The 70,533-nt window shown below is 43.3% G+C and overlaps 5 protein-coding genes across 13 annotated transcripts in view; 1 reads left to right on the top strand and 4 right to left on the bottom strand.

The window, feature by feature from the left end:
• LOC106564371 (synaptic vesicle 2-related protein) overlaps positions 1-1,810 on the bottom strand; it is a 10,342-nt gene extending 8,532 nt beyond the window's left edge. For both annotated transcript variants that reach the window (XM_014130433.3, XM_014130443.3), the window contains exon 1: positions 1,053-1,810. In XM_014130433.3, the coding sequence (XP_013985908.1) occupies positions 1,053-1,120 (68 nt within the window). In that variant the 5' untranslated portion in view covers positions 1,121-1,810. The remainder of the gene's footprint in view (positions 1-1,052) is intronic.
• Positions 1,811-1,950: 140 nt separating this feature from the next.
• Positions 1,951-8,574, bottom strand: LOC106564405 (forkhead box protein N4). Of its 5 annotated transcripts, none has more exons than XM_014130501.3 (10): positions 8,337-8,573; positions 7,847-7,937; positions 4,732-4,895; positions 4,476-4,588; positions 4,280-4,390; positions 3,985-4,136; positions 3,749-3,845; positions 3,403-3,619; positions 2,937-3,284; positions 1,951-2,788 (listed from the first exon to the last, which is right to left on the bottom strand). In XM_014130501.3, exons 1-10 carry the CDS (start codon positions 8,413-8,415, stop codon positions 2,571-2,573), a joined length of 1,590 nt encoding a protein of 529 aa, XP_013985976.1. In that variant the 5' UTR covers positions 8,416-8,573; the 3' UTR covers positions 1,951-2,570. The 5 variants fall into 5 exon arrangements, with proteins under 5 accessions (XP_013985976.1, XP_013985983.1, XP_045545916.1 ...); XM_014130508.3 differs by having other exon boundaries at positions 8,277-8,572; XM_045689960.2 differs by lacking the exon at positions 4,476-4,588 and having other exon boundaries at positions 8,337-8,574.
• A 3,522-nt stretch (positions 8,575-12,096) lies between these two features.
• Positions 12,097-26,670, top strand: myo1hb (myosin IHb). 2 transcript variants are annotated; one of them, XM_014130375.3, is made up of 32 exons: positions 12,097-12,428; positions 17,659-17,820; positions 18,120-18,235; positions 18,372-18,570; positions 18,674-18,754; positions 18,847-19,035; positions 20,350-20,448; positions 20,575-20,688; positions 20,874-20,945; positions 21,060-21,179; positions 21,336-21,403; positions 21,516-21,621; positions 21,718-21,798; positions 21,922-22,013; positions 22,181-22,275; positions 22,516-22,562; positions 22,819-22,899; positions 23,028-23,133; positions 23,348-23,465; positions 23,619-23,732; positions 23,826-23,902; positions 24,060-24,128; positions 24,238-24,322; positions 24,435-24,597; positions 24,717-24,800; positions 24,920-25,013; positions 25,131-25,186; positions 25,273-25,408; positions 25,554-25,624; positions 25,760-25,857; positions 25,960-26,059; positions 26,180-26,670. In XM_014130375.3, the coding sequence occupies exons 1-32, from the start codon at positions 12,399-12,401 to the stop codon at positions 26,219-26,221; spliced, it is 3,165 nt and encodes a 1,054-aa protein (XP_013985850.1). In that variant the 5' UTR covers positions 12,097-12,398; the 3' UTR covers positions 26,222-26,670. The 2 variants fall into 2 exon arrangements, with proteins under 2 accessions (XP_013985850.1, XP_013985863.1); XM_014130388.3 differs by lacking the exon at positions 12,097-12,428 and adding an exon at positions 16,467-16,601.
• Positions 26,658-35,492, bottom strand: LOC106564472 (BTB/POZ domain-containing adapter for CUL3-mediated RhoA degradation protein 3). 2 transcript variants are annotated; one of them, XM_014130587.3, is made up of 7 exons: positions 35,347-35,492; positions 34,061-34,274; positions 33,136-33,305; positions 32,734-32,817; positions 32,559-32,611; positions 28,181-28,376; positions 26,658-28,030 (listed from the first exon to the last, which is right to left on the bottom strand). In XM_014130587.3, exons 1-7 carry the CDS (start codon positions 35,347-35,349, stop codon positions 27,812-27,814), a joined length of 939 nt encoding a protein of 312 aa, XP_013986062.1. In that variant the 5' UTR covers positions 35,350-35,492; the 3' UTR covers positions 26,658-27,811. The 2 variants fall into 2 exon arrangements, with proteins under 2 accessions (XP_013986062.1, XP_013986070.1); XM_014130595.3 differs by lacking the exon at positions 35,347-35,492 and adding an exon at positions 34,969-35,266.
• Positions 35,493-36,107: 615 nt separating this feature from the next.
• On the bottom strand, positions 36,108-65,522 carry LOC106564312 (autism susceptibility gene 2 protein homolog). 2 transcript variants are annotated; one of them, XM_014130356.3, is made up of 19 exons: positions 64,349-65,522; positions 54,373-54,588; positions 52,204-52,296; positions 52,044-52,070; positions 51,319-51,348; positions 49,463-49,511; positions 43,206-43,542; positions 42,883-43,103; positions 42,495-42,724; positions 40,604-40,654; positions 40,265-40,369; positions 40,084-40,152; positions 39,938-39,967; positions 39,763-39,834; positions 39,344-39,479; positions 38,885-38,956; positions 38,587-38,670; positions 38,253-38,484; positions 36,108-38,162 (listed from the first exon to the last, which is right to left on the bottom strand). In XM_014130356.3, the coding sequence occupies exons 1-19, from the start codon at positions 64,697-64,699 to the stop codon at positions 37,139-37,141; spliced, it is 3,429 nt and encodes a 1,142-aa protein (XP_013985831.3). In that variant the 5' UTR covers positions 64,700-65,522; the 3' UTR covers positions 36,108-37,138. The 2 variants fall into 2 exon arrangements, with proteins under 2 accessions (XP_013985831.3, XP_013985838.3); XM_014130363.3 differs by having other exon boundaries at positions 42,883-43,100.
• Between the last annotated feature and the right edge of the window lie 5,011 nt (positions 65,523-70,533).

Raw genomic sequence — 70,533 nt, 5'->3', positions numbered from 1 at the left:
ACAATGGTGGTGAAAGCTTGGGAGACATTTTGGGTTTAAGTGGGTTAAATCTTAACGCAGAATTTGGGGAAGTTAGCTGTCATGACCTGATCTGCTTCACCTGTACTTGTCCTTGTCCTTGTCTCCACCCCCTCCAGGTGTCACACATCTTCACCACTTATCCCATGGTATTTACACCTGTGTTTTCTGTCTGTCTGTGCCAGTTTGTCATTTTTTTTTGTGTTTGTGCATTCCAATTGCCAATCGATAAAATGCAATTGTGTTTGTTGTCTGTAGTTTATGCCTGCCCATACCATAACCCCACTGCCACCATTGGGCACTCTGTTCACAATGTTGACATCAGCAAACCACTTGCCCACACAACGCCATACACATGGTCTGCGGTTGTGAGGCTGGTTGGACGTACTGCCAAATTCTCTAAAACGACGTTGGTAAAGAAATGAACAATTCTCTGGCAACAGCTCTGGTGGACATTCCTACAGTCAGCATGCCAATTGCACACTCCCTCAAAACTTGAGACACCTGTGGCATTGTGTTGTGACAAAAGTGCACATTTTAGAGTGGCCCTTTATTGTCCTCAGCACAAGGTGCACCTTTGTAATGATCATGCTCTTTAATACGCTTCTTGATATGGCTGTCAGGTGGATTATCTTGGCAAATGATAAATGCTCACTAACAGGGATGGAAACAAATTTGTGCACAACATTTTAGAGAAATAAGCCTTTTGTTTATATGGAACATTTCTGGGATCTTTTATTTCAGCTCATGAAACACTTTACATGTTGCGTTTACGTTTTATTTCAGTGTATAACAGGATTTTAAAATTCAATATTGGTGCACAATTTCTACATAAAATATAAAAGGGCACTCATTTCATGGAACAACCCAGCTATGCAAAGAATCCAGTTTTCTTCCCCCCATGATTCCCCTACAGGTATATCTAACGGAAAACTAGGTCATTCACCTTGCACTTCAACTTATCGTTAAGTGTGATTCCATCAATATAAAACTCCAGTAAGCTAGAATTTATGAGACTTAGATATTTACTGTACCTGATTTCAGGATCCCTCCATTGCTGGTAACTTATGTTGGATGTTTTCCCCCAGTTGCTCATGTTCATAAGGCTGAAGGACAGGGACTGAGAGCACCTGGTTTCAGGTGTTGTTGAGTTGGTTAAACCTGCTGGGGCATCTTCTATCTCAAATTACAGTCAGTCATCCAATCGGAATTAGGCCCTCATGGAAGGGAGAGGGAGGAGTTAAATCTACTGTAAACAACCTTTGGGAGAGGTAGGAAGAAGGATGTAAAAGACAATGAACTTTAAACCATTGGCCTCATACTGCCTAATTTTACCATTGTCACTACTATGTATTACCTATACATAAGGGTTACACAACCACTTTTACAAATGGTACTTGGGATATGTACACAGTATGGATATGAAAATAAGCACTTTGTCGCAATACTCTAGACTGACAGTAGACGGTGCTCTTGCACCACGCTACCAAAGTGCACTATTGACATTCAAGTGAACCAGTTGAAAAACCTCAAGGTCAAAGGTCAATTAGGGGGCCCTTATATTTGTCCAGTTTCACACAAGTGTGAGGTGTGAAATAGAAATGTTTTTTTTTTTTTTTTGCATATCCCACTTCCCCTGAGACACCATCGGAGCAGAGTCACGGCCATCAGAGGGGTATAGCCGTCTGTCAGATTCATCTCAAGATTAAAGTCTTTAGTAACAATAGCAAATGGCATGTGTAAATATTTACGGTTAGACAAACCCATAGTAGGCACAGGAGTCTATTGTCAGGTTAAAACAGGTGAATCTGCTAAGGCTTTAATACCTTTACATTAACAATCTTTAGTTAAATGTTTTTAGTATTTCTGAAATAACATGTAAAAGTCCTCTATATTACAATATAAAATAATTGTACGGCGTGGCATCAAGAGTCATTTTGGAGAATTTACTCAGAGCATAGTAAATAAATACAAATGAACCAAAATAAATACACAGAAAATGCAGAGATAATGCCTACCTAGCAGTACTATAGTACTACAAACATAGCCTATCAAGCTACAGTACCACAGTCAAATCCCGTAAAATAAAAAGTATTGTTTGCACAAGCTAGTAAATCAGTAAGACTTTTCCTCCACAAGGAATAGCCTGGGTAACAGATCAGTTTCCATGACAACGTCTACATATCTTCACAGAAACAAACATTGACTCCGGCTCTTGTAGAAATAAAGTGGCATTGCATTTTACCGCCGAAGATCCACACACACAAAAACGCTTCATCCTCATCACTCTAAAAGGCTGACAGACGCAATCAAACATGCCCATGCTTGTTGATTTTGGCTGCTTCTTGTGTGCTTTGGTGTTGAAACAGGAATCAGGAAAAAAAAAAAAAAAAAACAGACTGGGTGAGACATCCTGTCAGGTGTGGAAAAGTTCAGGATTCTCATACAGTTGGTGCGGGGACTTTCAGGTTCAACAGTAATGATCTTCTCATAGTCTGTCCTGGTGTATTTCAGTGTTTAATACACTGTATATCAGTGTTTCAAAGTCAAAGTCAGAGCTGGGCGATGGCCTGGCCCCTGGCCTCTGTGGTTGTGATGTACTGGGAGGGGACAGCTGGTGCTGTGTCCAGGGTGGTGTATAGCCCGGCCACCTGTCGGTCCACCAGGGGCTGTCCAGTGCTGGGGCCAGTCAGCTCACAGTCAGAGTGGTTAAAGGTACCCAGAGACTCCAAGCTGAAGCCCTCCTCCTTCATCTCCTCCCATAGGCTCCCTGAAAGACAGAAACAAACACATTATCACCATAGTTTAAAACAGACAGTTATGGTGAAGACCATCTGTTTTGATAAATGTGATCAACAAATATGGCATTTTGATTTTAAACATATGGTGACATCCCTCCTATCCTCATCAGAACCCACCGGCAAACTCCATGATACTGGAGTCCAGAGCGTCCACCTCGGCTGTGACGTCTGGGTGGAGGCTGTACAAGCTGTGGCTATAGGGGTGTCTGTAGGGCTGCGGCTGGGGGAAGGGGCTGTGGGAGTAGTCTGGAACAGCATGGAGGGGAGGGGTCCGGGTGGGTACAGGGGAGCTGGGTTCTCCTTGGAGGGTGTGATTCTGGGCCTGGAGGTGGAAGGGGAGGGAGGACTGCAGATGTCCAGACAGCGGGGGACCACAGGACCTGGACGGGACACATGTCCTCCTGGGATCACAGGGCTTTCTCCGGCAGCCGTCCGGTCGGTCTGTGATCAACCTATCCAGCTCATCTGAGAGCCAATACAAGAGCATTAGCTATAAACACTCATCAAGCAATATTATATAATGAATCAGAATGTTGCAATTATTGTCATGTTTCCACTCCCATCCTTTCCTCCCAGGTCTCACCTGGGTTGGCCATGCTGTGGCGGATGGCAGTCAGGTCCTTGCGTTTCCACTTCTGCATCTCCTCCTCCATCTTGTTGATCTTGGCTGGGTTGAGGGCCCACAGACAGCCCTTACGAGAGGTAGAGGAGGAGCCTCCCTGCTTGTTCTCCTCCTTCTCAAAGCACTTGTTCAGAGACAGGTTGTGTCTCACAGAGTTCTTCCAGCCGTCAGGCGCCGTCTGTAGGGTGGAGAACCATACATCAGTAAAAAACATTACACTGATCATATATAATGTTGCTGATGTTCCCAAACTTCCACGAGACCTGACAATCTCAGGTGTGTAAAGCAGTATCTCTCTGCTCCTCACCTTGAAGTAAGGGAAGTGCTCCTTCATGAAGCCGTAGATCTCACTGACAGGGAGGCTGCCTGTCCGGCTGTTCTTCAAGGCCATAGAAATCAGGCAGCTGGCAAAAACCGTCAAATATCATGCATTTTCATTTTTGCTCAGTTCCAATTGTTCTGACCAATAGTCTGCTTTACACACTGTGTTAAAACTGCACCGATTAAATGGAAATGGAAAAAGGAGAGGTCAGTGTGTCCTACCTGTAGGAGTAGATAGGTTTAGGGAAGGCCTTGGGTTGTTGTAGCAGATCCTGGTTGTTGTGGGGGTTGGTGATGCTCATGACTGCTGCTTGCTGATCATACAGGTTCTGCTTATGGTAGGAGGTGCTGTTGTACAGGCTGCTGGGGGAATGCTGGGAAAAAGCAAAACAAGAGACATATTAGGCTGTCTTTGAATCAATTACAAGTGCTAGAAATACTCTGCATATTTCTGACATACAGTCTTACGTTCATAAGAGTTCAGAAACACTTCTGAAACAGTCAGTGGATGTGTTACCTGTTGCACAGCCTGAGCTGGGCTGTAGGCCTGCTGGGGGGAGTGGAAGTAGTGGGCTGGGGAGGACTGGTATTCTGAGGCAGGCACAGCACTTCCTGGCAATCCTGCCATCTGAAAGACAAAGACACACAGTAGGAGGGGAAGAAGTGTTGATTTAAAAAATAACTACAATAATAAGACCCCAAAAAATACTTACATTTCCATTTTGATTGTTGAGGTAGTTCATTCCAATATAAGTGTTTTGCATGTTGCTATGTGGAGGGGCCATGGTATTATATCCTAGTGCTGTACTCATGTTGCTTTGCTGGTCTGAAAAAAAGAGTTTATGTTTCAGGCCAGGTGTGTATATGTGTTTTTTGGCTTGTGTGTGTGTGTGTGTGTGTGTGTGTGTGTGTGTGTGTGTGTGTGTGTGTGTGTGTGTGTGTGTGTGTGTGTGTGTGATTGTGTCTCACCTGTGTGTAGTTCCAGTATGCTGCTCTGGGGTCCTGCGTTGTTGAAGGCCAGTCTGCCTGTGGCCATCTGCTGCAGCCTGGGTACATCCACGGTGGTTAGCCAGGACAGAGACTGCAGGTCCCCCAGCTCCTCACTCTGCTGGGGCGGCTCAGTGGTCAGTAGCCTGACAGACACACACACAATGAGCTGGTTACATCTACTGTAAGGGAGCTATGGGATAAACATATTCCTTATAATGTATATTGCCACTGCCCTCAGCTTATCAAGACAAGAGGTCACTGAAACTTTTGCTAACGTGCTATTCTTCTTTTTTCGCTTGTATTGAGTTGAAATGTAAAATACACTGAACAAAAATATAAACGAAACATGCAACAATTTGAACATTTTTACTGAGTTACAGTTCATTTAAGGAAATCAGTCATTTAAAATAAATTAATTAGGCCCTAATCTATTGATTTCACATGACTGGGAATACAGATATGGATCTGTTGGTCACAGATACCTTAAAAAAAAAGTAGGGGCGTGGATCAGAAAACCATTCAGTATCTGATGTGAACACCATTTTCCTCATGCAGCGCGACCTCTCCTTCGCATAGAGTTGATCAGGCTGTTGACTGTGGCTTTTGGAATGTTGTCCCAATCCTCTTCAATGGCTGTGCGAAGTTGCTGGACATTGGCTGGAACTGGACACGCTGCCGTAACCCGTTGATCCAGAGCATCCCAAACATGCTCAATGGGTGACATGCCTGGTGAGTATGCAGGCCATGGAAGACCTGGGACATTTTTCAAGCTTCCAGGAATTGTTTAAAGATCATGGCGCCATGCATATGAGGTGATGGCGGCGGATGAATGGCACGACAATGGGCCTCAGAATCTCGTTACGGTATCTCTTCATTATGCCTGCCCATAAAATAACCCCACCGCCACCATGGGGGCACTCTGTTCACAACGTTGACACCAGTAAACCGCTCGCCCACACAATACAATACACGTGGTCTGCGATTGTGAGGCTGGCTGGACGTACTGCCAAATTCTCTAAAATGACATTATGGTAGAGAAATGAACATTCAATTCTCTGGGAACAGCTCTGGTGGACATTCCTGCAGTCAGCATGCCAATTGCACGCTCCTTAAAAAGTTGAGACATCTGTGTCATATGACAAAACTGCACATTTTAGAGTGGCCTTTTATTGCCCCCAGCAGAAGGTGCACCTGTGTAATGATCATGCTGTTTAATCAGCTTCTTGATATGCCACATCTGTCAGGTGGATGGATTATCTTGGCAAAGGAGAAATGCTCACTAACAGGAATAAGGTTTTTGTGCATATGGAACATTTCTGGGATATTTTATTTCACCTTATGAAACATGGGACCAACACTTCACATGTTGTGTTTATATTTTTGTTTGCATAAAGGACATTTTCTTCATTTTAATGAGCATGTTACTTTCCAGTTCCAGACACTGAAAAACAAGGTGATGTAACATCTGGTGACCACTGATCCTAATGCTCCATTGGCTGAATCACAATACACAGACGCACACCCACGGTACAGAAAATGTGGAGTAGGGTCGGGTACACAGTGTGCACATTGTCTGCAACAGTTGGTCTGGCCATTGAATAATGATTAGTTATTGTGTCCCAAACGACAGTCCCCAGCCCAGTGGCACGTGGCTCTATTGTTTCCAGAGGGCTGTTCCCGGATTGTCCCAACCCACTCCACCCCCATCCCCATGATGACCAAAGCCTGCATTCATCTGGTTGAGTGACAGCTAATTGACAAGCGAGTTAAAAGAGAGCCATCTGCCTCTCTGTCACCACCAGACCCTCTGCACTACAACCAACCATTCTCTACTGAAGCGGACTCCCCGAGGGGAGCCATAGCCTGGAAGGCAGGCTTAATGCTGTTGACTCTTCTAAACAGACGTTACAATAACATGCATGTTGCATACAAAATGACATCAGTCTGGCCTTACAGCTTCACCCACACACTGCTATCAGTAGGTAGACTTATTTTCAGTCACATGATAAAAACAACGTGTTGCTTGGAGACCCTGTGTTGACCATTTCATACCAACAAGCTAAAAATGGGAATGGTTAATAACTATAAGTAATATAATGTGAAAACCCGGTCTACAAACAGGCCATTGAAGTTTGATTGTGGTTCATTTGGCAGTCAGGGTTTGGTCAATGTGTTGAATTAACTCCATTGAAAGTAGGCTAATGATAAAAGAGCTGATCTGGGTTTCAATCAATGGGCCATAGGCTATGAGTTAAGAAACAAGTTAATTAAGCATAAGAAATTAGACTACAGTGAGAACATTACAATAAAGTTACATTAATGTGGGAACAGAATATTCAGCATGATAAAAGTGACTGTAGTTCATTCAATGACAATTTGACTGCGAACAATCTCCAAACTTGATTGCTTGAAAAGTCACTAAACATAAAAATCAGAAAAAACACCAACCTTTTGAGGGAAACATCCATGTGCCACAAATAATACCGCTCAATTTAGCTTAGCACAAAATAATGATTCCTTCTGAGGTAAAAGTCCCTTTACTCAACAACGTCGCTAGGTGAACTCCAAACAAACACAATGTGAAGGCTAGAGACAAGCAGGTCCAGTGCACTGAACAATAACCTAGTTGAAGTGAGCTCTGATTGCCCAGGAAAAAAGCTGTTCTTTACTCGAACTTGTAAAGGAGTGTTCGATGTGTCCACCCCCTTCGATTACCAGTACAAATTAGAAAGGCAGTGAAGCAAGTCCTCCCCCCAGGAGTAACTACAAGCAGTGTCCCCTTGTTTTCTATTTTTGAGGCCAGCCCCCCAAAGTCCCCACCACCAGACACCCAGGGATACATCTCCCCCTCTCCTCCATTGCCCCAAACAGCAGGACTAAAACAGTGCTGATGTATTCATTGTAATGTTTGTTTGCATATTTTCACACACACGGGGGGTGATAGAGTGAAAGAGAGAGAGAGAGAGAGAGAGAGAGGGGGGGGCTCTTAGCAAACCATAACGTTAACCTAAACCATACGGTTTGCCTGCCAAGCTTTTCAGAGTAAGCTAGTTCAGACAAGTGACAGACTGGTGATGTGATTAGCTGTCTGTACCTGAAATCATGTGATGAGGTGTGATGATTAACGTTAACGTTACTTCCAGAATTTCTGAGAATCGCCGTCATTCTGCGGGTGGTATCATCTCCTGAAAGATAAATAGCCACAGTTACTGTAGCTAGCTAATATTAGTTCAAAGATGTTCATTGTTCTATTTGTGGTTAGTTGATAAACCTGGCATACTTACAGCTAGCTAGCTAACCACAGAGACACAGCTAGCTTTACATTTAGCTATCCCGCGTAGTTACCTGACCCATACCTGACTGTCTAGTTAGCTAGATAAGTTAACGTTGCAAGCTAGCTCCCAATGCTACAACAATACTAGTATGGGACATGTATTTAACGTTACGTCACTGTGCTAGCTAGATATTAGAGATAGCCTAGCTACATGAAATGTAAACAACTGTGTAAACAACACCTTGCTAACCTGTTCTGAACGAATCCAAAAGTGTTATTTTCAACTTTAAGTTTGAGTCCATTCATTCACCTTTCAAACCGTTTTTAAAACTCCCTCTTCTGTCACCGACTGTCCAGTGTGGACTCCTCTCTGCCGAGGAGCTGTTCATCAGCACCACTGCTCTGGTTCGAATTCCGACCCCGCTCGCTTGGGCGCGCAGTGTGGGCTGCGGCGGGAAGGTGGTCGATGAGGCGCGGAGAGGAGGGGCAGTAGCGTCTGTTTTCAGGCTCAATAATAGTAGTGAAATAAACACCAGTGAAAGCAGCAAACAACATTGACAGGTTGGGATGATGCTATTTGAAAGGGGAGGGAATTCAAAAGTTTGCATATATTGATATTGCTTGTATAAAACATGGTTAGCGTATATTTTGCTCAAATAGGACTAATGACCCTGCTAAACAATGACTTAGATAGCCTAGGGCTAGGCCAACCTCCCAAATGATTGTATACTTTTTGAATACTTTTTAGCCGTCCCAATGGAGTGGGAAAGTTTATCGTCCAAGTTGCTCTTGAAATGTATTTTCCCGCAATCATCAGAACTGTTGCACATAGCCTCGTTCCCATAAATGAATAATCCGAACACACTCTGCCTATAGAGTTGGTGTAATTTGCCCCAGGTATGGTATGTTATCAACAGCAGCAAGCAGGAAACAAATCTGTCACAATCCAACACATAATTTAGTACTGAGCCGCAAGAAATAGAGAAGGTGGGACAAACATCTCTACTTTGTTTTTTCTTAAATAATCATTCTGGATAGCAATGTTGATCAATGACACATTTATGCTTAGGTAAATCATGTATGATTGTTCTCATTTTCATTCAAACATAACTTTAAATATAGATTTTTAGATGACATAAGAGCCACTAGAGTACATAATATGAGTCTCTGACACATGAAGGTTAAGCAGGAAAGCCATCATAGTATGGTATGTCCCTCTTACTGCAGCACAGGCTGGTGTTGACAGCAGCTGTAAGATGCACTGAAAGGACAATAGTTTCATCCCAACAGGCCCGATACTGTAGCTTCACCATGGCAGTGATGAGTGATTTGTAATTAGTCAGAATTGTTGCATTGAGTTCAGTCAGCTAGTTGCTATCAAGAGTTCCAGACAGAAAAGTGTTGACATTACACTGATATGTGCCATTTTAAGACAGAGTATGATTCTCTGTATATTGCAATAATATTTTCTCACATTGGGGATTTGACTAGGTCTAGTGGCATTGTGTCTAGTGATCTCTGTTGAACTGAACAGGGAATGAGGCCAACCTAAAAAAAAACAGAAGAAGGAAATTAGGACACCATGACAGCAAGTTTGCAGGGGCTGTTGCATTATGGGTTGTCCATAAATCCAGGTGCTATAGATAATGTTTATAGAGCTGCTCTTACCCTTGTATCAACGTCTCACTTCTCAGCAAGCATCCCTCAACACACAGATGAGCTGGCCTCCTCCTTCTCTGTCCTATCCAGATCAGATTCAGCGTCTATCGACCTGGACTGGACTTGTCAGAACGACCTGACCAGAAGAATCCTCAATTTTATGCACATTATATAACACCATGTACATGTTCTCAAAGGTAAGATTTTAGTCATTTGATTGCTCATTAGATTTTCAGTAGTGCATGCTAAACTATTTTTCCATATCTACAACAATAACCTCCACTATCTCTACATTTAAGTGTTACCAGCTCTATTAGCATTACCATATTGTAGCTCAGTCAAATTTCTGTTTACCTAAAGGATTGCGTTTTAGAATACTTTTATTTTATTGCTATCGCATGCATTTGGTCATGGTGTCCTAGCAGAACGTCTCTCGCTCAAAGAACATGGCAGAGATACAGAAGGCTACTACAGCAACCTGGCTAGTGTTGACCTTCAGTGTCCAGCTCCGTCCTCGGTTATCTATTTGCTCCTATAAATAAAGCATTAGTTGAATGTTGAGTTGTGTAAGACAAATTGAGCCTGTGCGTATTTATTTGTCTACCCTGTGATGCCCTCTGGAGGCAGAGTTGTGCTGTAATTGGTCAGATTGTTTACCCATGATGTTCTGAGAGGTTAAGGGGTCACTGTTTTCCCCCAGGCACATGTTACCTAATAGGCTGGTCTAGCTGGTTTTGTGTGTTTGTATTGTTTGGAGAAAGTTACTGGTTAAGTGCCTTGCTCAAGGGAACAATGCCATACAGCCCTGGTAATTAAACCGGCGACCCTTTGGTTATAGGCCAGCTTCTCTAACCTTGAGACTACTGCCACCACTATTGATGGTGTTAAGGTAGAACAGTGAAATTGCTGTGTATGGGATCGGATATCCCATTTCATTGAATGATAGAATGAGAGGATGATGACCTTACCGCATGACTGGAGTGGACTTTGATGACAAAGGGATACCTCTTGTTCCTCGCATTACAGAGACATAAAGTGTCAGGGGGAATAGAAAAGGAGTGTTTATGTGTGAGAGAGGGGCAGAGGGTCTGATGTGTTGGTTTAAAAATCATAGTCCTCAAACTCAGCATGAAATCTGTAATGGGAAAATCAACCCGCTGACTCTGGTGTAATTGGATTTTACAGGGACTCGTGCTAATTCAGAGAGCTGTGGGCAGGTAGCACAAAGCTTGTTAAGGCTAGACAAGCCATACCACAGGCTAAAGGGGCAGGATGTGTGGTAATAAGACGTGTGGTGTGATTGTAAGTATATGGGTGGGTGTGTTTGGTAGGGGGATGCAACAAAGAGAAAATAAACTGTTCAAAATGGTTCAGTGTTGCCCAATTCTTTTAAAAGTTAAAGTAGTTTCTGGAAATGTAAGCCTCTCTGTAACATTGACGGGAAAGGTAATAATCCCTTCTGTTCTGATTTGTAGCAGTGGTTACTTTTAAAAAGTTATGTGGCTTTAAAATATAACTTCTTTGTTGTGAATGTCTCCTCTCTGTTTAATCAGTGTGGCTGTAATGCAAGATGCCTTCGTTAATGTTTACAGGATGCTCGACTTTAAATTTTAAACAGTCGGAATGAGAGGGCAATGTTACGCTTCCCGCAAATCTGTCACAATCCAACACATCATTTAGTACTGAGCCGCAAGAAATAGAGAAGGTGGGACAAACATCTCTACTTTGTTTTTTCTTAAATAATCATTCTGGATAGCAATGTTGATCAATAACACATTTATGGTTAGGTAAATCATGTATGATTGTTCTCATTTTCATTCAAACATAACTTTAAATATATATTTTTAGATGACATAAGAGCCACTAGAGTACATAATATGAGTCTCTGACACATGAAGGTTAAGCAGGAAAGCCATCATAGTATGGTATGGCCCTCTTACTGCAGCACAGGCTGGTGTTGACAGCAGCTGTAAGATGCACTGAAAGGACAATAGTTTCATCCCAACAGGCCCGATACTGTTGCTTCACCATGGCAGTGATGAGTGGTTTGTAATTAGTCAGAATTGTATCTGCCTAATCAAAGATCAGTAACACAATACCTGTGCTGTAATTTTGTGCGAGGAGGAGGATGAGGAGCTTGAAGCAGATAGTTTCCGCATCATTGTGTTACGCGCACACACACACACACACACACACACACACACACACACACACACACACACACACACACACACACACACACACACACACACACACACACACACACACACACACACACACACACACACACTGGGTCTTTGGACACTCAGATGAAGTGCTGAATGAGACCTCCCTAGGCTTAATGAATGATTAACTATCTTAGAGCTCTCAGAGCCAACTAGATCATTATGGACCGGACAGGAATGACGCTTTAGCAGAAAGTACTAGTCCACACAGAGGCACTCCCAACTGAACCCCTCCCTTGGTCCCCAGAACCTGGCCAGTTCTGTCAGAGGGACAGAGGAAAAGCGGAGGTAGAGCAGTGTGACAGTGAAGTGATACGGTCAAAGGGACATACCTGCATCTGAGTCGTCAGAGGCTAAAAGTGGCTCTAGAATGTGAGTGCTTCTCGGTTGCTAGCCCCAGCACGAGAGTCCACCTCTACTGCGTACTCGGGGACGATAGTTGAAAGTTGTTTGGATTCTATCTGATCCATTACAAGACCGATTCAACCATGGCTCACATGGCTTTGGAGATGAGTGAGGTAATACTGTGGTGTGTTTTTTTTGTGTGTCTGTGGAGCCCTGTTTATACCTGGTTCTAACTTGCGTCCTTTGTCCTGATCTTGTCCACATTCTGATTGTGCCCACATTTGTTTGGCAGGTGTAGACAATCTAAAGACACATTGTGATCAGATCATCCTGCCCACCTCCGGAGGTAGTCAGACACACATTGTGTCTGGATATCTTATAAGTGTAGACAGATCTGAACAGAGAAACCATTTAAATCATAATTATTCCACCTTCTAAAATCATTGACAATAAATAAGTATTATTTTGAAAGAGTAGCTATGAAATAATTTGCATAAAGGGACCAGGAATTCTGGTATCAATGCAGACATAGTGTAGACACATTTCTGGAAATTTGGCACAGTCAGAATGTAGACAACATCAGGAAAAAGGACCCATGTTAGCACAAGGTATAAATGAGGCTTTTGTTTATCCTCTGTTTAGAATAACATATTGATAAGGTCTTATATGCAAAATAGATTTTTCCCCAATGCTATGAAGACCACCAGCTAAAGCTTCAACCTTTGCCAAACTTTGGAAAAAAATCTATAATAGCAATACATATACGGTACTCATAATGTTTTATCCAATATCTATAATTGAAGCTATATAAAGGGAGCATTGTATGAAGAGATACAGAACAGTGACACTCAGGTTTCTCTAGACACCTGGAGCACCCTAAACGTGTGTTTGTTTCCCTGAGTGATGTGATGTGTGGTGTCAGTCAGTGGTCCACGCACGAGGAGTGCTATCTGTTTCAGGAGCCTAACGGCCACTTTGTGACAGAGTAACAGGATCCTGGGCCATAGTGGAGAGCCTGGGACAATGGGCCGGCCTCTCGGGTGATGGCCGCTGGGTCAGATAAGCTTTCCTGTTCCGTTTTAGCCTGCCATCAAATTTAGGTGTCTTGTTGCTCATTTTCCGCTTTTGCAAGTGTCATCCTTTTCTCTCCACATCCTTTTACATTCTTTGTGTGTGTTGTCACCTGTTTCAGTCTCCTTTTTACTCCCATCAACCTCTCCTTTAAAAAAAGAGTCCTATGTACCATTACCATTAGATGACACTGTTTCCTTGATTACAGTAGAACTGTGTTGTGCAAGTCTATCTGTCTGTGTGTGTGTATTCTTATGTATGAGTTTACATGGATTGTATCCTTGGACCATGCTGGTTGACCATCTTATGACGACGTGAGTGTTATTTTCTCATCTGCCGAGTGTTCTCCGTTTTTCAGCTCAGATTCCCCCTGAATGGCTGTAATCTCTGCCTTGCTCTCTGAGGCGTGCCACCGGCCTGCCCAGTCTGATGCCAACAGAGCACCAACAATGGGCAGAGTGCCAGAGTCAGGCCTGGCATGCAACCTAACCACTCTGAACCATTGTCTCTGTTCAGTATTTTAGGCCTGGTACAGGGTTGTCAGGTGTAGCAGGCAGTGTGCGACCTTGATATCACTTTGGAAGGAACCTTGGCAATAGAGGAAATAATATGAAATAATGAAATTAATGTTTATAATTTGATGGTTTTTCTGTTGTCAGCGATTTAGAGTGTGTCAAACACGAATGCCTAGAGAAACTCTTTCTCGCGTACGCACAGAATGGAATGTCAAGACATTTTCCCTTTCAGTGTGGATAAGAAGGCTCCAGTTCCCATGTTGGTGCTAAGGATGGGAGAAAGGGAGGGTTGATCCTCATCGCCCCCTTCTGTATTGTCAGATTGATTCTGACATCTCAAATGGGGCGCCTTCAATGATATTGTTCACTTGTCTCATTGGTTTAACTTGATGATGGGCTGGGAGGAGATTGGAGGGAGGGATGGTAGAGTGGAAGAGAGTGCAAAATAAAGAGTGTCTTGGAGGCGGGAGTAATCAGGCTCCCACCCCATCCACATCCATTACCCAGTTACCCTCTTTCCTTGAGGATTGGAATAACAATTCAATAGTAATAAAATCAGACTTAAAATGAGTTTCCATGTTTTTTTCCCTCATGATAACTATAGGTGTGATACCCCAACACAAGTCTGAGACCATTACTTCCCCTTGAAGTCTGTTCCTTGTCTTATGAAGGACTTGCTTTTGGGGTTCACAGATTAGACAAATACACCTCCCCCTCCACCAACCCTCACCCACGTCCCGTTGTTCTCTCTATTGCTCCATCGTTGCCCCCAGCATTGCCCCCTTGCATTAAATAGGCCAAATCTCTTTTGTGTTTTGACTGCCGAGTGTGAAATTGACTATGACGGTGAATGTGTCCTAATGAATAATTACTGAATAGATATACTGGCTGAATGTGTGTAATGGATTGTAGACTGCTCTTTAAAACGTTTTCCACCATCTTTTTATTCACACGACCAAAAATGCTTTTCACATGCAAGAGAGAGGAGGGGCATTGTGTGATAATTTTATACAAATGATTATCTTTTTATGGATGTTTTCTCAACTTCACAGAAAATTGAAAAAGCCTTTTTTTGCAGTTCAGGGAAAAAAGTACTATAGAATTGTATAAAAGAGGTTTTCAGTGTCGCAGAGCTGGCAACCATGTAAGCTGTGCCGGGTTGCTGTGCCAGGTTTGGGACAGGGTGGGAGAATGGGGGTTGGAAGAGGAGGGTTGGGTTGAAGATGTTTTTAGCACTCCTGTGCCCCCCTGTGTTTTAAGAAGGGCTAGTTTTAGGCAGCTTTAGCGATATCCCACTGGACAAAAACTGGTTGGCTCAACGTTGTTTCCATGTCACTTCAACAAAATAAATCAATGTGATGATGTTGAATCAATGTGGAAAACTGACTGGATTTTCAAAAAGTAATCAGTGTAAGGGAATTTCGTCTTTTCTTCACCCACCTTTTAACCTAAATCCAATGGCATGGCGACATTTTTGGTTGATTTCACGTTGAATTCACGTTCGTTGTTGTCAACCAAATGTATATCAAAACTAGACGGTGGGATATGTCTTCAGGTAGCATGGTGGGGGCCTGGGTGTGAGCCTCTGGATCTCAAATTCACGTTTAACTCATGCCCTGACATTTACCAAACAGCTCCTAGTAAACGGTTCACTGTAGCTCACTGAAGCTTAGAAGATAGGCATGAAGTACAGTCACCTCCGAAATGATTGGCACTCTTGATAAAGATGAGCAAAACAAAACTGTAGAAAAGAAATCATACAAATATTGAGCTATGTTGTATGCAAAAAAAAAGAAAATTATATTACTTTACACTAATACAATTGCTCAGAGAAAGCGATTTTGTTTAACAAGTAATATTTGTTTCTCTCAAAAAGATAGGGGTCAAAATTATTGGCGCCCGTGTTTTCAATACTCCTGCACCTTCCCCTTGTGATGATAATGGCACTGAGCCTTTTCCTAAAATGTTTTATGAGATTGGAGAACACGTTGGGAGGGATCTTAGACCATTCCTTCATATAAGATCCTTGATATCCTTCGTCTGTGCTTATGGACTGCCCTTTTCAATTCAAACCACAGGTTTTCAATGGGGTTCCATTCCGTAGACTGAGAAGGCCTGCCCTAGGGAAATGGCATCAGGAAACCACAATGAAAACAATTAAAAAAGTGATGAATCGCCTTATGTGTTGGTGCCCTTGGCCCATCTTCCACCTTGTAACTGGGATTGGTAGTGTTGATTTCCTGGAAGATGAGCTGAAAATAGCCCTGTTTCCCCTATAAATAAGAGTCCAGAGGGAGATTGCTATCCAGTGCTTTGCTGAGCAGGACAAGGGGGTCATTTGGTAGAAAGGGATTTGGAGAGAGAGAGTAGCTTTATAACAGTTCAGTCATCCCTGTACATATAGCTGTCTTTCTCACCTTTATGTCATAAATAAGTAAGCTAACAGTTTTATTCAAGACTTAGTAAGTAATAAACGTATACATGTGACTACACACACACACACACACACACACACACACACACACACCACACACACACACACACACACACACACACACACACACACATACACTATCACTTCTGCTTCCTTTCTCGCTCACTTTTGACATTATTGATGGCTTCCTATTGGTGGAAATGGAGGGGGCAATATGTCAATGTTTCCTGCCATACTGTTCTTTCCCTAAATAAACCCAGATGTTCAGTATAAAAAGGGATTGAAGCTCACAGCAGTCTGATACAGAAGACTTTCTTTCACTCAAGGTAGGGACTTAATTACTTTGAAAATCTTTGTAAAAAAATATATATATTAAGCTACATTTTGTATATGGCAGTGTTTAAGTTGTACATTTCTAAATTGCCGTCACCATGAGGGTGGATTGTTGTGGGTATCAATTACGATACCATGGGACCAGGTTAACTTGGCACTGTTGTGTGCCAAACCGTTGGAGCGTTGAAATATTCTGGACGGTACTTTCATAGCACTGTAATTAAGGAGCACAGATCTGACTGATAATGTTACCTGATGCATATTGTGGCCCTAGAGCTCATTTGTTTTTCGATACAAAACTTCAGGAACAATTGCATTCCATGCCGGTAAACCTTTGCCTTCTGTTTAGTATATACATTATGGAAGCACAATAGAACATGACGCACTCATGTTCTAAGCTGTCATTGGGATAGCATTATTTGCATTTCTAGGAGTTGATTACAGTGCAACATCTTTGGAGTTGGTCTGTGTTTTGACCCTGCTGCTGGGGTAAATTACAGGGCGGAGTCTGCCCTATAGTTGTGTGGGGAGGGGGACGTGTGTATCCTCTTAAACAGTGACAAGAGACTGATTGCTCCTTGAGGAACATGGAAGTAGATTAGATAGGGATCCCTAAACTGACCTGCTATCTGTGCTGAGAGGATGTGGTCAAGGCCACCACACACTGATTGGAAGTGGATGGAGGGCCAGAGATGAGGACAGATTGACAGTAAATGAATTGATTTAGGGCGAGATTGTCTGTGTGTGACAGTGAGCACTGCATGGCACGGCGTCATACCTGACAGATGCAGATAACTACAAGGAAAACAGGACACAGTGGAACAGGACATATGAAAAACCCGTAAACGTGGTGTATATCTGAAAAGAATACAGCAGATACGTTATGTTGAAAGATGTGGAACATCTCAACTGGTTCGCCGTAAATAAACGTTTACAGCTGTCATGTCTTGATGAGATTTGTGACAGTGTTTTTGTGTTGTGCTTCCGGGGCATTTGCACAGCTATAAGATATCAATGTAACCACCCTGGCCCCTTTCTCTGATTGGTTAGAGCCTGGAGGAGCGCTGTAACCGGATCCTCCGGGACATGGAGGGCTCCCTTACGGCCCGGGATCGGGTGGGCATCCAGGATTTCGTTTTGCTGGACGCCTACACAAGTGAGAGTGCCGTCCTGGACAACTTGAGGAAACGCTTCAACGAGAACCTCATTTACGTGAGTCTATCCCCTACACAGTCCAGAGGTATCACATAGCCTTCCTTTCAGCCAGAAAGCCACCCAACCTCAAGACGCCAGGGAGAACACAGTGTTCCTCCCCTAATTGAACTGGCACTTTGCTCTGCTGAAACAGCAGCTACTGTGCTGTAACTACAGCCACAGGGTGAGCTACCTTACTTTCTGTAAGGTCAGGTCTGATAATTACTCATACTGTGGATAACAAGCACAGCACATTCTCGTTTCAACCATGCAGTGAGGCATCCATCTCTCATTCAATTCTAATACATTTCCCACAGACCTACATTGGTACGCTCTTAGTGTCAGTGAACCCCTACAAAGAGCTGGGAATCTACACCAAGAAGCAGATGGATATTTACATGGGCGTCAACTTTTTTGAGCTTCCACCCCACATGTAAGTTGCATTTGTGTACGTGTGTAAAGTGGGTGTGCTTTGTATGTTGTGAACCACAAGATAGGAAATAGAGTGCTGCCCATCTATATCCATCAGCAGTATTACTGAACCTCTACATCATTGCCCTCCCTTTCAGCTACGCCCTGGCAGACAATGTCTACCGCACCATGTTAACAGAGACCAACAACCACTTCATCTTGATCTCAGGGGAGAGTGGAGCAGGAAAGACGGAGGCCTCCAAGAAGATCCTGCAGTTCTACGCTGTCAGCTGCCCCAGTACCAAACTGCTGGACAATGTCCGAGACCGACTGCTGCTGTCCAACCCTGTGCTCGAGGTGAATACCATAGTGAAGCAAATATGACATGAGAAATTAACATTGTTTGCACACTGCCATTTACAAATACAATAACTGATAATACAGTCTATACCTCTCTAAGGCTTTCGGAAATGCCAAAACCCTGAAAAATGACAACTCAAGCCGCTTTGGGAAGTACATGGATATTCAGTTTGATCACATGGTAAGGGTCAAGACATTGAGCCCAGCATTCCCATATTAAAACATCAGAGAAACATCAGCACGTCAATCATTGTTACATCTTTAATAATCTAGGGGGGAGCTGTTGGTGGCCACATCCTCAGTTATCTACTGGAGAAGTCCCGGGTGGTGCATCAGAACCATGGAGAGAGAAGCTTCCACATCTTCTACCAGCTAGTGGAGGGAGGAGAGGAGGACCTGCTACGCTGGCTGGGTCTGGAGAGAAACTGTCAGCGCTACAGTTACCTGGTACAGGTGGGAGAGGTAACCTATCAACACTACAGTTACCTGGTACAGGTAGGATGGTAACCTATCATCACTACAGTTACCTGGTACAGGTAGGAGAGGTAACCTATCAACACTACAGTAACCTGGTACAGGTAGGAGAGGTAACCTATCAACACTACAGTAACCTGGTACAGGTAGGAGAGGTAATTCATCAACACTACAGTTACCTGGTACAGGTAGGAGAGGTAATTCATCAACACTACAGTAACCTGGTACAGGTAGGAGAGGTAATTCATCAACACTACAGTTATCTGGTACAGGTAGGAGAGGTAAACCATCAACACTACAGTTACCTGGTACAGGTAGGAGAGGTAACCTATCAACACTACAGTTATCTGGTACAGGTAGGAGAGGTAATTCATCAACACTACAGTTACCTGGTACAGGTAGGAGAGGTAACCTATCAACACTACAGTAACCTGGTACAGGTAGGAGAGGTAACCTATCAACACTACAGTTATCTGGTACAGGTAGGAGAGGTAATTCATCAACGCTACAGTAACCTGGTACAGGTAGGAGAGGTAATTCATCAACAATACAGTAACCTGGTACAGGTAGGAGAGGTAACCTATCAACACTACAGTTACCTGGTACAGGTAGGAGAGGTAATTCATCAACACTACAGTAACCTGGTACAGGTAGGAGAGGTAACCTATCAACACTACAGTTACCTGGTACAGGTAGGAGAGGTAACCTAACAACACTACAGTTACCTGGTACAGGTAGGAGAGGTAACCTATCAACACTACAGTTATCTGGTACAGGTAGGAGAGGTAACCTATCAACACTACAGTTATCTGGTACAGGTAGGAGAGGTAACCTATCAACACTACAGTTACTTGGTACAGGTAGGAGAGGTAACCTATCAACACTACAGTTACCTGGTACAGGTAGGAGAGGTAACCTATCAACACTACAGTTATATTGTACAGGTAGGAGAGGTAACCTATCAACACTACAGTTACCTGGTACAGGTAGGAGTGGTAACCTATCAACACTACAGTTATCTGGTACAGGTAGGAGAGGTAATTCATCAACACTACAGTTATCTTGTACAGGTAGGAGAGGTAACCTATCAACACTACAGTAACCTGGTACAGGTAGGAGAGGTAACCTATCAACACTACAGTTACCTGGTACAGGTAGGAGAGTTAATTCAATAACGCTACAGTAACCTGGTACAGGTAGGAGAGGTAATTCATCAACGCTACAGGTATTAAAGAGACAAAGAATCAGTGATTCCATGGAGTGGTCTATCATCATCTGGATATTATCTCCTATCTCACCCAGGGGGAATGTGCCAAAGTCAGCTCAGTCAACGACAAGAGTGACTGGAAGACGGTACGGAAAGCCCTCAGTGTCATAGAGTTCAGTGAGAGCAATATAGAGGTGAGTCCTAATCTCTCTACACTACCAAAACACTACCATCAGAGACTGAAAGGTGAACTGATCATATCAATTGTCATAGAAAAACGTATCACTTATGACCGGTGTCTTCTCTTGCCCATGATGTAGAGCCTGTTTGCAATCATTGCTAGCGTCCTTCACCTGGGAAATGCTATGTTTGTGGCTGACTCACAGGGATATGCCACTCTCAACAACAGTCCGGAGATACATTGGCTGTCCAAGGTGAGACACTGACGGCAAACTACAAACTAATGGACAGTCACTCTATTTAGCAGTACTCATACCACAGAAAACTATCGAAGTCCTCTCCCTTTTCAGACATTATGGCAACTTTTCAGATGAAGTGAAATCCCTTTTCAATTAGAGTATTTGGTGATTGGTTGATTGGTTGTTTTTCTGCTGTGTAGTTGCTGGGCATTCCTGCACAGGTGATACAGGTGGGTTTGACACACAGGAAGATTGAGGCCAGGTCAGAAGAGGTGAGGAAGATGCTACTGTTTTGGGCTCATTCATAGAACTTCATGCCATCACAGTAAATGTGCAACCTGTCTCTTGAAAATCAATCTCTGTGGTTTGTCTGTTGTGCTGGTCAGGTGCTCAGTCCCTTCACCGTTGACCAGGCAGTATATGCCAAGGACGCTCTAGCCAAAGCCATCTATGGCCGCACCTTCACCTGGCTGGTCAACGAGCTCAATGAGTCTTTAGCAAACAAGGTGAGTGGCCTTTTTCAGTGGTCCACCAATAAGAGTGATCTCGTCCCAGACCAAAACGACATCTAACCAATCATGACACTGCTAACAAGTATAGGATATACAGTAAGTAGTAAGACAGTAATATAGGAGGCTGACTGGTATTGTGCATCCATGTAGGATTCCTCCAGGAAGACAGTGATTGGTCTGCTTGACATCTATGGGTTTGAGGTGTTCAGTGTGAACAGGTGAGGGAAGCCACAGTCAGTCAGCACCTGTTGTGACAAATACAATTTGAGTTGACAGTGAATTTTAGAGTGCGAAATTATGAGCCTAATGACTTGTCTCTATATGTTTAAGCTTTGAGCAGTTCTGCATCAACTACTGTAATGAGAAACTGCAGCAGCTCTTCATCCAGCTGACCCTGAAGTCAGAGCAGGAGGAGTACGAGATGGAGGGGATTGAAGTAAACGCTCCTCCTCTACTCAAATCTGTTTGGACTGGGCTACACTACTGATGTAATGGGCTACACAGCTTCATTTTTTGTATTGTTGTTTTTCAGTGGGAGTCAGTGCCATACTTCAACAACAAGATCATCTGTGACCTGGTGGAGGAGAAATTCAAAGGCATCATTTCAGTGCTAGTATGTAGATACTGTAGACTTGACTGGCTGACTGACCGACTCGCAGTCAGATTGAAATGTCGTCAGACAGACACGATAGCTTTGGATTGGTTTTGCGCTCATGTTCTGTCTCCTTCCCACTAGGACGAGGAGTGTCTACGTCCGGGAGAGGCCACAGACATGACCTTCCTGGAGAAACTGGAGGAGAAGATGGGAGGTCACCCCCATTTCGTCACGTGAGTGAGGCAGTGTTGGGATACTGCAGCACAGTAATACATTTCTAACAAGAAATAGCAGATAAAGCTGAGCTCCCCCAACTGACAGCTGAGGATGGAGGGGTCATGGTCTGCCTCTGTAACACCTGACTAGAACATCCTCTTCTCTCTCTGTCCACATCCTGCAGACACAAGCTGGCTGACCAGAAGACCCGGAAGACTCTGGAACGAGGAGACTTCCGCCTCTTACACTACGCAGGGGAAGTCACATACTGTGTGGTCGGTGAGAGATGAGTTCCACAACGTAATACACCCAAGTACTCTGCCCTTCCTCTCACTGTTTCTGTACACCGCTCTCCATATTTGTTTCACTAATGTGTCTCTTTGATATTGTTTCAGCAAGCCGAATATGTCCCAAGAGTCGCCCCCTCCCCCAGTTCTCCTCACTTTCTGTCTCACTGACAGAAAGTGTTACCAGTCTTTATCTGTTATTTACTCTCAACTATACCTCTCTGTTTTCCAGGATTCCTGGACAAAAATAATGATCTCCTGTACAGGAACATTAAAGAGGTAAGTGTGCTCAGGGTTCTCGCTGGCACTGTTGTGGTCCGGAATCTACATCCTGCCAACTGCTGTATTATTCATTGTTAAGCACACCTGTGAATTATAGAGGAGATGATTGTTAAGCATTGCTTTGGGATAGACTGACAGGACTGTTAAGAGGGAGGACTGGGAGTGTTTGTTTGACTGCCTCTTGGTTTTGAAAAGAAGCCGGTTCTTTATCTTTCATCCTGAGAGATTTAACTGAGAGATTTTCCACCTTCAGGTTATGCGCCAGTCTAAGAATGCCATTGTTAAACACTGCTTTCCCAGCACTGAGCCAGACAGCAAGAAGAGACCTGAAACAGTAAAGAGACTTTCTGTTGACACATGATCCACCAAAGTGAATTAGAAACATACCCATCCTTTACTGTTATGTGTGTATGGTGATCTGACCTTGCCATAAACTTGCATGTTAATCCCCTGTCTACTCAGGTGGCCACTCAGTTTAAGAGCAGTCTGGTAGGCCTGACTGAGATCCTCATGTCTAAAGAGCCCTGGTACGTCCGCTGTATGAAGCCTAATGAAGGCAAGCAGCCAGGTGAGGCCTCATCTATAAACCGTAACTTACATCTACGGTAGTCTATTTGACTAAGCACCACACACCTACACACTCAGTACAGCCATCACACCAAAAGGAACCTTCCCTAATGGACTTGACCTATGCATGCCCTACAAAGTATTACTTGGCGCATTCATTCACAGTGCATGACCTGATGCCTGTAGCCTTGTGACCTCTCTCTTGCCTCGCGCAGGGCTCTTTGACGACGTGTTGGTGAGACACCAGGTGAAGTACCTGGGGCTGATGGAGCACCTGAGGGTCAGACGGGCCGGCTTCGCTTACCGCCGGAGATATGAGATCTTCCTGCAGAGGTAAATACAACCTGCACTTCAAAGTTTTGTAGATAGTGTGCAATTGCTCTGTCCAGCACACCCTGCTCTGATACATGGCTGCATTACAGTATGTTGATCTGATGCTCTCTAAACAATATATTTAACATTGGTGTTTCCTGTTGTCCCTGTCAGGTACAAGCCTCTGTGTCCAGACACCTGGCCTAACTGGAAAGGTACAGCCGCGGAGGGGGTGGAGTGCCTGATCAAGCACCTGGGCTACAAGCCTGATGAGTACAAGATGGGAAGGTGAGGTGCTCTCCAGGATTATACGTTTGGGTTCACCTGGTGACACACAGTCTGGCTTTTTCTCACTGGCTTGTCTTTCATGATACAAAAAAGGACCAAGATCTTCATCCGCCATCCCAGGACTCTGTTTGCCACCGAAGACGCCTTTGAGGTCTGCAAGCATGAGCTGGGTGGGTCCTGGCTCTAGCTTAAGTTTTTCAACCAACGGATCACAGAGCACTACAAAAATTCAGGAATTGGATTGTTATATGGTGTTGGATTATTTCAAAGAAAATGAACCTATTTGCCTATGAAGTTAGGTTTTATGTATGTCTCCTTATGTTACAGCTACAAGGATTCAAGCAAAGTACAAAGGCTACAGAGTGAAGGGAGACTACATGAGACAGAGACAAGCAGGTAACTGCTGAACGAGACGCAACAGGCCTCTACTTTGACTTCCTTGGAACTAGTATAACAAATATGATGTATAAGCCGATAAGTTTATCAGCTTGTGTTGTCTTGTTAGCTACAAAGATTGAGACATGCTGGAGAGGCATGAAGGCCAGGAGAGAGAGGGAGAAGAGAGCCTGGGCTGTCAAGGTCATTAAGAGGTAAGAGACAAACATCTGAAGATATCTCCAAAGACAAAGGTCCAACATCTACCACACACAATGAAATGACATAAAGCTCACCAATCAAATCTCTTGTACTTATATTTTGTAGGTTCATCAAGGGCTTCATGACTAGAAATCAGCCAGCCTGTGTTGACAACACAGAGTACCTGGCATTTGTCAGGCAAAACTACCTCACACGGCTCAAGGAGAACCTACCCAAAACAGTTCTGGACAAGAACACCTGGCTAACCCCACCTCCCATTATGCAGGAGGTGAGTCGCAGTAGAGAATTGACTGTACTTGAATACTTGCGCTAACCTCGTTCTGCACGCCTGTGTGTCATGGTATAATGAGTATACTGTACACTTATTACATACACTTGTACTTGTAGGCCTCACAGATGTTGAGGAAACTTTACACCCGGCACATGGTACGGAGGTATGTACAAGGAATCATGACAGAGCGGAAAGCACAGGTAGGCCTACCCTACAAGCCAGGGTGCTTTAATGCATATTTTGTACTGCATTTGACTATAGGGATAGCCTCACTGATCACTTAATATATCTCTTCTGTGTTTGCTTACCCCATTTACAGTTGCAAATCAAAGGATTGACCAGTTCCATATTCAAAGGAACAAAAGAGAACTACCCTCACAGTGTGGGCATACCATTCGTGGACACCAGGATAAGTAAGGCATAGACCTTGTGCTGATGAATTATGTGCCCAATTGTGCGCCTCTTACAAAGCAACAGTGATAATGAAAATGATTTATATAATTTGACCAGTTGCATTGTTATCTGGTCAGGTGAGGAAGACATCCACATTAAAGTCTACCAGATGATTAGGCAAGAACGCATCAAGGTAAACACACGGCGCTAAATAAGCTATGTCAGAGTTCAAATCAACTTTAATGTTCAAATTAAAGTAAGCCCCATACCTTCCCACAGTACAGTGTTCCTGTGGTGAAGTACGACAGGAATGGCTTCAGGCCACGTTTCAGACAGCTGATCTACACTGGAAGTGCAGCCTACCTGGTGGAGGAGGCCAAGATCAAACAGCGGGTGGAGTTCAACAACCTCAAAGGTTAGCACCACTGACTGGAATAAAGCTGACTAGATGTGTGTGCAAGTGTCAAGTTTTTTTCTCTCTCAGTGGAATAGTCTGTGTGTGTATACTGTGTTAATTCAACCACTGTTCTAAAGTATCTGGGTGGTGTGTGTTCTTCCAGGTGTGTCAGTCAGCACCCTGAGTGACAACTTCCTGATCCTCCATGTCCAATGTGAGGATATCAAGCAAAAGGTTGGCTGCCCCAAAAATCTTTTCATTGATGTGCACAAATGTATTCTTTTTTATTATGCTTTGTACCAGTTATTTTCTGAATGGAATAGAACTAGAAAATGTGCATTTCCATTGTTGCATTTTCTATTTGCTCAGGGGGACCTGGTGCTGCAGTGTGACTACCTGTTTGAGGCCTTGACCAAGTTGTGCCTGGTGGCCAACAAGCACAATTTTATCAAAGTAGTCCAGGGCAGGTAAGACCTGTGTTCAACTCGTAACTTGTCTTAAAAAAAATAAAAAAATGTTGCCAAAAGTATTAACGTAATGTTATATATTATGTCTGTGGTCATTTGCAGTGTAAAGTTTGACATCCAGCCTGGCAGAGAGGGGTTTGTTGACTTCAAGAGTGGCCAGGAGACCATGATTTACAGAGCAAAGAATGGCCATCTGATGGTGGTGAGTATGAAACTAAAAGACTGTGTGGCCATTCAATTCTCAAAATGAACAAATACATTTTCTAAACTATTGATAAACAGTAGGCTAGGACAAATAAACACTTATTTTATATTTACCCAGGAATCAACTCGAACAAAGTCCCGGGCAATGATACAAAATTGAACTGGATCCAATAATCAGATTCTACAAGGTTTTAGGCATCTTGGGACTTAAATCACGAATGAGAACCTGCATCCTCTCAATAAGGGTTGGACATAATGAAATGAACTGAAATCTCAACAAATGGTTCATACTGTGGAGGAAACTCCAAAGGAATGACTACTGATGTTCTACTCTGATGAAAACTTCACCGGTTATTAAGCTATACATCCATCACATGCATGGGCCCAGTTGTGACTTATCAAGCAAAGCTGTCATTATAATAGGGCTCATATGTAAAATATGGTTTTGCTTTAGGTATATTTTCACTAGACGTCCCATTTTATAGAGATATAAGCAACATGGTTAAATCATTCAAACATTTTGTGATTTTGAAGCCATACTTTTTTATACTTTCTCACAAAGATGCTGTACCATATTTACATTAAAACCAACTAAGTATTCATAAACAATCTTTATTGTAAGAAAAATGTGTTAAATACAGTGCAAAAGACACTTGTACATGTGAAATGATTGCAAAGAATGTCACAATTTTACGCAATGTCTGGAGGTGCTTTGTCTCTTCAGCTGTGATCAATCTTACAAACAAGTTTCATCTTGTAACCACATCACCCTCCAATAATTTTTGTAACAGGCAGCAATGACATCCATTTTATCACACAGAAGAAAACCAGATTTCATACATGATGCCAAAAGATCATTAATCCTTGACTACGGTAGAAAAGGTGGCTTTATTCATACCACTTACAATTCAGAGGTGGGTTGTAACTTATCGCTTCAGGGTTAAGTCCCCGTAGGCAAAGATCTAGGATCAGCTTCCCCTCCAAAAATCATTAGTGGGGGAACTACAAAACTGACCGAAGATCACCATCTAGGAGGTAACGTCAACCTAATTTCACACACCTTTCAGTGTCTTCGTACATAACACCCTCTGCTGGACGAAATGAGTACATACAGAAAATAGAAGCACCCAATTTCTAAACACAAGATAAAATGCTGTTATACAGTTTACATATCACTTATTCAAACTAATGAATATGTATTTTTATTTTAAAAAATGTCTAAAACTGCTGTGGTAGGAAAAGGTATTGTTCCACATTGTACATAATGTATAGAATCCTTTAAATGCAATTGACCTGAACTAGCTATACTGTGACACATACCTGAACTTCAAAGCAATGTTGTAGTGACGTGATAAAGTTAATCATGATAAAGATTGTAAGCAGCATGTACACCCACAGACTTAAGGCACAATATCTCTACTGAGCACATGTAACATGTCTACATACATACAAAGACAAAACATATGGAAATAAAGGCGGTAAAATACATTTTGACCACTGATAAAAGGATGACGGTTTAGAACACTGATATGGCCATTTGGGACAGAACATCAAAATCATGTTCTACTTATAATGATATCAGACTAGCAACAGTTCATAACTGGCTGTGGTGCAGAAGCACAGAAGTCGCTTGTGGTCAATGTCAAGGATGTGAGATTACCTGTGGGTATACCGGTAGTGTGATCTCAGTGATGGGTAATGGTCACTGGTGAGGTCTGCGGATCCTGGTAATGTTGGTTGGCTGGTATAGTTACTGGTGGTGGTGGGTGCGGTCATCGGGGCGTTTGATGTGTATGCGGCGCACCCTCTCGATGCGTTCCCGTTCCTCGTCCTCGTCCAGATGATGGGATCGGCCTGCAGCGCCTCCTGTAGCCTCCAGTAGAGCGTTGTCTGGACCACGCCCATCCTGAGACTCATAAAGCAGGATGTTAAGGGTCTCCTCATAGATACGAGCCTCTGGGAACTCCACCTGAGGAAAGAGAATACTGCTACTTAGACCACTGCCCCTAGGTACAAAGACAAGACTATTCACTGACAACCAGGCTAGTCTATGATTTGGTCAAAGCAAGAAACATTCATATCTTCCTTTTCTGTGGTCGTGCTGTGGGAAATGGCATACCTTGGTTTGTTTCTTCTCTGTAGCGTAGACTATGGAGGTGCAGCACACCTCCGCGATCTTACGGCCCTGCCCATAGAACGACCAGCAGCAGATCTCATCCCCGATCACGTCCTTGATGAAGAGCACACGGCCGTTGAAGCGCAGAGAGAGCTTGTCAAACAGCTCAATGTTCTTCAGCATGTTGTCATCGGAGTTGCTGTGAAAAGGTAATGACACCAGATGTTAATGTCTAGTTGTCAATCTGTTCAAATCGCTATACACATGTACATCAGTCTACCCATGATTAGGGCTGTTGCGGTGACCGTATTACCGCCACTGTGGAGGTCACGAGTCATGAAGGCAGTCAAATTCCACGTGACCATTTAGTCACCTTAACTAGGCTTCTCCAAGCTCTGATGCTGCTGATGGTCATTAGTAGCCTACCAAACTTGATAACTGCCTGGTACTCAGCACTCTATTGTCCCTCTAATCACCTTGACATCAATGCAAATGTAATCGAAAATCTAATCAAACACTTCATGAGAGCCCATGAGCTCATGTTGCGCAACATTTCTATAGGCTATGCAATTGCGCGAGAAAACAGAGTGATGGCCTCTACTACAAAGAGGAGGATCAGCTTTCTATAGGCTAGGCCTACTATATTTATTTCTCAACTTTCCTAATATTAAGCACATTGCTTATATTTACAACAGGAGTATAGCCTACCTGGCTGGCATGAAAATAAACCAGTTTCAATACAGGTGCATGATAATGGTCCATTCTAAATCAAAACAAATTTCACACATATATTATTTAGTATATGTAAAGACAAGATTAAATCAAGAATAGTCTGATGGGTGACAATATTAGCCTTTCACTTGTGAATGACGCCCAGCATAAGAAACAATGCCTTTTTTGTGTGCAACTTTTTAGAATCATAGTCGCACACCTCATGTAGCCTAGACCATAGACCTACATGTTTTCTGCAAATGGAACATTTGCACTTATAGCCTACTACCATGTGCGCATTGATGCGCTTACAATGTGAAGAAATAGCCTAATAGTTTATCAACATTTTAAGCTAAACGTTCTGATCTGTTGCGTCAGCCACATTGCATAAAAACGCTTTTTTGATGATAGTGGTTGTATTACTGAGATCTATCGTATCCCACAACTGTCCCAGACTATGGTTGGAATACTTATTTCTTGCACCGAATAGGTTGATCTTTGCTATGTGGGATAGTAGATTGACATAGGCTAGTGCTATTGCTGTTTGTTAGGCCAACTCATCTTGTTGGCTGACGAAAAGTAAATGTGGACAGTTCTTCAATATGCACCCCAGAATTGGATAAGGACGTGCGCAGTTGCATCCCCGATATGTCTGTCTTCACTTGTAGCCTGTGAGAAAGACCTGATCATGTGATGGAGCGCGCCGCACTCTGGTAGTGTTTTGCTAGCACAGACCGGAATCTGTTCCGGGATTCCTCCGATGGCATTGAGGAGTACACCACATCAGTCATTGGCTTCATCAATAAGTGCATCGATGACGTCGTCCCCACAGTGACTGTACGTAATACCCCAACCAGAAGCCATGGATTACAGGCAACATCCGCACAGAGCTAAAGGCTAGAGCTGCTGCTTTCAAGAAGCACTACTCTAACCCGGAAGCTCATAAGAAATCCTGCTATGCCCTCCGACGAACCATCAAACAGGCAAAGCATCAATACAGGACTAAGATCGAATCGTACTACACCGGCTCTGACGCTCGTCGGATGTGGCAGGACTTGCAAACCATTACAGACTACAAAGGGAAGCACAGCCAAGAGCTGCCCAGTGACATGAGCCTACCAGACGAGCTAAACTACTTCTATGCTCGCTTCGAGGCAAATGGCACTGAAACATGCATGAGAGCACCAGCTGTTCCGGAAGACTGTGCGATCATGCTCTCCTCTGCCGATGTGAGTAAAACCTTTAAAACAGGTCAACATTCACAAGGCCGCAGGGCCAGACGGATTACCAGGATGTGTACTCCGAGCATGCACTGACCAACTGGCAAATGTATTCACTGACATTTTCAACTTCTCCCTGTCCGAGTCTGTAATACCAACATGTTTCAAGCAGACCACCATAGTGCCTGTGCCCAAGAACACTAAGGTAACCTGCCTAAATGACTACCGACCCGTAGCACTCACGTCTGTAGCCATGAAGTGCTTTGAAAGGCTGGTCATGGCTCACATTAACACCATTATCCCAGAAACCCTAGACTGACTCCAATTTGCATACCGCCCCAACAGATCATGCAATCTCTATTGCACTCCACACTGCCCTTTCCCACCTGGACAAAAGGAACACCTATGTGAGAATGCTATTCATTGACTAAAGCTCAGCCTTCAACACCATAGTGCCCTCAAAGCTCATCAGTAAGCTAAGGAACCCTGGGAGTAAAACACCACCCTCTGCAACTGGATCCTGGACTTCCTGACAGGCCGCCCCCAAGTGGTAAGGGTAGGTAACAACACATCCGTCACGCTGATCTTCAACACAGGGGTCCCTCGGGTGCGTGCTCAGTCCCCTCCTGTACTCCCTGTTCACTCATGACTGCACGGCTAGGCACGACTCCAACACCATCATTAAGTTTGCCGATGACACAACAGTGGTAGGCCTGATCAATGACAACAGCGAGACAGCCTATAGGGAGGAGGTCAGAGACCTGGCCGTGTGGTGCAAGGACAACAACCTCACCTTGAACGTGATCAAGACAAAGGAGATGGCTGTGGACTACAAGAAAAAGAGGACCGAGCACGCCCCTATTCTCATCGACGGGGCTGCAGTGGAGTAGGTTGAGAGCTTCAAGTTCCTTGGTGTCCACATCACCAACAAACTAACATGGTCCAAGCACACCAAGACAGTCGTGAAGAGGGCACGACAAAACCTATTCCCCCCCAGGAGACCAAAAAGATTTGGCATGGGTCCTCAGATCCTCAAAAGGTTCTACAGCTGCACCATCGAGAGCATCCTAACTAGTTGCGTCACTGCCTGGTATGGCAACTGCTCTGCCTCCGACCACAAGGCACTACAGAGGGTAGTGCGAATGGCCCAGTACATCACTGGAGCCAAGCTCTCTGCCATCCAGGACCTCTATACCAGGCGGTGTCAAATGGCTACCCAGACTATTTGCATTTCCTGACCCCCCCCTTTTACACCGCTGCTACTCTCTGTCGTTATCATCTACGCACAGTCACTTTAATAACTCTACCCACATGTACATATTCCCTCAACTAACCGGTGCCCCCGCACATTGACTCTGTACCAGTACCCCCTGTATATAGTCTCGCTATTGTTATTTTACTGCTGCTCTTTAATTACTTGTTACTTTTATTTCTTATTCTTATCTGTATTTTTTCATTTTTAAATGGCATTGTTGTTTAGGGGCTCGTAAGTAAGCATTTCACTGTAAGGTCTACACCGGTTGTATTTGGCGCATGTGACAAATACAATTTGATTTGAGAAGTGCACACCGGCCACAGGACACAAACGGCATGGATTTTTTAAGGGTGCATTACAGCCACACAAAGGGGATGCCGCCGTGAAATTCGAAGCATTATCAAGTACTTGTCAAATTGTGAATGAGTGACTGATGTAGTGTGTACTTTCAAGCTACTTTTTTCAAATCATCATTAGAGTCACATCATGCAGCCTTACAATCTATTAAAAATCTAAACATATAGCCCAACGTTTGTAGAACAACTAAAGTTACATTAATAACTCTAAATTAAGCATATAGGAATACCTATTTCTTTGTTAACCGCTCAACCCAGAATAGCTGCATGTGCGCACTACCTCAAATCGTTTGGAGAAAATACCCTTTCTATTTTATTCAGCTTTGTTCAATTGTATTCTTCATACTATAAAAAAAAATGCCACGGAATTCTAAGCAAATCTTGTCTGCTAAATTAACTAGTGTAGCCTACAGCTATATGGGATAGCCAGATCAGGACCTAACATAAGGACAACTCAGAGTATTCTATTCTGATCTTCTGAAATAGACTACATATCATGCTTCTTAGACCTGTCTAAAATAAATAACGGATTTATTGTGAAGATGTAGGCTATATTACATGGATTTACTAGACTTTTTAAAATGTAGAGGTTCCAAAGGTCTGCACCAGTGCCTTCTAGGCTATGTGTGGGAGCCAGGAGATGCTATATGTGTTTATGTTAATTAACGGTCAATTACCGTGAGACCGGCAGTTATTTGCTTGACAATCACTGGCTGACGAAATTTCGTGACCGCCACAGCCTTATCCATGATACAATCCACTTCACATGTACATGTAAGAAATACAGTATAAGCTCATTGTAAGTATTTTACCACAATCATATGTAATGTTTAGCCTACCTGGTGTAAGAGTACTTGTTGTTACTCCTGTTGTATAACAGCTTGACTGTGGGCTGTAATCCAAAATGAAAAGGAACATAGGTAGTCAGTGTTGAGAAACAAATAGAATACAATACAACTCCATGCTATGTCTGTCTAATCATACATGTCAATTGTGAAGTATGATTTGTTTTACCTTGGAGGTAGAGATGAGTCTCTGTTCTTCCTTTGAGGATGTGACCAAAGGCACTTTACAGAAAGGCTCATACATATCTTTGTTCTGAAAGCATGGAGGAAACAGGACACAAATAATTCAATGGGGACAGTGGCTATACCAGCATGCAGAGAAAGAGAGATACCAAGATAGAGATTGATTACAGGTAAGTGTTTACAGTGTGTTAAGGTAATACACAACAGATTGGAGACTGGTGGGAGGAGCTATAGGACAGGCTCATTGTAATGGATGGAATGGAATCAATGGAACGGAGTCAAACATGCGGTTTCCATTTGTTTGATACCGTCCATTTATTCCATTCCAGCCATTACAATGAGCCTGTCCTCCTATAGCTCTTCCCACCAACCCCCACTGACACAATACCTCCAAGGCAGCGTGGCACTCGTCAGCTAGCCCCTGCACCAGGTAGTACTTGGCCTCTGCCAGGAGCTCTTCGACTTCTCTCCGGATCTCAGGCAGAGGTACAGCACCATCACGCAGGTAGTTCAGAATGGTCCCAAAGTGCTTCCCACACCTGTCAATAAGGATCCAGCCTGCAGGAGAGGACAGGACTCATTAGATTGAGAAGTGGCAGAGACAACATAGTGGAGATAGTTGACTGTGTGTGTATCTTCATTTAGAGCCATATCAGATGGAAGGCATGCAAAGGGAGCTAGTCTGTAAAACTGATAGAATCATATCCTATGCAGCATCAAGGAGCATGGACTTTGCAGGACTCAAGACTTTGCAGTGGACATAAGGTTTGGGAAACCCTGGCTGCAGTCAACCCATGTCATCATCAATGCCTTCTCCACAGATAGAACAAGGAGCTGTATAAATCTGAAGCATCCAGTTGGAATTTCCACTACCCATCAAATATGGCGAGGAGGAAGCCCAGTGGCCAGCAGTGGGAGAGTATGGAGCGAGATGGAACTGGGCCGACATTCTGCTTATTTTCTCATCTAAAAAAAGCCTGATCTCAATACAGTTTTCAGTTCCCAAAACTAGAATCTGTTACGAACAGAGTGCACTAAGTGTTTTAGAAGTGACCCTTTGCCAAAGCTTACATTTTCAAATTGCGTTGTTTACAAGAAGTGCAAGGACGAATTGAGTTACTGCACATGCACACTTTAGAGAAGGTATTCCCTAATGGAAATATGCAAATACATGCTAGAATGTGCCACTATGATCTCGCTAACTCGTGCATAGCTGTGCCCACCTCCTTGCTTGTTTTGCCCATTATGCTTAATTTGCTCCCATTGAAAAGGACACAGATGAACTATCTTGGTTTAGTTATAAATATCTTTGCCTTCACTGTCTGTGAGGACCTCCATCCTGCCACTGAACATGGCCTTGAGCATGGTGTCCTGCTTGGTAAGGGTCTGCATGGTGGTGTAGTAGAGCACCCCGCCCACATTCAGCTTCACATACTTCGAGCTGGGGCAGGAGCCCTTGAAGGAGGTAGTACGGGTTGTAGCCGCTGGCAACGCCGAGCTCACCGCACTTATTCCTGACATCTCTTCCTGTGGGTCCAAACAGTCCATATGGAAGTCGTGACAATGTAATGGTGTTCACAGCTGATATCAATCAGGCACCCCAAATAAATAGCATAATAACTATCGAGCTAGTTTGTTGTTTATATCATTGTTTATAGCTAGCAGAAAAGCACATAGAACAGAACCTGTTCTTAAACTATGCTAAATAGTTCGCTATTCTGGGTTCTCAGAATGGGGCCAATGTGACAAGTCTGTACTAGCTAACGTTAGTCATCAACATTTCATTAGCTAGCTAATCACAGAAAGCAATACTTATAGTAGCAGGCTAAGGGTCTTAACTCCAGGCTCAACAGACTCAGTGTACAAAACATTAGGAGAACCTTCCTAATATTGAATTGCACCCCCCTTTGCGTGTAGAATTTTAGCAACCAGGAAATGCCAGAGAGATTTCCACTAGACAACACCGCCACAAAGTCAGAAAAGGTTTCCTATTTTGGACATCAGATGCCGCTACGTTGGGAGAAATCAATAGTCGAATATCACAGTAGCTAGTATACCACAACTTTGGTAATACTGTGAAACACTATCATTCCACTATTAGTGCCAGATATATTGTGGACATTTTCTGAAACGACAATGCAAAAAAATCGTATGCGTACCACCTTAAAATATGTCGAACCTGGAATTAAATCCTTTCTTAGCTATGATAATGGTAACTTACGTATTCTATCTAGCTGTAGCAGCTACTTAATAGCCATCTAACGTTACCGTAGTTATGTAACTTTCTAACGCTGATCTGGCTAGCTAACAGGCTTCATATGAATGATACTGTAGCCACAAACGCTAACTTGCTAAGGAACCTCAGCTACAGTTAGCAAAGCCATTGTTTAAGCAAGATACTAGCTAGCTAGCTACGTCGTTATTGTGCCACTATAAGAACCGTAGTTACAGGTTGGCATGCATTCCGCTAGCTGGCTACATCCTGTCGATATAACGTTACATATCTAGTAGTATGTGTACTATAACATTAGCTACATTGTCGACTGGATTTGTTCCTAGCTAGATAATATTATATATAAATATATTTATTTATTTTTACCATAGAACCCTTGTTCAGTCAGCCTTGAAGAACAAAGTTAGCACCAACATAGAGAATGATAGAGGCCTCTAGTGGCCAAAAGGCTGAATTAGTATGGCCAGCGCAATTGACGGCTTCGACCATTTGGTGGACTTCCAACTTAATTGGCTGATCTCTCCCGGTGACCCTGTTAGAGTCATGTCCAATCGGGTCATCGGGAGAGATCAGCCAATCGTGAAGAACATGGTCTACTTCAAAATGGAGATAGCTCAATGGCGCTGCCCATGCTGTCACAGACGTGGAAATGGCACCGATAAACAGACGAGTCTATCTATCTCTATGGCACCAAACCATTAGCTAGATTTTGTTACGCACAAAGACTTCCGGTTTAGCAGATGACGTCCATGGAAAATAATGAGGTACGCGCTACCTCAGTGGGTACAAGTCACATACACATAGCACATGCTATGATGATGATACTATTAAAAACTATAACAATTATGATAAATTAACATTACATCATTCATTATAGATTGAATCAGCATTCCTTAACTTGAGCAGGAATGAAATGGAATGCTCTTTTTTAATTTCAAAAAAATAAAACATGAATGTGGATGTGACTGAAGATTATTCTAAATTCGGACTCCGTGCCATTTTTACTAGTGCCACCCTGATGGTCCAAGGGGAATAATGTATTTATTTTTAAGTCCAAGGGTGTGAATACTTATTTGTAGGCTAATAATTTCTGCTTTATTGAGGAACATTTTACTTTTAACCCTAACCCGTTTTACTTAGATTTTATTTGAAAATGTAAAATACATAAACATGTTACATCTGGCAACATATACTGTACATATACTTTCAATTACTATGTATTACTTTTAAACACAAATAGATTAGTTGAAAGGCACACTGTAAGGCTTGGAGCAAATGAAGCCAAAAATATCCACAACAAACAAATAAACATGAACCTGCTGCTGTCTTTTCCTCAGACAATGGAATTTGATAAATAAACTCTCCTCTTTGGTGCACTGGTTGTATGTGCTTGTCTGATACATGAGGATTTCATAAAAGGTAGCTTTATGGTCATATAGGCTATTTGTTTACTGAAAGCTACACAAATCTGATGACCTTTGCCACTTGATAATCTAAAAGGAATTAAATCAAATCCTTGCTTAGATTCAGCATTTAGTTGAACTATTGAACCCTGTGCCATCAATTCCAAGTGGACAGCATTCTGCATTTTGTACCAAGTCTGCCACAAGAGGGAGCACTGCTGATGCAAGTGAAAATAATAATGAATTATCAAGTAATTACTTTTTTGATTAAATAGACATTCTTTATAGAAACAAATGACAGGTTATGTGAATATTTACAGAAGGTAAAAGTCAATAACATTTTCAGGTAGGAAACATGGTTACATCTAAAACGAACAATCAAAAGGAGAACGTCTATTTTCTGTTTTACCTGTTGATAAATGTGTAATAAAGAACAATGTAATGCATTACACAAAAAACATACAAAATATACAAATTCATAAAATCTACGTCTGTACACGGAAATCTTACAAACATAAAAAACATCATATATTACTATCAAATAACATTATCCAACATCAGTTATTCAACTTATTCAACAGTTTCTATGCAGACTCACTACTTAAACTTCTGATTTATTAACAAATACTCTACAATACACAATTTTGACTTAGAGCTTTTTCATTTTAAAAAGCGAGACATTTCATCAAGTTGAGTGTGTAATGTGTATTTAAAAGGATCCCAGTCTTGTCGCTTATTTCTAAGAGACTTCCATGCTACTGTGCCTCCACCTCTACCTCTTTGGCTTTGCAGGATGGGGTGGGGTCCCCAGAGGGTGGGGCACTGGTGGGCGTGGTCTTTCGAGGAGTGGCAGGTCTGCCAGGGGTTGTGGTGGTGGGCACCAGAGGGGGTGGGGCACTAAGAGTGACAGTCTGAGGAGTCCTGTTCAGATGGCCACTGTGTGGAGCTGAGGGGCTGAGCCTAGGGTACATCACCCCACCCAGAGAGGACACAAAAGTGGGTGTGTGGGCTAGGTGGCCCTCCATGGGAGAGCCCTGGAGCTGGTGCAGCCTTGCCCTCTCCTCTGCCTGCCGGTGCCTGTCCTGTAAGTACTGCTGTGGCTGGGGGTGTTGCTCCCGCTGTCTGTGGCCTCTCTCAGGGTCATAGGTCAAATGTACCTGCTGGCTCTGCAGGTACAGCCCTCTGTAGGAGTCTCGAAGTGGGTCCCAGTGGCCTGAGAGGTGAGGGGACACACGGTGGTTTCGACCTGCAGCTAGTGTACTGACCCCCATGAAGGGCTGGATACGGGCTCGCTCCATTGCACTGAGGCTACTCACTGGGTGCACGGGGCTCATGGAGAGGGGTAGAGAGTGAGGTAGATGACTGCTCTGAAGCATGCCTGCGGTGGGGAAGTGGTTGCGCCTTGATGAGGGGTATGGAGCCTGAGAGTGGCCTGGTGGGAGTACGAGGGTACACTCCGGGGGCCCAGCCATTACCTCTGGCTCATCTCTGCGCTCCTGCTTTATGTTTAAAGGTCCCTTCAGAGTTTGTGTGTTCTCGCTAGATTGGTGGTTCTTCACTGTGGTGTATGGGGTTGAGCATCCTCTATCCTGCACCTCCAGCGCTGGAGAGGAGCTCTGCTTCACCTGGACTCTCCCAAGAGAGGTGCCCTCCCTCTCAGCCTGGGGTCCCTGATCTGGGCTGCTCCTCTTCCTCCCTGGGCTGCTGCTGCCAATCAGGTTACTAATCTGAAAGCCTGAGGATGTGTGGGTGGACTGATGGCTTCTTTCCAGAGTATTCCTATAGAGAGGACAGAATATTATTATATCACAACTTTTGAAGGCCTTTATCGATAGGAAACGCCATTTCCACACTAAGGCTGTCACTGACCCGTCTCTCTCCGACTCCTCCTTGGTAGCAGAGTGATCCCTTTTCTTAGCTTCCCTTTCCCTCTCGCTGCTATGGACCGCGGGCTTGCGGTCCACATCAGCAGGCCTGGACAGTGCTGGAGGTGTGGGGAAGGAGGGGGGCGTTCGGTGCAGGCGGTTACAGGCTTCCTGAGGGGGGTTTACAAAACCTGACAACCCATGGCTCTGCCTTCCACCAAACATGCTGCCTGGGCCTGAGAGAGGAAGGGTTGATGTATTTTCAATCAATTTACCAATTTAGTTGAAACAGTAGATTGTCTTTGGTTGAGGTCAATTATTTGAGAGCGAAAACCTACCAATAGAAGAGGCACCCAGGCCGCCAAATGCATTAGTTGCCAGTTGTCCAAGGTTTCCATAGTGACTGGCTCGTCCAAATGGATCTGAGGAACATCACAAGAACAGCACCTCTTAATGTCTATTCTAAAACTGGTTGTTTGGATCCTGGATGCTGATGCTATCGCGTCGGGCCGAACAATGCCGTTTACCTGTGGCTGTATTCATAATACAGCACTGCCTCTTGTGCCTTATTGCTTAATTGTCTTGGACTTTAAACATCATTATTTAGACGTTGCACCAGCAGCCTATGGCACTTACCAGTGAGGTGGCTAGCAGGTAAATAGTGGACGTGATGAGTGGCGGCGCTGAATGGTGATGCAGACAAATGACCTGTAGGGGGTGAAGGTACAGTAGTGAGCGAATCAACCACACTGACGAAGGTTGTTGCCAAAACGTGTCTGTTTGTTGACCTCTGCTGCTGCTAAAATACAGTAAAACTGCCAAAAAAAGGCGTTTTCCTTCTTTTCACTATGCATTTTTTTTACTCAGCACCGAAGACTTTCTGTTAGTCTATAGACTTGAGTTGCACGCCAATTTCTTTTTCTACGAATCAACCACACTCACATTGACATAAAGGGATATAACGTAAACATGTCATCTCTACAGTAAGCGACCAACACAGTTGCTCCCAAGGCCGTAGAATATTATCATAACTGCACGTAGATCCTCATTTAACATCCACAATAATGAATATGAAAATGGAATGGGCTGGCTAACCTGAGGAGGACAGGAGAGGTCGGGCCAGGTCATGGCCATAGGACAGTCCAGGAGGAAGACCCGGAGCAGCTGGCCGACTAAACAGGTCCAGCTTCACCCCGCTCATATTCAGCTTATGTGGATCAAAGCGCATGTGCTGTTAAAGATAGACAGATAAAATGGGGAGAAGAAAGATTGACAGAGGGAGCGAGAGAGAGAAGATTAAAAGCTCAGTAGAGATTGAGAGGTGAGTTGCTGAGACCGAGGAGGATACAGAAAGCATAACTTCACTGATTATTGTAAGTAAGAATTTCACGGCAAGGTCTACACTTGTTGCATCCGGGCGCATGTGACAAATAAAGTTTGATTTGGATTTGATTTGTATCGCTATTTGAAACTTTCGCTCCATTGAGTGAAATAAATGAACACATCTTAAGTACCTTCATCCTCTGCTGGTGGTGATGAATCTGCCAGGCGATCTGGGCATGCATTGCACACCATTTGCCAGCCTTCTGCAAGAATATATAGAAGGAAAATAATTTGATTAGTCTTAAACCTGAGGGCTAGAATTCTGTCGACAAGCTTACATAAGGCTGGCGAATGGCATATTCTTACCCTAGCTGATGATCTGAATGGATCAGTTATCTGTGAACAGAGCGAGACCAGAAGAAGAACAGAGGATTAATATCTGAACATACACTACGGTATTTTGTGCACACTTTAATGGATACACTGTTATTGTACAGAGAACAGAGGCCTACCCGTAGTCCCTTTGGTAGGAGATTGTGAGGGACTTCTCCTGGCCGTGTCGCCACATCCATAGGATTAGACTAGGGAGAGATAGGAAGTCACGGGTTTAGATTGAGAACAGCATGTGTGGGGTGGTTAACACTGGGTAATGAAAGAGAGACAGACAGAGGGAGTCAGTGATGTATTATGGACCTTGGGCTGGAAGGCTCCTTGCAGAGAGCTAAAGGGCCCTGGGGGTCCTGAGTGGGGGTGCAGGGCTGGCATGCCAGGCATCTCTGGGGGGTAGGAGGGGAAGAACTGGGCAAGACCACACATAGGTTAAGGTAAGAATACATGAAGTATGACTTTAGGGTAAACAAAATAACTTTGTACGCTCAGAGTAGATCTGTGACTGTACTGCTGAGGTAGTATGGAGTAAAACATAAAATAACTGAATTCATTGAGAATCATATTATAATACAAAATTATTCATTTGAAAGGTAATCCAAAGGAACATATCCCAATCTTTCTGAAAGCAGTACTTTCACTTACATTTTTATGTCTTATGTAGGGGTTTTCCAGTTTAGCTGGGTACTTTTCCAACTGAAATACAACATTTTTTGTAAGTAACATTAACAATATTAGACAATATTAGACAAAGAAGAAACATTGATGTAAAAACGCTACAAATGATTGTTTTGAGCATTTTGTCATCTTCAAGTCCTGACCTAGTGCTGACGTCTATGCAGCTAAACCTGCTCATTGACTGTTTAACAGATGCATGTACACACTTCGGATGGCTATGTTCAGAGTTTCCATATCTCGGCTGCTTAAACCCAACTGAAGCCCTGCCAATGCTGGCAAAAGCGTCCATGAGCAATTACCCACGATCAAAAGCACTATAATGACCTCATTCCTTCTGCTGCGGCACAGTCCTTTATCCTGACAGCAGGGCTTTGAGTGTGTCAAAACAGCCATGAGATCCATTTCCACTGGCTTTACTGAGCTGTCAGTGGAACAGCCAGCCATTTCAGGGCTCATACATTTTTTTCCAGTATGATGAAATATTTCAAAATGTTCCCTGGTGGGTGGAAAAAAGTTTAAAACGGCTGAAAGCTAAAATGTGTCTCTCAGGGACTGTATCTGATATTTCTGTTTTGTTGAGATACTGTAATAAAGAGTTTGATATTTGAGATGTGAAACTAACACAAGGTTTCCCCCAGAGTAAAGGAGGCGGCTGCTGAGCCTGAGGCTACACTATTAAGGAGATTGAGTTGGAAAAAAAAGCAAAAACAAAGCACAGCGTTATCTCTCTCTCTCGTTTCTGGGTGACCTAAAATGTTCCACACAATGAATGTGGGTTTTGATAACATTAAAGAGTAAAACATTGTGAAAAACCATACCAGATGTTTTAGGCTTAGTTATAGTGAAACACGTCAATTCTGGTCTTCATTTTGACAGTTCGTTGCAAAAGTTATATCTTTTAGTAGTAAATCTAGCTATTTTTTCCCCTAGAGGTTCAACTCTAGCATTCAAATGGTGATGTAGAAGCACCTTGAGAAGGTTCCTCTACGTCATCTCAAGGAAGGGGTTCGGTATGAAATACACTCCCTTCTAGATATGCTGAGTGGTACCAGCTCAAGGTTCACTGTAAAAGCAAGATGCTTCCTTGACTAGGACTACTGACGTTATACAAAATTCAAAATGCAGTAAGGCACTTTTCTGCATATGACCAAATTCAAAGTTTTGTGCTTACAGTTCCATTCCTCCTTTTACGAAGGAAAAAACACAATTAGGCTATGAGGATTATATGTTTATATTCGTAGCTACATCCATCATTACAAGAAATAGATGACAATGGTGGTCATGTCAACTCGTTGTGTTTTTCCCCAGCTGCTATGAATGATTGGTGGCGCAGTCCAGTAAGACAGTAGACTCATAGTTCAATTACTGCTATTTCTTATCCCACATGAATCAAATCTTTTATTTACTATTTTCATCCCGTGCCCACACACTTCTAATTCGGAAAAGTGAAAGCATACCTGTGAGAGGGGTCACCCTGGAAGTAGTTGTAGGTTTTTATACAGTACCCAAGACCAATCTGAGTTCATTTGACCATTGGAAAAAGAGCTACTGCGTAAACACTGCAATGCAGGTTGGATTGAATTGATTGTATTTGCTCATGATGCACATCATTTTATTATCAGAGCGTGCCAGTGGACTTCTGGTAAGTATGGTTTAGTGAAAAGGTGTTGGGATCAGGTAGAACTATGTTTACCCACCCCCAAAATGAATAATTATGAGCAATTCCCCCCACCCACAACTTCTCACCTGAATGCATATTTTTTTATTTGAAGGGTTTGGGCAAAAGCTGAAATTGGGGTTGAGAGTTACCCTTTAACCTCACATGAAGCAGTTTGTGGTGGCCATGTACTGGACTTACATTTAGGTCAGCTGTACGACCCATATTTGGGGTTGTAGAGAGGATGCCTGGTGGAGGAGGCAAACCATTGGGGTAGGATAAGAAGGTGAGCTGGTGCTGGTGTTGATGTTGGTGCTGGTGTGTGTGCTGGTGGAACTCTGTCCTCAGCAGAGGTGGCCCCGAGCCAGTCCCCCTCTCTGCAGTCTGCGCCAGGAAACGGTTGTTCAGTTCTTGGCGAAGTAGGTCGTGCTCTGTTGTGGGTGAGAGGTTAAAGGTCATACTCTGACAAAAACTGCTCTTTCTCACCCACAACCCGTATCACCACCTACACCTGTTGTACACTAAACACCAATCAATCTCCTATACGGTTCCTTCAATATCCATCTCCTTTACTGTTCAAGCCTCTTACCTGAGTAGCCTGCTTCAGTGGAGTGTCCTTCGATGCCATTGGTTGGTAATCCCAGAGGGCTTGTGAACATGGCCGGGCGGCGATGCCCGTGAACTGGCAGGAAGAAGTGGGGTGCGGGCAACTCCGAGACGGACAGGGGGAGGGCCGGCAAGGGAGAAGAATGGTGCCCGAGGTGGGGGGATGGCGGGAGGGTTCGCTTGCGGGATCCCTCTATGCTGCTGCTGTAGGGAGGAGAAAGGCAAGATTGTAAATAAATATCACCTCATCTAGGATATCAGTATTATGAAATGGTTTGAACAAGTACAGTCAATGCCATGTCCTACCTGTTGTGGAGACCAATGTACAGGGGATGGCCCTGGTGATGTGACAATGGTTCTCTCTTGACCTGGGATAGGCCTGACCCTGGCAGAGTTGGGGTGATCGTGTTGTGAGGGGACGTCCTCTCCTTCTTCACACACACAGCAGGAAGTGGGCTGGTGGTGCGGGTGCTGGTGAGAGGGGCTGCAGGGGCAGGGCTGCCTGCAGGCTGAGAGCCAGGGGCGGGACTGGCAGCAGGCAGATCGAGCGGTGTGTCGCTGCTCTGGTCCTGGCTGCGCTGTAGACCTGACACTGTGGCAGAGCTGCACACCTTCGTCTCGTCCCTCTTATCAACGCCTATGTCTACGAGCAACCAGAGAACATGGGTTACCAACCACAGTTTGACAGAGTCATTTAAAGCTGCAATATGAAACTTTTTGTGGCCAACTGACCAAATTCACATAGAAATGTTGTTATAGATCTGTCATTCTCATTGAAAAAAAGTCTATGTGCGCTATTTCTATGCTTCCCGTTCTTAAGTTTCATTTTTTGTGTCTTTTACATTCGATTTTGTACCCTGGTAGTAGTTGTATTTTTTTTTCTTCTTCAAACAGCTGAAAATACAATATTTTTGGTTATATACTTGCTTGTTTGTTTTGTCACATAAACTGAAATTAGGCAAACTATAAAAATGTTAGAAACCAGGAAATGGCAGACTGATTTCTGCAGAGTGCATCTTTAATATTCTTTCCCACTTCAAATAAATACTGAAACTTATTATACACTATAAATATACAAAAGTATGTGGACACCCCTTCAGCTTAGTGGATTTGGCTATTTCAGCCACACCTGTTGCTGACAGGTGTATCAAATCTAGCACACAGCACATGATCTCCAAAGACAAACATTGGCAGTAGAAGGGCCTTACTGAAAAGCTCAGTGACTTTCAACGTGGCACCGTCATAGGAACCCACCTTTCCAACAAGTCAGTTCGTCAAATTTCTACCCTGCTAGAGCTGCCCCAGTCAACTGTTAAGTGGAAACGTCTAGAAGCAACAACGGCTCAGTCACAAAGTGGTAGGACACAAGCTCACAGAACAGGACCGCCAAATGCTGAAGTGTGTAAAAATCGTCTGTCCTCGGTTGCAACACTCACTACCGAGTTCCAAATTACCTCTTGAAGCATTGTCATCACAATAACTGTTCGTCGGCAGCTTCATGAAATGGGTTTTCATGGCCGAGCAGCCGCACACAAGCTTAAGATCACCATGCGCAATGCCAACTGTCGGCTGGAGTGGTGTAAAGTTTGCCGTCATTGGACTCTGGAGCAGTGGAAACATGTTCTCAGGAGTGATGAGTGACACTTCACCATCTGGCAGTCCGACGGACGAATCTGGGTTTGGCAGATGCCAGGAGAACGCTACCTGCCCCAATGCATAGTGCCAACTGTAAAGTTTGGTGGAGGAGGAATAATGATCTGGGTCTGTAGATAGCGACACCACACTATCTACCGAGAGAGTTTTCATCTGTATTTTTCATAGCTGTCTACATACCACCACACACCGATGCTGCCACTAAGACCACACTCAATGAGCTCTATACCGCTATAAGCAAACATGAAAACACTCATCCAGAGGCGGCGCTCCTAGTGGCCGGGGACTTTAACGCAGGGAAACTTAAATCCTTTTTACCAAATTTCTGCCAGCATGTTAAATGTGCAACCAGAGGGAAAAAAACTCTAGACCACCTTTGCTCCACACACAGAGACACGTACAAAGCTCTCCCTTGCCCTCCATTTGTCAAATCTGACCATAATTCTACCCTCCTGATTCCAGCTTACAAGCAAAAATTATAGCAGGAAGCACCAGTGACTCGGTCAATAAAAAAAGTGGTCAGATGAAGCAGATGCTAAGCAACAGGACTGTTTTGCTAGCACAGTTCCGGGATTCTTCCGATGGCATTGAGGAGTACACTACATCAGTCACTGGCTTCATCAATAAGTGCATCGATGACATCGTCCCCACAGTGACTGTACGTACATACCCCAACCAGAAGCCATGGATTACAGGCAACATCCGCACTGAGCTAAAAGGGTAGAGCTGCCACTTTCAAGGAGCGGGACTCTAACCCGGAAGCTTATAAGAAATCCCGCTATGCCCTCCGACGAACCATCAAACAGGCAAAACGTCAATACAGTACTAAGATCAAATCGTACTACACCGGCTCCGACGCTCGTCAGATGTGGCAGGGCTTGCAAACTATTACAGACTACAAAGGGAAGCACAGCCAAGATCTGCCCAGTGACATGAGCCTACCAGACGAGCTAAATTACTTCTATGCTCGCTTCGAGGCAAGTAACACTGAAACATGCATGAGAGCATCAGCTGTTCCGGACGACTGTGTGATCACACTCTCCGCTGCCGATTTGAGTAAGAGCTTTAAACAGGTCAACATTCACAAGGCCGCAGGGCCAGATGGATTACCAGGATGTGTACTCCGAGCATGCGTTGACCAACTGGCAAGTGTCTAAACTGACATTTTCAACATCTCCCTGTCCAAGTCTGTAAAACCAACATGTTTCAAGCAGACCCCCATAGTGCCTGTGCCCAAGAACACTAAGGTAACCTGCCTAAATGACTACCGACCCATAGCACTCACATCTGTAGCCATGAAGTGCTTTGAAAGGCTGGTCATGGCTCACATCAACACCATTATCCCAGAAACCCTAGACCCACTACAATTTGCATACCGCCCTAACAGATCCACAGATGATGCAATCTCTATTGCACTTCACACTGCCCTTTGCCACCTGGACAAAGGGAACACCTATGTGAGAATGCTATTCATTGACTACAGCTCAACGTTCAACACCATACTGCCCTCAAAGGTCATCGCTAAGCTAAAGACCCTGGTACTAAACACTTCCCTCTGAAACTGGATCCTGGACTTCCTGACGGTCCCCTCCTGTACTCCCTGTTCACTCATGACTGCACGGCCAGGCCATCATTAAGTTTGCCGATGACACAACAGCGTTAGGCCTGATCACCGACAACGACGAGACAGCCTATAGGGAGGAGGTCAGAGACCTGGCCATATGGTGCCACGACAACTTCTCCCTCAACGTGATCAAGACAAAGGAGATGATTGTGGACTACAGGAAAAGGAGGACCAAGCACGCCCCCATTCTTATCGACGGGGCTGTAGTGGACTAGGTTGAGAGCTTCAAGTTCTTTGGTGTCCACATTACCAACAAACTAACATGGTCCAAGCACACCAAGACAGTCGTGAAGAGGGCACGACAAAACCTATTCCCCCCCCCCCAGGAGACTGAAAAGATTTGGCATGGGTCCTCAAAAGGTTCAACAGCTGCACCATCGAGAGCATCCTGACTGGTTGCATCACTGCCTGTTATGGCAATTGCTCGGCCTTCGACCACAGGGCACTACAGATGGTAGTGCGTACGGCCCAGTAAATCACTGGGGCCAAGTTTCCTGCCATCCAGGACCTCTATTCCAGGCGGTGTCAGAAGAAGGCCCTAAAAATTGTCAAAGACTCCAGCCACCCTAGTCATAGACTGTTCTCTCTGCTACCGCATGGCAAGTGGTACCGGAGCCCCAAGTCTAGGTCCAAGAGGCTTCTAAACAGCTTCTACCCCAAAGCCATAAGACTCCTGAACATCTAATCAAATGGCTACCCAGACTATTGCATTGGTTGTCCCCCCCCCCTCTTTTACACTGCTGCTACTCTGTTATTATATATGCATAGTCACTTTAATAACTCTATCTACATGTACATATTACCTCGACTAACCGGTGCCTCCGCACATTGACTCTGTACCAGTACCCCCTGTATATAGCCTCGCTATTGTTATTTTACTGCTGCTCTTCAATTATTTGTTACTTTTATTTCTTAGCGCCTCCATGCTCTGGACACTACGCTGACAGACACAGCAAACCTTCTTGCCACAGCTCGCATTGATGTGCCATCCTGGATGAGCTGCACTACCTGAGCCACTTGTGTGGGTTGTAGACTCCGTCTCATGCTACCACTAGAGTGAAAGCACCGCCAGCATTCAAAAGTGACCAAAACATCAGCCAGGAAGCATAGGAACTGAGAAGTGGTCTGTGGTCCCCACCTGCAGAACCACTCCTTTATTGGGGGTGTCTTGCTAATTGCCTATAATTTCCACCTGTTGTCTATTGCATTTGCACAACAGCATGTGAAATTTATTGTCAATCAGTGTTGCTTCCTAAGTGGACAGTTTGATTTCACAGAAGTGTGATTGACTTGGAGTTACATTGTGTTGTTTAAGTGTTCCCTTTATTTTTTTGAGCAGTATATATAACTGCATTGTTTGTTAGGGCTTGTAAGTAAGCATTTCACTCTAAGGTCTACACCTGTTGTATTTGGTGCATGTGACAAATAACATTCGATTTTTCATGGTTTGGGCTAAGTCCCTTAGTTCCAGTGATGGGAAGTCTTAATGCTACAGCATACAAAGGCATTCTAGATGATTCTGTGCTTCCAACTTTGTGGCAACAGTTTGGGGAAGACCCTTTCCTGTTTCAGCATGACAATGCCCCGTGCTCACTAATGCTCTTGTGGCTGAATGGAGGCAAGTCCCTGCAGCAATCTTCCAACATCTAGTGAAACGCCTTCCCAGAAGTGTGGAGGCTGTTATAGTAGCCAAGAGGGGACCAACTCCATATTAATGCCCATGATTTTGGAATGAGATGTTCGACGAGCAGGTGTCCACATACTTTTGGTCATGTGGTGTATGTGTTCATGCTTAGCTAAAACAACCTTCATTCATAGTGGTGAATAGCTCCTAATCTCTGTTGTCTGGTGACAAAAGCCCTAGTCCTGTGGCCCCCAAGACTGAATACTAGGCCTACATCTATAAACAACAATGAGGCAACGAACGAGCAGCTTCATAACAGCCAGTGGGTTCATGTCTTGGGAAAATGAGCATGTTCATATTACAAAGTGCTCACAATTTGTTAGTTGCACCATTATATTTTCCATTCACTGCCAGACAGTGTAAGAAAATTATCATTAAATTCAACAAAGCCTATTTTCCCAGCACCAAACAACACTAGTCTCTACTCCCTGCAGTCTTTGAGCTCTGACAAAACCCGAGGGCCCTGGGGAGAGACTAGTGGTGTGTTTAGCACTCTTTGTAATCATAACGTTCAATAGGCTGAAGTCCAGACGGCTCATTGGAAGACTCAATGAGAGACCTCCAAAGCAAACAACAAATGCCCTCTCCAAAGCCCACCACAAGCAGCTTGGAGGTAGGGAGAGTTAAATAGAGACCTTCTAATCGCTTTCACAAGGCATATTAAACCCCTGGCTCAGCTCTAAAAGGTTCTCACCGCCAGCCAGCCAGTGGGATTAGAGCATGCTTTATGCTGCCTGGCCCTGGATGCGCGTCTCCGCTTGGCTCTTTCAGGCCAAATGAGGCGAAATGTGACCATGTTAGTTCTAATGAGCTTTGAGTTTAAGAAATCGTGGGTTGTGAAGAGAACACAATCAATCAAGCTGCCCATATAAGGCAACAACAACTTAGTCGGGTAAAGAATACTGAATGGGAAAAATACCATTCAGTGATGTTGCTTTGAGAGGTATTCTCTTGGGTGAAAATTGCACTTAATTGTTGAATTGCAGCTATAGTTAGATCACAATATGGACTTGCTAAGAGATGCTAAGGATGATAATAGGGAATATTGAAGTAGATAACAAACTTGCTTGAGCCAGTAGTCTCATTGAGAATGACGTGTGACTCCAAACATCACGTCTTCCTAGCCCCAATGAAGCAGCTAAAGCCACTGAAAGTGGAGGTTCAATCCAATTCATAGCTAAAATATTGTGTAGAAAGCATTTATCAACTATTTCACACAACTCAACACATTCAAATGCACACACATCTCTGTCAAAACACTTGCATCATTATTCTGTTTTACTTCAACATAAATCCCCTCTAGCTCAGAGACTTTCCACAGAGTAGAGTGACATTCAGTGTCAAACCACGTTGTGCAATTAAGAGTGTGTGGGTATCCTTAAACTACAATGGCCACAACACCTTGACAACAATTAGGTAATTCTTGATAACTGTGTGGTTTGAATAAGGATGTTGCCCTTATTCAAGTGAACAGAAATGGAATGTCCGAAAAAGCGTATAAGAGCATGTCACTGAGACAAATATATCTATTCTGTTTAGCAACAGCTAAGCAAGGACAGAGAGTCAAGTGCCAAAAAAAATTGAGAGAGAAAACATTCTTACCATTAGCTGTCCTTAGTGTGAAGAGCTTTTCAAACTCAATCCCTGAAACCTGAGCAAAAAGGAGAAAATAAAAATGTTAGGATTTTGAGTCTGGTGCTGGAACTGTCGCCAAAAGTGATTGCTTTTCCATGGTAATCTTTAACAGCACTCGATCAACAGGACCATCCGGTATGCTGGCTCTTGCTCCACTCCCAGACTCGACGTCAGCTCCACACTCAGGGGGGTGTGTTCAAGTTCCCAATGAATGTATGATCCCGTGGGGCTCAGTTGGTAGAGCTTGGCACTTGCAACGCCAGGGTTGTGGATTCGATTCCCATGGGGGACCAGTATGAAAAAGTATCCACTCACTACTACTGTAAATTGCTCTGGATAAGAGCGTCTGCTAAATGACTAAAATAGAAATGCAAAATGAATGAAAACGAGATCAGAGGAACAAAAGGTGAGACATAACTCTTGGTGAACCCAGTCCAATGACATGAGAGGGAAAGTTTTCTAAATGAAACTGAATGAGATTAAATCGAAACCATTCTAACTTGATGTAGTATGTGACAGCTCAATGAATGCATCTTTTGACAGTATAATAAAAAGCATCAGAACATAGATTAAACATTAAGAGGCAATTAATGTAATCAGTCATTTCTTTCATGTAAGAGCACTACGTAAATGCCCATGACATTTACCTTGTGAAAAACAAATTAGAAAGTGGATGACACAAATTAACTTAGTAGCTAAGTATCTTATTCTAATCCATAAATTACATTTAAAACAGTATGTTTCTAATTACATTGCTGAATATTGGCCAGATTGTCATACCAGGCAGCAGAGGACTCACACACACACACACACACACACACACACACACACACACACACACACACACACACTTAAATAAACTATGTAGTGATATTATATTTGATGTGCTCCTGTGTATTCCTCATCTTTAAGCATTCTGTCCTTTGTAAAGTGTCAATCATACGGATGCTGGGAAAGCGCATGATTATACACTAACGACATCAAATAGACATCAAACTAACCAGATTCAATTGCTAAATCAAATTGTTGAACTCAGCGGAAATTCAGCTGTGGTAAACCATCATGAGGTTCCTTTCGTGTTGCAAATGTAAGTACCTTATTTCCAGATATTCCTGGAATCCATCAGTTGATTAACAACCTTGCAAAATGCTACATTACCGTAATCGGGTTCATATGACCTCTGTCATGAGTTCAATTTCAGTTTTGGAGCCTCCATATTTAATAGGAGGTTGCTGACAAAAATAAATAGATCATATGGAGGAAATAACAGAGACTTCTTATGATAATTAGAACGTCCTTACTTTCGTAAGTAGCCCTAATGATATTCACAGTGTAATCAAGTTAGCTTCAGCGCATTCCTTAGATCAAAATCCAATAATGCAATCAAAGAGAGCTGGCATTATTAACATGTAGACATTTAAAACAGAGTTAAATGTCTATAATGTCCGTAAGACACACAGACTGAACGTCACACTCACAAACCAGTACCAAAACACAAGTTAGAGTTTGTGGCCATTTATCCTCCTTGACGTCAACTACGTCCCAAAAATAGTCTGCTCAGGATGGAGGAGGACCACCACTGAGACCAAAGACACCCCACACACTGTTTACGCTGCCCTGACCTATTAAATAAAAAGGTCAGCCAAAACATCTGACCCCATCACAACCCTGTCTGCCATTTGGAGGACCCCCCCCCCCCCCCCCCACTCAGTACAATACAGCCTGGCCAGCTGACAGCCCAGATGGAAATACACAAATACATAACAGAACATGTAGAGGACTGATAAGTTAATAGTTCTGAGAAGTGAGAATGTTTATCTGACCTTGTCATCGATGTCACTCTCACTGTCACACTGCGGGAGAAAGGATGCGAAGCGCTGCATTAATTCATGAGAACAGCTTCATCCATCAACACTCAAACTGACACTTTTTAAATGCATCTATAAATAATGCCAATAAAAAACATGGAGATCCATATTATGGTTAGATTAGTAGAAATGTGTTTATGCCTAGAAGAGTCTGTTTACATATCAAGTCAGAGAGAGAGAGAGAGTGTGTGTGCGAGAGAATGAAACCGAGCGGGAGAAAGGGGACATTATTATGCATTAGGTCTGTTACCTCGTTCCAAGTCACCAACGTGTGTTTCACTGCTGTGTGTACTGAACAGTTCGCGCTAAAGGAATCATCACGCCAGGCGACGCAGCAACACAACTGTGAGCTACTATATCAGACGGTCAATTTCGACTGAAAACCACTGATAAATCATGTGTCAGTCCCTCCCTCAAGTCCCGCTCACTGTCAACGTGTCACTCAGATATACAAATCACTAATCCGTGTTGACATGACACCTGTTGAGCTACATTACTAAATATCAGCCTGTTAGCTTCTGAGGACATTTTGTTCCAGCAAATGAGGACATTTTGTTCCAGACTGTTCTTCTCAGTATGCACGGGCTAATCACAGACCCGGTTTTATCCTCATACTCTGAGCAGTACCATAGGTAACATAGGGGACATTCATTCTCTCAGAAAGGATTGAAGTCACTCACCGAATAGCCCCGACCAGAGAATGAGCTCTGTGGAAAGAAATTATAATGTTCATGAGCAAGGGCTTATAACAGATTCTGATAAATGCCTTCTGTAATCAGTCAATAGGTTGTTGTTGGCACACACAAAAAAATCCCTTTATCCAGACAATACTGTTCATACCCCACTGTGGTGTTCTTTAGAGTTGCTTCTCTGAGGCGTGCCCTGTGTTCTGGTGACCTCGGCTCCGCCTTGCCTTCCCAGAAGCCCCTTCACCTGAGGGACAGGACAGACCCAGAGGACAGATCAATCACACACTCAAAGGCTTCCAATTTAACTAATTTTCATCATGTCTTTGAGTCCAGGGTTATCTACATAACATTGAGTTGGAAGACAGTGAATTTACCAGCCCATAGCCCCTCCGCCCAGATGAGAATCTGGCCCACCAGAGGGCACTGGTGTATTACAGGAATGAGTGATTACACATCAGTGAGGACATCCATTTCAATGACACAGTTAACCCGATTTAAAATAAGCAGAGTTCATGTCCAGACTCATTCACTGACCGTGATGGGCAATTAGCCCTAGCCCTGGCCCTGGCCCAACTCCGAGCCAGAGCTGGCTTTTCTTTAAAGGCAAGATAAATGCAGTGCATGCATAAATGGGCACACACACACACACACCAACATTGGGTTGGAATGGAGACCTTGAATGATCCATGCAGCATAATGCAGATTTTATACAGATATTGATTCAAGAGATCACAAGTTGTTTCAGGACAAAACAGAGAAATCATATTGACTGAAAACTCAGAATGAAGTGATTAAACAGGAACAGCACAATAATGTGGTGTAGATCTGGGGTTTCATGGTTTAAAGCTACCGTTCCATAATGTTCAGCCCATCCTGCAGCATTCCTTTGGCTGCTACACTTCACTGCTTTGACAGGCAGGCCCAGAACACTGTATGTCTAGGTCCCGTGTGGCTCAGTTGGTAGAGCATGGTGTTTGCAACGTCAGGGTTGTGGGTTCGATTCCCACGGGGGACCAGTACGGGAAAAAATGTATGAAATGTATGCCTTCACTACTGTAAGTCGCTCTGGATAAGAGCGTCTGCTAAATGACTAAAATGTAAGTGTGTGTGTGTAAAAATGACTTACTTAAATAGTCCAGGTGGCAGTGAACATGTCATCCAGCTAGTCTCATGACTTGATTTGACACAGTGAACGTCCTGTGTCAATGTGCTTTAGCAAAGTACATGTTATCTGAGAAAGGATGTTATCTGAGGTCCTTCTACTTCCTACAGCACTCCGGATGTTGCTTCAGTGACACGATTGATCAAGTGTGAGTAGGTTTCATCCCTTTTGTAGAGTAGATCCCATTTACCTACAGTGTGCTAAGATAAACAGTAAATTCAAGGAACAAAATACACTGAAACAAACCTGATAATAGCTGTGTCCTGTTTTGCATAGGAGGCTACCACCCAACATACTGTTTTGCATACTGTTCAGAACAAGAGAGATCCACAAGGGGTCATCTAGGCAATACCTTAAAACAAGTAGTATCTGGTCGACACATACAGATTGGGGTGCGGGAATTGGCTAGGCCAGGAACTGATATGGAAGTGGGCATAAGTTTGTGAGTGCCTGGTGTGCTCTCTGCTACAAACACAGACAAATACTGCGCTGAGGAGGAAGCTCTTCACAAAGCACCTTATCTCGTCTCTTTATTGGCCCTTGTTTCCTGTGTGGCACTCTCCTAACTCCCTGCAAAGCAGACACGCTTGTGTGAAGTAATTACTATAACAGGATGGGAAGATTCGGAAATGAACCTGATAACACAGTTCATTGACTGGCTGGTGCCGACAATTAAACACCTCACGATGGAGCCATTTCTTTTTTTTTTACAGGACAAAAGCCGTATCACCATTAGAAAAAGAAAACTGTGGGATTTAAAGTGAATGACTTGAAACAGCTAAGGAAGAACTCCAAATAAACATATAGCTGCTTATCTAGGTTAACAACCAAAACGAAAACAAACTGTAAGACCTTTTACTTCTCTGGGCAAAATGCCCACACACAATACGAGGTAGACAATACGAGGTATTCCCTGTGGCTCAGTTGGTAGAGCATGGTGTTTGCAACGCCAGCATGGTGTGTGCAACGCCAGGGTTGTGGGTTCGATTCCCACGGGGGGGCCAGTACAAAAAAAAAAAGTATGAAATGTATGTATTCACTACTGTAAGTCGCTCTGGATAAGAGCGTCTGCTAAATGACTGAAATGTAGACAGGTTTTAGTTTGTAGGAGAGCATAGTCATTAAAATAGAATGAAGGTTAATTGATCCATAGACTACCTGCTTGCTCTTCTTTGATCTGTTTTTCACCTTCCCTTGCTCCTTCTCTCCATCCTGCTCATGTTCAAAGTCAGCTCGATTGTCAGTGAATCCATTCACAGGAATCACATCCCCCTCAGCAGTCTGTTCAGTCTTCCGTTTCTTCAGCACCTGGCTCTCCCACTTCTCCTTGCCCCCCTGCGACCTCAGGCTCTTTGTGCTCTTCCTCAGAGCCACCTACGAAAGAGCAAACACAAAGGAGGCTTAATATGTACAGCACAGAAGGAGAGCCACCTCGGTATGAATGATGATAATGCTTACACTGAGTCAATATGATAAGGCGGCAAGGAAATCCTTCCAAAACCTCTAGTACATAAATAAAAACCCATCATAAAGAAAAAGGGAATTGAAGAAAAGCCAAAGCTCATGATGCTTCTGGGCATGGTTGTGTATTGAGGTCATATCCTATGAGGCAGGCCTGTGAGACTAGAATATTGGCGGCCAGCTGCTACCCATTGTCAGGCTGTGGCGTTTGGCAGTCTGAGCTAAATGCCCCTGGACTAACCATGCCAGTGGCCTGTGAGTGGGTTGTCAGTGGTGTTGATATATATACTACCAAGCACAGTGGAGGCAAGCAATGGACATGAACAAGAATCAGTTACAGGTCATCTAAGACACAGAATTCGGTGAGATCTTGGAAAGGAGCAATTGAATACATGCTCCCCTCCCCCGATGGCTTTTGGGGTATTGTTCAATGCAAGCACAACTAATCTCACTTAGCCAACGAGTGTGAACTGTGAGCATTCCCTGCTCAGCGTCCCCCCTGCCTACAGCTTCAGCTATCCATGAAAACAAGTGACCTAATGGCACAAGTGTAATCTCCAGAACCATTGCCATAGTGATATTAATATTCATGGCACTGCTAAAAGACTAGCGGCGTGTGGTAAATGATGTGTCACTGTGTTTCTCCACCTCCCTGGACAGTTACCAAGCATGTCTGATAAAAACAATCACTGAGCTTGGCTCTGAATAGCATCAGGCACACACAGCTGTGGAGACGCAGGGGGGGAGAAACCAAACAAGGGCTGAGTGAGAGAGAGTGGGTGAAAATAACCTTGGGTAGTTGATCCGTTTTGCCAGCTACACTCAATAAAATAGGGTGAAACCAGCTAAATCCAGGTTAGGGTTTGCAGTGAGAATGGCTTTGAGAACGAACATTGGCCCTAAATCCCAGGTAAAGCCCAGCGGCTTACAAAGGATTCAGTGGATGGGCTCTCATCAAGTTCCACTATCACATTCGTACCTCCATCCAGTCACTCTCACCATCCATGAAGCCAAAAGTGGCAGTAACATGCATGTTATAACACGGTCTCTCCTCGGTGGACAGAAGGTCATGAACATCAAGCTATTAGCAGCTCGTGTGCCACAGCTTCTGCAATCAGACCTCACATATCAGCTCTCGCCAGGTAGCTGAACATAACCTGGCCTGCGAACGTTCCACAAAGGACACGAGATACAAGTGGTTCGGGAAACAAGGCGGCTTGTTACAGTAGGCTGTTCAAATCCAATTTGCATCCAATCAGCCACTGGCACAGTAAGCGCTGCTTCAGCCTCCATTAACGGCTCTGTAAATCATTAACTCTATTGATGTGACATAGATTTCAAAGACGCAACGCAAGCAGGGGTACAGAGAGTCGGTCAGTTAACTGTATAAAGCTAATAGCATCCGCTAATATGCCTTTATCAGAGTAATAGTTAGCTAATTTCAGAGAGCTATTTTCCCATGACAAGATATCGAACAAGACAGTAGCGCACAGTTCCTTCTAGAGATCCAGAGAGATCTGTTACAGTGAAATATATGACTACGGTTGTTCCTTCCTATGCTCATTGATTTAAGCACTGCACTGTAGGAGAGTAGACCCAGCAGATCTTGACGTTCCTGGCATTAGATTCATGATTCTGAACTGTGTGTAAAGCTACAGGTCTACAGATCATTTGTCTTTATCCTCCTGACCACGACAGAGATAATACTGGTAACAGCCTGTCCATAGGTCAAGCACTCCATTTATCCATACATCCCCAGCTAGACCGCTTTCTGTCATTAGGAACTGTTCAATCACATGGCACTATAGGCCATCATCTTCTGGTACAAGGTTCACTTTAAATGCCCCTGACTTTTAAAGATGCCATCTGTAGAGTGGCCAGTGGTGGAAAAAGTACCCAATTGTCATTATTGAATAAAAGTAAAGCTACCTTAATAGAAAATGACTTGAGTAAAAGTTGCCCAGTAAAATCCGACTTGAGTAAAACTTTAAAAGTATTTCGTTTTAAATACACTTAAGTATCAAAAGTAAATGTAATTGCTAAAATATACTTAAGTATCAAAAGTAAAAGTTTAATCTTTTCAAATTCCTTTTATAAAGCGAACAAGGTGGCACCATTTTCTTGCTTTTTAATGTACGGATAGCCAGGGCCATGCGCTAACGCTCAGACATCATTTACTAATGAAGCATGTGTTTCATGAGTTCACCAGGTCAGAGGCAGTAGGGATGACCAGGGATGTTCTCTTGATAAGTGTGTGAATTAGACTATTTTCCTGTGCTGCTAAGCTTTCAAAATGTAACGAGTACTTTTGGGTGTCAGGGAAAATGTATGGAGTAAAAAGTAGATTCTTTTCTTTAGGAATGTAGTGATGAAGTAAAAGTAGTCAAAAAATAAATAGTAAAGTACAGATACCCCCAAAAACAACTTAAGTAGTACTTTAAAGTATTTTTACTTAAGTACTTTACACCACTGAGTGGCTATAGATACACTAGGTTCATAATCGCTTTATTTGAATGCTGAAATGGAGTTTGTGTGTCATTTCCTACAGTACTTGTTACACATAATTAAGTGGTAATTAGACACTTAACATTCTGACCAGACATGTTGATTTTGTCCACCCACACCAGACGCGATCAGGAAACACAGGTTGAAATATCAAAACCAACTCTGAACCAACTATTTTAATTTGGGGACAGGTCAAAAAGCATTAAACATTTATGGCAATTTAGCTAGCTAGCTTGCTGTTGCTAGCTAATTTTTCCTGGGATATAAACATTGGGTTGTTATTTTACCTGAAATGCACAAGGTCCTCTACTCCGACAATTAATCCACAGATAAACGGGGAAACAGAGTTAATTTCAAGTAATCTCTCCTCCTTCAGGCTTCTTCTTCTTTGGACTTTATATGCCAGTTGGCAACCAACTTTAAGGTGCATTACCACCACCAACTGGACTGGAGTGTGTACCTCAGGTCATCTTTCAATCACCCATGTAGGTATTTGCTCCTAAAAACCAATGAGGAGATGGGAGAGGCGGGACTTGCAGTGTGTCAAGCATCACAAATAGAACCAAGTTATATTTTAGCACCTGCCTACGCAGATGCTCATTGACTCACAAGAGCAGTGTGGTTGCAATGATTTAATAACATGTATGTGTACATTTATTTTGCAACGCGAGCTGTGTGGTCAGCATAACACTCTCTATTTCCCATGACACGTCCAGCAGCCTGAGGTCACGGGTCCTGCCACTGAATTACTGGACCTGCACTGACTGGGCAATCAGTCGAGCAATTTATGCACCAGTAATGGACTGAAGACGAGTCATAAACATTCTGACACTGCCATGGCTTTGCCTTACAAGTCTAAATGTGTAGGCTACTTTGTCACATAACTGTCAAACATATTTAAAGGAGGTACTGGTGGCCAAAAAAGAAACATTATGAAATTGCAATAGAACATAATGTCACTTTCTTGTGTCACATCCTACAGTAATGATAAACACAAGGGCGGAAAATGGAGCCAGTTTATTATCACCTAGATCCATATGTAAACACAACTGTATATTCTGTCCATATATCACAGAATATAGACCATCTACAGTCCCTGCTGTCTTCATTCTTAGAGGTTGCATGCCTATTGTATTCAGTGTAGCTGGAAATCTACCCCAGATTATTTTCACCCACTCTCTCTCATTCAGCCCTTGTTTGGTCTTTGGGTTCGAGTAGTTTCTCTCCCTCTGCCTCTCAACAGATGTGTGTGCCTGATGCTATTCAGAGCCAAGCTAGCAGTGATTGTTTTGATCAGACGTGCTTGGTAACAGTCCAGGGAGGTGGAGAAACCCGAGTGGCGCAGTGGTCTAAGGCACTGCATCTCAGTGCTAGAGGCGTCACTACAGACCCTGGTTTGATTCCAGGATGTACCACAACCGGCCATGATTGGAGTCCCATAGGGCAGCACACAATTGGCCCAGCGTCGTCCGGGTTAGGGTTTGGCCGGGGTAGGCCGTCATTGTAAATAAGAATTTGTTCTCAACTGACTTGCCTAGTTAAATAAAGGTTAAATAAAATAAAATAAAAATGTAATCATAACTGTGTGAAACAATGAGTGATTGCTTCTTCTGCCCAGTACAGATCCATTCAAGGACATTCTGTGCTTTTATAGACTGATCTTGTCCTGCATAAGAGCGATGTCAGTATCATACAGAATCCTGTCTGACTTACTGTTCATCGACTCAATACATTATCTGCACTGTCAGCTCAGGTGAATCAGATAAAAGACAGACACTGACAAGTGATCCTAATCAGAACTTTGAACTGCTGACAAAAGCAAACAGACAACAAACATGATCAATCCTCAAGACCCACATTATTACACTCACTCTTTTTACAGCGAGATTATTGAGAGGAATTTATCTCAAATTTAAACTGGCTGGTTCAAGCCCTGAATGCTGATTGGCTGACAGCCGTGGTATATCAGACCATAAATGTCAAAACATTTATTTTTACTGCTCTAATTACGTTGGTAACCAGTTTATAATAGCAATAAGGCACCTTTGGGGGTTTGTGGTATATGACCAATATACCACGGCTAAGGGCTGTATCGAGGCCATCTATTTTGTGAAGTGCACCAGTCCATCCTGCAGCAAAGCACACCCACAACATGATGCTGCCACTCCCGTGTCCTCACGGTTGGGATGGTGTTCTTCGGCTTGCAAGCCTCCCCCTATTTCCTCCAAACATAATGATGGTCATTATGGCCAAACAGTTCTATTTTTGTTTCATCAGACCAGAGGACATTTCTCCAAAAAGTACGATCTTTGTCCCCATGTGCAGTTGCAAAATGTAGTCTGGCTTTTTTATGGCAATTTTGAGCAGTGGCTTCTACCTTGCTGAGCCGCCTTTCCGGTTAGGTCGATATAGGACTTGTTTTACTGTGTATATACATACTTTTGTACCCGTTGCCTCCAGCATCTTCACAAGGTCCTTTGCTGTTGTTCTGGGATTGATTTGCACTTTTTGCACCAAAGTACGTTCATCTCTAGGAGACAGAAGGCGTCTCCTTCCTGAGTGATATGACGGCTCCGTGGTCCCATGGTGTTTATACTTGCGTACTATTGTTTGTACAGATGAATGTGGTACCTTCAGGCATTTGGAAATTGCTCCCAAGGATGAACCAGACTTGTGGAGGTGTACAATTTTATTTCTGAGGTCTTGGCTGATTTCTTTTGATTTTCCCATGATGTCAAGCAAAGAGGCACTGAGTTTGAAGGTATGCCTTGAAATACATCCACAGGTACACCTCCAATTGACTCAAATGATGTCAATTACCCTATCAGGTTCTAAAGCCATGACATCATTTTCTGGAATTTTCCAAGCTGTTTAAAGGCACAGTCAACTTAGTGAATTATAAGTGAAATAATCTGTCTGTAAACAATTGTTGGAAAAAATCACTTGTGTCATGCACAAAGTAGATGTCCTAACCGACTTGCCAAAACTATCGTTTGTTAACAAAAAAATGGTGGAATGGTTGAAAAACTAGTTTTAATGACTCCAACCTAAGTGTATGTAAACTTCCGACTTCAACTGTAGACTGACCAGGTGAAAGATACGATCCCTTATTGATGTCACTTGTTAAATCCACTTCAATCAGTGTAGATGAAGGGGAGGATACAGGTTAAAGAAGTAGTTTTAAGCCTTGAAACAATTGAGACATGGATTGTGTTAATGTGCCATTCAGAGGGTGAATAGGCAAGACAAAAGATTTCAGTGCCTTGAACAGGGTATGGTAGTAGGTGCCAGGCGCACCAGTTTGTTTCATGAACTGTTTTTCATGCTCAACAGTTTCCCCTGTGTATCAAGAATGGTCCACCACCCAAAGGACATCCAGCCAACTTGACACAACTGTGGGAAGTATTGGAGTCAACATGGGCCAGCATTCCTGTGGAATGTTTTTGACACCTTGTCAAGTCCATGCCCCGACATATTGAGGCTGTTCTGAGGGGGGGTGCAACTCAATATTAGGAAGGTATTCTTAATGTTTTGTACACTCAGTGTATGTTTAGGCAATACAGACATAGCACAGTCATGTTTTACTCTAGCCTATCTTTGACGGCTGTTTATAGTGGCTTGATGAATGCCTACCCTCTTCTGCCAGGTACTGAGACAATTAGATGACACCATCATTACCTAACGAGGACTTTTCCTCAGAGAACCTATTCACAGTGGCCTTGCACAACAGTGGTTGCTCTGCGCCCTGGAACTCTAAATTTGGAACTGTATCATATTCGGCAGATAGCCCTACTTATCAGGGCTAAATAGTACCTATCCGCTAAATGGGGCCAACAGTCATTATTAAGCCAGTGGATTGAGGTCATGCAGTAGCAGCACATTCTACATATTAATTTTCTAAATAAAACTCGCTGTCTCTCTCTGTCAGTCAGTCTGTCTGTCGCTGCAACAGACAGACATAATGGTGTTCCATGTCAGTTCCAGGCCGTTCAGGACGACTGATGGTTTATTTACAGCATGAGCCGACAAGCAGCAGAACAAAGGATAGGAAATGACAGAGGGGGTTTATGGCAGGGAGAGTCAGCCTGTTTCCTGTCTCACAGCCTGGCTGGGCAGTGGGCCCAGGGAGAGATGGACACACACACACACTTTTTACAACTGCGGCCTGCAGCCCTGCAAGTTGTCCATTATGTGGAACTGCGACGAACAAGGGTAAAACATGAAACGTTCAGCATTATTTGGCTGAGTGAAGTCATTGTGCTTCCACCATGCTGAAGAGAGGCGGATGTAATCCTTGGACATGACAGTCTAGCTGGAGACTAGGGGGGATGGCAAGGACAGATAACATAGAGGAGGGTAAATCAATGAGTGCCTGAGGGAGTAACACACTAACCTGGCTGTGGGACTACATTCAGGCAAACTGAACAGGCCACGGAAAGGTATTTTCAGTGTTCCTAGAACTAGAAGATTGATTCTACTGAAAAAAAGGGATGAAAGCAAAAGCACGGCTTCCCTGTAAGCACACCGTATTATCAGCTGTCAGTGAACACTTTTACATACACAGACAAGTGACACCTGCTTGTTTAAAAACCCTTGCAGGTCCCCTGAAAGCCAAGCCCTTCCTCAATCTTGTCCACACAAGGAACTTGTAAAGAGCGTCATCCGAACAGGCAGGCAAACACCACAAAGAGACAAGGAGCTGTGGGGCAGCAGCCTTTCCCCCTCTTGACTGCCTGGAGAGCTCTCAGCTGGACAGATGGGCCAGAGGTCCGGGAGGCTGGTGCACGTTAACTATGCAGCAGGGCCTTGGCTGTAATAAAGAACCTCTAGAAAGATTTACCAATCAATAGCTGGAATAGTTCAATGATATGCTTCTTGATAAAATAAGACCACTGTACCCCTACCTGTACAAGTTCCACCACAGAAATAATCTTGAATATAGCAACACAAAAATAAACTGAGAGCAGTGTCCTTAGAATGCTCTCGACAGTGTTTCTCACGTGCTGCATCCTATTCAATTACCATTTAGCTTTTGACACACTGGTAGTGTTTATCAAACAGTTATTTACATGGCATCACCTCTGGGGTGTACAGTACAGTACAGTACACACCTGACCGGGAGGACGGACTCCGAGAATACATCAAACCGTTACTTACATGGTATCACCTCCGGGGTGTACAGTACAGTACAGTACACACCTGACCGGGAGGACGGACTCCGAGAATACATCAAACCGTTACTTACATGGTATCACCTCCGGGGTGTACAGTACAGTACAGTACACACCTGACCGGGAGGACGGACTCCGAGAATACATCAAACATATCATTATATTACTGCAAATAGGGTGTCGAAATGTCTGCTTGGGGGGCCCTACTGCAGTAGGATACTAAACACTTGTAACAGTCTGACAGCTCGCTTAACAAATGACTAATCCTAGATTTAGTATTAATGAAATTCTATCTGGTGAAATCCTAGGAGCTCAGTCATCATAAAAGAGGGAGAGCAGGGAGAGATTCTCCCTGCTGCCAGAGCAGAGCTAGAGAAGAGAACAGACCGTATAACAGAGAAGCGGTTCACCGTTTAAAGGGTAGAGCTGCTGCAGGCGTCACCCAATCATCCACATCTAGACTTGTGCCAAAGCCAGACTAGCTGGTTACAGAGCTAATTAAACTAACCCTGTGTAAACAAACATACAGTGGGCCAGAACATCCCAGAGTCACGCCCTGGTGAGTTACACCGTCTAGGTTACAGCACTCACTACAACAATCATTATACAACTATACAGGCCTCGTATTCAAATCCAGGCCTGGGTCATTTTGAGCTGGAGCCATCATCAGTCTACAGTCATCCTCATCCAGAATATAGTGGAAATCATGTTGACAATATGCAACAGCTGTATGAAGCAGCTGTTTCTACAGTGATTCATGTAGTTAGCCGTGTATTAGCCGTGTAGTCATGTAGCAAAGCAATTCCATGAGTTACACCTCTGAGAAGCAAGGTTTGACAGGGACGGATAAAGACCATCATTACCGATGACAGAAGATCGTGTTGAGTCCTGTCTTGTTTGTCACCCCTGACATTTGGTATAACAATAAGTTTCTCTTCCTAGACAGAGAATGAATCAGAATGATGATGAGTATTCTGTCAGGGCCATATGCACCAATCACTGAGTCAGCTCTGGCTTTTTACTGCTGGGTTGTCTTTCACACAGTGTCACTTAGATACCATTTATCAAGTTTACTGTTAGTCACCATCTGGCGGAAAGCATTAAGAGAAAAATGTCCTCTTCAAGCATTTCAGGCACATAGACGTCCCCAATGCCTTTATTATTGTCTATTTTGTATCTATTTTGACACATGTCCCTGTGGTGGCCTCGCAGGTTAAGAGCGTTGGGTCAGTAACCCAAAAGGTCGCTGTTTTGAATCCCCGAGCGGGCAAGGTGGAACAATCACATAGACTAATACTCTAGCTGATGAACCTTGCACCTGGAAGCATTTAAGAGCAAGAGAGGAGTTTTATATCAAATGGGTCAAGCCTAGGCCTACAGTTTACAACTTTTGATTTTCCATTTTTGGACCATCAGCAAATCAGAACATATTCAAAATGTGTGACATCTACCAGTTCTCTCTGCCAAACCCCGGGAATTATCATGACATTGACCAAACCAGCCAGTGTGCAGTAGTGCATCAATAATAATCTGTATTCCAGAAACACATATTCTGGAATGGAAGTAAATCTGATCTATAGAAACACATGGACTGAGTGACACCTCAAAGCATCATAATGGTTGTTGTTGGGATAAATCAATAGTAACCTAACAGCATATGTTCAGCCATCAGCCTCTTGGCATATTGGCCCTGCAAACCAACCAATGTGTGTTTACAGCAATATCCTGGGTCCTGAAAACCTTGTTACAAGGCAGGTACAGTGTAATTACAGTGTAGATAACCATTTTATGTAACACTGTATAGGCTGTGACATAACTTTTACAATAAATTTGCTAATAAACTCACAATGGAGATAACTGCGTCAACTGCACATGACCCTGGCGGAGATCTTGAGCGATGTGGGCCACGCAGGAAGATGTCATCGACTTATGTGTATCATGTCCAAACATACAAACGTGTGTCAAAAAACAACAACAACATAGGCCAACGTTCTTACCTCTAAAGATTCCAGACTGAGAAAGCTGGCTATGGCAAATCCATCAATAATGTCCTCCTCCTGAGACACTGACCCTCGTCTCTTTTTCCGAGAGGGACGCGGGGGCCGGACATAATGCAAGTTGGTCATTTTTCCATAATTACACAGGGCCTTATTCCTGACCGGGCTTTGCCCTAGGTCGGAGCCAGATGATGGACTCCGGTTTTGGTCATTCCTGTCAATCGCATCCCTTCTTCGCACGCGGTCTCGTTGAGATCTTGACCTCCGGCTGCGCTTAATTTTCCCGTCCATTTTAGAACTCAGAGTCGAAGCGATCGCCACACAACAGAGCGAAATTCGTTCTTTGTCCATGTGAAGTAGAAGTGTGCAGAACAGCACTTGCTTTGTTTTAGAAATTAAATAAACGATCTGAGACAATCTTCGATCCAACAATAACAGACAAGAACATTTTCGAAGGTTGGTTTCGACTTGAATGCGAACCGTGGCTGCCTTTCTAATTGGACCACCACAACAGCAGATTGTTACTTTGTTGTGCCCAGAGAGTGGGAGAACTCTAAATTGTAACTCTTACAATAATATTAACTTGCTTTGCAACTTTTTTTTTTTGCTTGCAATTGTTGTCTGGCTGCGACAGAGCGAGCTGTCAGACGAAGCTACAACGCTGTATCATGTCGGACTGTTCTTCTTCCATCACCGCCCGGCCAAATCTATAGTCATGAACGATTGTGCTTGGCTAGAGGGATCCCGTTTATTTAAGTAAAATAGCCTAAACAACACTTCACTTTTGATGGTGTTTGGCCGATTGATTGATTGTTACTCTGGCCGTAGATATGCAAAAGCGAGGCACATGAATAATCCACTCAACTCAATAAATTCCGTGATTTGTAGAATCATCCATTCTCAGGCGATTTGTTCAAAGCTTGTCAATCTTCACGCCAAAGTAAGCAAACCTCAGTCAGAAAACGATTCGCCTTTCCTGAATCGGTATTGTTTCTAAATAAATCCAGCCTCGAATTCCTCTTTCCTTGGTTGATATGGTTGGTTCGAATGGCCCGTTGATCTTGAGTAAAATGTTGTGTAAATGGTGTATAAAAAAATTAAAAAAAACACGTTAGAGTTAAAGCCCACTTCCCCACTTCGCCCTACATTGCATTTTCGGTTGTACAGTAAATCCCAGTACCGTGAACAACTGACGTATTTCCGCCACTTCTGCACGGAAGTGCCTGAAATGATCAGCGAATTAACGCTGAGGGGAGGAGGTGAAAGATGTACCCTTTCATGACCCTATGTACTGCTTGAAAAGGTTGCTTTTAGTTCTGTTCTTTATACTGCATTAATATAGGTTTGGAGTTTATTACAACACTGAGTAGCCTAGGCTGAGAATAGGCAGATCTTATTGATACTTTAAACAAGCAACAACAAAAAAGAGTTAGTGATGGTGAAATAACGGGTTTTGAGGGAATGTGATTAATTTATTTCACCATTAGTCATGAATAAATACAAGCAAAACAGTTTTTCTAAATGGATTCTCTCTTTTGCATAATAACCTATTACTAATGGGAAAATGTTGCCTACGATGTGTTTAACTAAGGCAGTGTTAAATTAATCGGAGTGGCCACAGATCCAACTTTTCCGGACCCTTCTTCCCAACATACTCTGCTCTACTCGTTCGGCTGCTCAGAGAACAGGCTACTCTGGCAAATGGTTCTCGTTATATGGTTTGATCAAAGCCGAGACAATATCTGCAAGATCACATAATGATATTATTCTACATAACAGAACGGAATAAAATAGCATAGTATGACGTTACTGTAAGACAAAAAAACGGCACCTAATTTCTTATGACAGTGCGCGGCACAAGGCAAAATATGTGCTGTGATTGAAACAAAACACAGGTACACTACCGCTCAAAAGTTTGGGGCCACTTAGAAATGTCCTTGTTTTTTAAAGAAAAGCTAATTTTTGTCCATTAAAATAACATCAACTTGATCAGAAATACAGTGTAGACATTGTTAATGTTGTAAATGACTATTTTAGCTGGAAACGGCAGATTTTTTATGGAATATCTACATAGGCGTACAGAGGCCCATTATCAGCAACCATCACTCCTGTGTTCCAATGGCACGTTGTGTAAGCTAAGCTAATACAAGTGTATCATTTTAAAAGGCTAATTGATCATTAGAAAACCCTTTTGCAATAATGTTAGCACAGCTGAAAACTGTTGTCCTGATTAAAGAAGCAATAAAACTGGCCTTCTTTAGACAAGGTGAGTATCTGGAGTATTAGCATATGTTGGTTCTATTACAGGCTCAAATTGTCCAGAAACAAAAAACGTTCTACTGAAACCGGGGCCTCCCACTCCTCTTTCCATTCTGGTTAGAGACAGTTTGCGCTGTTCTGTGAAGGGAGTAGTACACAGCGTTGTACGAGATCTTCAGTTTCTTGGCAATTTCTCGCATGGAATAGCCTTCATTTCTCAGAACAAGAATAGACTGACGAGTTTCAGGAGAAAGTTCTTTGTTTCTGTCTATTTTGAGCCTGTAATTGAACTCACAAATGCTGACTTTACAGATACTCAACTAGTCTAAAGAAGGCCAGTTTTACTGCTTCTCTAATCAGAACAACAGTTTTCAGCTGTGCTAACATAATTCCAAAAGGGTTTTCTAATGATCAATTAGCCTTTTAAAATGATACACTTGGATTAGCTAACACAACGTGCCATTGGAACACAGGAGTGATGGTTGCTGATAATGGGCCTCTGTACGCCTATGTTGATATTCCATTAAAAATCAGCCGTTTCCAGCTACAATAGTAATTTACAACATTAACAATGTCTACACTGTATTATCTGATCAAATTGAATTTATTTAAATGCTTTTCTTTAAAAAACAAGGACATTTCTAAGTGACCCAAACTTTTGAACAGTAGTGTATGTTACAGTTAACCCCATTCGCTCACTGTAGGCTACATGATCTAAATGCATATCCCCATGAAACTGATTGAGATGAAATGGTTGGCATGCAGATACTGCATGGATGTTTCACCAGTAAAACTGGTAGTGATAAATGTGAAGGGAGGCCACAGAAATGTGTACATAATGTAGATCATAATGTGATCTTGCAGACATTGATTCAGCTTTGATCTAACTTTATTAAACTAGTAGCATTCGGCAATGTAGGCCTATCCTGTTCTCTGTGCAGGCGAACGAGCAGAGCAAAGACTGTGCGTAAAGTAGGGAATCCCGCACATGCACAGTAGCTTTGGGACCTTTAGCTGTCGGGAAGAAGGGTCCGGTGCAGCCTAGGCCAGAAAATATTCAAAAGTTGTAGGTCTAATCCTGATGCACAAGCATGCTCGGCATCGGCATTCCTGTGCCGAGAAAACAAATAAACCTCCATAGCTGTAGGACCTACATTGATTCACGTTAGTGCTCAAAGTGTCTTGCTACAATTGCCTCAGGAACAGGAAATAGTAGAAAAGCTTCCTTAATGCACAGGTTGCCATTACCAGTAACATCCAGCCTTTATTGAGCCTGCCCATGGTTTGAGTCTCTCCCAGAGGAACCTTAGCAGGATGTTAAAATATGCATGAAGCATGAAGATGCTCATATCATCCTCTCTGTTGTCCTCTGGGTTTCTGAACAAAGTTGATCTGATAACGGCTTTATCACTGCAGTTCTACATTTTGCTCTATTATCATTTAACAGTCTCCAAACTCTGTTGATTTTAAACTTCTTTGATTTACTATCCTTGTATAGTGAGAGCTGTGCTGCAATAGTTACTACATTCCCCCATTCCCCATGTGTCTCAGGCCTCTAGAGGTGCACTGACAGACTGTGGGTTTACCCTAATTAAGTGCTCTATTTAGAAAGGTCCTGTAAGTTGAATTTGTACAGAATTGCTCCAATAGGCTGCTGGGGAGCATTTACAAATGGGACATGTATGCTCTGAAACATTCAATACTCATTAATGTTAATTTGCTTCATTGTGCTCCCATTTCTCTCCTATTACATTGGATGCAATGGTGATGCTAGCTGGCCGACAAAATATACATCTTGACTTAAGGTAAGGTTATGACTGTGTCTTCTATTCTTGTTGCCATTCCCAGATGCCAAAGCATTGAGTCTTAAAGCACACTTCAGACGGACCTTTGTTATGAGTGCAATGGTTTACTTTGTAATTAAATCTGACTGATGAGTTGCAGTGAAATTATATGAAACACAGAACAGAGGGACAGAACTGAAACCATCTTTTGTGAGAAACAGGAACATATGTCGTACTTATCAGTTTTGGAATGGTTGGCTAGTAATAAACTAGTCCTGAACATATCTAGAACTTAAAGCGTTATATTTGGTACTAATCATTCCCTAAGTTCTAGACCTCAGCTAAATCTGGTAATGAATGATGTGCCTATTGAGCAAGTTGAGGATACTAAACTTGTTGGTGTCACCTTAGACTCTAAATTGTCATGGTCAAGGCATATTGATTTGATTATTGTAAAGATGAGCAGAGGTCTGTCTGTGCTAAAGAGATGCTCAGCATTTAACACCACAGTCCCTTCAATTGAAGCGGTGGGAAACAAACAAGTGACCACATCTCTCACAAAAACTGATAAAAAATGAAATCACAGATAATTATAAGAGAGCAGGAGAACTTATAAATTGGCTCCAATAATAATAATAACTTTACAAGCACCAAATCAAGGAAATGTCTGATTTTCAAAAGGGAGAGGGAGAGAATACTGGGGGAGTGGCGGCAGGTCAAGGAGACACAGGATGAGCAGTAGAGGGCATTGCAGGAGCAGATGTGACAGTTACACCTGCAATTTAAAAAAATATAAGGGACTTGAAGTAGCCTACTTGAACTTGAATTTGGAGCTCAGAAATGCAAGTACTGGAATAGTGTCACGTCCTGACCATAGAGAGCTCGTATTTTTCTATGGTAGAGAAGGTCAGGGCGTGACTGGGGGGTTTTGTCTAGTTTATTTATTTCTATGTTTGGTTCTAGTTTCTTTTTTCTGTGTTGGGGTTTTTGTCTAGTTTAAATGTTCTATGTTGTGTTCTAGGTTCTTTTTTCTATGTTGGGGTTTTTGTCTAGTTTACATTTTCTATGTTGTGTTCTAGGTTCTTTTTTCTAGGTTGGGGTTTACGTATGATTCCCAATTAGAGGCAGCTGGTCATCGTTGTCTCTAATTGGGGATCATATTTAAGTTGTTGTTTTTCCCACTAGTGTTTGTGGGAGATTATTTTGAGTTTATGCATGTAGCATCTCGTCGTCATGGTTTGTTGTTTTTGTTTGTTTGTTTGTCTGTCTGTCTTGCATAGTTTCACATAGAAATAAAGATGTGGAACGATACGCACGCTGCGCCTTGGTCTCTTTCATACGTAATCCGTGACAAATAGGCCTACCTTGAAAATCAGACATTTCCTTGATTTGGTGCTTGTAAAGTTATTATTATTATTGGAGCCAATTTATAAGTTCTCCTGCTCTCTTATAATTATCTGTGATTTCATTTTTTATCAGTTTTTGTGAGAGATGTGGTCACTTGTTTGTTTCCCACCGCTTCAATTGAAGGGACTGTGGTGTTAAATGCTGAGCATCTCTTTAGCACAGACAGACCTCTGCTCATCTTTACAATAATCAAATCAATATGCCTTGACCATGACAATTTAGAGTCTAAGGTGACACCAACAAGTTTAGTATCCTCAACTTGCTCAATAGGCACATCATTCATTACCAGATTTAGCTGAGGTCTAGAACTTAGGGAATGATTAGTACCAAATATAACGCTTTAAGTTCTAGATATGTTCAGGACTAGTATATTACTAGCCAACCATTCCAAAACTGATAAGTACGACATATGTTCCTGTTTCTCACAAAAGATGGTTTCAGTTCTGTCCCTCTGTTCTGTGTTTCATATAATTTCACTGCAACTCATCAGTCAGATTTAATTACAAAGTAAACCATTGCACTCATAACAACTTCCACGCTGCCAGATCGTAAACTCTGCTCTGTCAGTCTACGTTTCTAGCCGTTTGTTACTATTCAGATCCTGTTGTCCCTGTTTTCCTTGCCTGATGCTGTTTTCCTCTCCGCTACAGTTCTGCCCACTCTGACTCTGGTCCCTGTCTCCAGTCCCACGTATCGTATTCCTAGTACTCTGTCCTGGATTCCCCACTCTACTAC

The sequence above is a fragment of the Salmo salar genome, chromosome 01 (genome assembly GCF_965601325.2).
Source record: "Salmo salar chromosome 01, fSalSal1, whole genome shotgun sequence".
Taxonomy (NCBI): domain Eukaryota; kingdom Metazoa; phylum Chordata; class Actinopteri; order Salmoniformes; family Salmonidae; genus Salmo; species Salmo salar.
This window is presented reverse-complemented; position numbering and strand designations above follow the sequence as displayed.

Excerpts from the sequence above, each read along its gene's own strand:
- LOC106564405 (XM_014130501.3), bottom strand. The coding sequence starts at position 8,415 with ATGAACAGCTCCTCGGCAGAGAGGAGTCCACACTGGACAGTCGGTGAC. Across the intron at positions 4,391-4,475 it reads TCAACAATCAAAATGGAAAT|ATGGCAGGATTGCCAGGAAG; the intron begins GTAAGTATTTTT and ends TTTGTCTTTCAG. Across the intron at positions 3,620-3,748 it reads AGCACTTCCCTTACTTCAAG|ACGGCGCCTGACGGCTGGAA; the intron begins GTGAGGAGCAGA and ends TCCACCCTACAG.
- LOC106564472 (XM_014130587.3), bottom strand. Across the intron at positions 33,306-34,060 it reads GGTCCTCACAGACAGTGAAG|GCTGGATCCTTATTGACAGG; the intron begins GCAAAGATATTT and ends CCTCTCCTGCAG. Across the intron at positions 32,612-32,733 it reads GACTCATCTCTACCTCCAAG|CCCACAGTCAAGCTGTTATA; the intron begins GTAAAACAAATC and ends TTTGGATTACAG.
- myo1hb (XM_014130375.3), top strand. The coding sequence starts at position 12,399 with ATGGCTCACATGGCTTTGGAGATGAGTGAG. Across the intron at positions 21,799-21,921 it reads AAGGCATCATTTCAGTGCTA|GACGAGGAGTGTCTACGTCC; the intron begins GTATGTAGATAC and ends CCTTCCCACTAG. Across the intron at positions 25,014-25,130 it reads ATTCGTGGACACCAGGATAA|GTGAGGAAGACATCCACATT; the intron begins GTAAGGCATAGA and ends TTATCTGGTCAG.
- LOC106564312 (XM_014130356.3), bottom strand. The coding sequence starts at position 64,699 with ATGGACAAAGAACGAATTTCGCTCTGTTGTGTGGCGATCGCTTCGACT. Across the intron at positions 43,104-43,205 it reads TACATTGGTCTCCACAACAG|CAGCAGCATAGAGGGATCCC; the intron begins GTAGGACATGGC and ends TCCTCCCTACAG. Across the intron at positions 38,163-38,252 it reads GAGGAGTCGGAGAGAGACGG|GAATACTCTGGAAAGAAGCC; the intron begins GTCAGTGACAGC and ends TCCTCTCTATAG.